We start from the raw sequence: 50510 nt of genomic DNA, 5'->3' as shown, positions 1-50510 counted from the left end.
GCAGACCCTAGGTAAGATCTTGGCTTGGCTGTGGTAACCTTTGTTAAACATACAAAATCCTTACTGGGGAGTCTAGAACCAGGGGTCACAGTCTCGGGATAAGGGGTTGTCCATTTAGGACTGCGAGGAGGAGAAATTTCTTCACTCGCTCGAAAGTTGTGAATCTTTGGCATTCTCTACCCCAGAGGGGTGTGGCTGCTCAGTCGTTGAGTATATTCAAGATAGAGATCAATAGATTCTGGAATATGAAGGGAATTGAGGGATATGGGGATAGTGTAGGCAAGTGGAGTAGAGGTAGAAGATCAACCATGATCTTATTGAATGGTGGCAGCAGGCCCGAGGAGCCGAATGGCCTACTCCTATTTATGTTAAATGACTCATTGGCCAATGTCACAGTTGCATATCTGCTTGGGTGAGATACTGCAGACCTAGGCCTATGATACTGTACCCTCCATGACTCGCTGCCCATACAAAAATGGAGTAAGGGAAATTTTTAAAAATTGCCAGCCTGGAATCTAATTTGCACTTTTAATATCTTGCTTTTAAGGACCAGGGAGTAAAGGCATATAAGGGCCAAGTCCTCTAATAGCTTGGAGGCAGATATGGGTGCTGTATACAGTGTGCTGGAGCTTCGGTTATATTCAGCAGTTCCCGTAGGGAATTAAAACCAGTGCCATTTTGTGGGCCAGAGGATCATGTTTTAGATCCTAGCTCAGGTAGGAAAATGTTTTGCTGTCTCGTTTTGTCTCCCCCACCCCCCAATCAAGGGACCTGCTTGGCACATACGTTTGATGGGCAGGCTGAAGTCCGAAACTTAATTGATCCATGGCTATAACCCACACTCATCAATTCATTGCACAGTGTGATGCACCATAAAACCATCTGGCTTTCACAAGTTGGAAGATACATCAGAAATAACAATGGCCTGAGGGAAGAACACAAAGGGTATTTCATCTAGCTTTATCCTCTAGGTTTGATCTTGTCAAGTCTGTAGCTCTTGTATTGAACAACTATAATCAACATCTCTAAAATATTAGATGTTTCTGAACTGGTTGAAAGAATGCTTGGAGGAATCTGAAAATAGACACAAGATACTGCCTCAGGCCAAGGGAAATCTTAGAAGCCTGAGAAGTAGCCCAGCCGTTTAATTCACCCCTCCCATATTGCCTGCATCCACCCATGCCTCATCCCCACTGTTACTGAAACCCTTTATTTTATTGAAACTTGATACTCCCAGTCCTCCTTGCAGCGCAGCCTCCCCCATCCTTATTAACTCCAATTTGCTTGAAATGTCCTTTATCCTACATTCACTAGAGCTACATTGGCTTCCTGTCTCCCAACATCGTGAATTTAAAATCCTCTTGAAATTCTTCCAAGGTTGTGTTTCCCTTTCTCACCCCACTCTCAAAGTCACACATGACATCCTTTGTGACTGTGACAAAAGTAAACTATCCCTCCTCAGCCTTCTTGACTTGTCTGTAGCCTTTGACATGGTTGACCACTCCATCCTCCAACACCTCTCCACCATTGTTGAGCTGGGTGGGACTGCACTCACCTGGTTCCAGTCTTATCTATCTAATCGTAATCAGAGAATCACCTGCAGTGGCTTCTCTTCCCGCTCCCGCATCGTTACCTCTGGTGTCCCCCAAGTATCTATCCTTGGCCCCCTCTTATTTCTCATCATGTTGCCCCTTGGCGACATCTGAAAACAGTCAGTTTCCACATGTACAGTGATGACACCCAGCTCTCCCTCACTACCTCTTCTCTTGACCCCTCTACGGTGTCTAAATTGTCAGACTGCTTGTCCAACATACAGTTCTGGCTGAGCAAAATCTTTCTCCAATTAAATATTGGGAAGACTGAAGCCATTGTTTTCGGTCCCCGCCACAAACTTCATTCCCTAGCCACTGACTTTGTCCCTCTCCCTCACATCTGTTTGAGGCTGAACCATACTGTTCGCAACCTTGGTCTTATATGTGACCCTGAAATGAGCTTCTGACCACATATCCACAGCATTACAAAGACCAACTACTTCCACCTCCATAACATCGCTCATCTCTGTCCTTGCCTCACCTCATCCGCTGCTGAAACCCTCATCCATGCCTTTGTTACTTCTAGACTTGACTATTCCAATGCACTCCTGGCTGGCCTCCCACATTCCACCCTATGCAAACTTGAGGTCATCCAAAACTCAGCTGCCCGTGTCCTAACTCGCACCAAGTCTGGTTCACCCATCACCATTGTGCTCGCTGACCTACATTGGCTCCTGGTTAAGCAGCGCCTCGATTTCAAAATTCTCATCCTTGTATTCAAATCCCTCCATGGCCTCACCCCTTCCTATATCTGTAATCTCCTTCAGCCCCACAACTGCACCACCCCGCCCCCCCGTGAGATATCTGCACTCCTCTAATTCTGCCCGAGTATCCGATTATAAATCGCTCAACCATTGGTGGCCGTGCCTTCTGTTGCCTAGGCCCTAAGCTCTGGAATTCTCTGCCTAAACCTGTCCGCCTCACTACCTTTCTTTTCTCCTTTAAGACGTTCCTTAAACCTTACTGCTTTGACCAAGCTTTTGGTCACCTGCCCTAATTTATCCTTATGTGGCTTGGTATCAAATTTATTTTTTTGTCTTAAAATATTCCTGTACAGCGCCTTGGGATGTTTTACTATGGTAAAGGCGCTATATCAATACAAGTTGTTGATTCTGCCCTTGTGGGCATACCCTCATCCCTTCACCTGGGCCTTACTCTCTGGAATTTCTCATCTAAACCACCACCCCACTTCCATCACTTTTTTTTAAAAAACCTTCGCAAAATGCATCTTTTCAAACAAGCTTTTCAGTCACCTCTCCTAACTCTTGCACGCCAGTAATCCAGATTTTTTTCTCCCCCTGGTTGTAAGTGCAATATATAAAATGAACAGCAGGTGGTGCAATAGTTATAAGCACAGACACAGATGAGAAAATGCTACGGCCGTGTATAAAAATTATGAAAGAATGAGACCGATTAGAAAGAAGCAGACTGTTTCCAGTAGTTGTCAAGATTTAATGGAAGAGATTTAGAAGCAGGCAGAAGAAACATCTTCACACACCCTGGCAATTTGAGAATTTGTTTTATGCTTATGGCGATATTTGAAGTGTGATATACACTGCATGTACTATCCGTAAGATTTTTTTTTAGTTATCTAGATCTTGTGTACATTAGGTGAGATTCCCCTTTCATCACCTCCTCACTGGAACATGGAGCTTGAACTTCTCATCCCTTTACACTTTGTAACACTGTCATGGTAAATTTGACAATCTAAAAGTGACCACAAGCTTTGAGGGCAAAAGACTGCGTGGCTAAAAACATTTTGCAAAATAAGTGAGGTGTTGGTACTTTTCCTTCAAAAGATAAATGGTCCAGAACTTCGGGTCTCCACGGGTAAGTATGCGCGGGAAACCGGCACTTCCATTCCCTGACAGGGGTTCAGAGGTGGACGCGTGCGCGGGAGAGGCAGCGCGTGCGCATTGAACTTTGGTTTTATTTGCAGGTTTCTCCGGGAGGGTAAGTCTCCAGCAGTTACACTTTTAAAAAGCAAGCGCAAGGCCTGTGTAAAGTCTGTGGGTTGTGCAGTTAATAAATACACAGACTTCAGAAATAACAACAAACAGGTCTTTACTATTCGAAGGTCCGGGCGAATCTGCCCCAGTTATCCTGTCACAACACTTATATACTGGTGTGGTCACTGTCGGTATTACAGTATACAGAAGCCAAACAAGTAGTGCCACACTTAAAGTAGTTCTCTTAAAGGTGAACGGTTACATACAATAATTTCCTTAAGGGTAGACGGGTACATACACTACAATCCTCCCTTTTTAGCTTTCAACATACTGAGTCCATAGTGGACATAAATAAATCTGTATATATATATATATGTGATAATGTAAGACAGTTCATAGATTCAGTCTTTCGGGAGGTTTCCGGATTCTGTCCGGGTAACGCCGCAGTGGTGTCGTCATTCCAAGCGGGTTAGTAGGTGTTTCTGGTAAAGTTGAATCGGCTCGAAGCACAGTGTCAGGTTCCTCTGACTCCAGAACTACCAGATCGGACGTAGGTGTTCTGGGTAACTCAGTCTCAACCTTATCCGGGTAAGGTGGTGAAGTCGGGGGCCCATTTGTGGCGGACCCTATGATCTGGTCAACATGGCGCCTTATTATATTGTCTCCAATGTCCACAGTGTACACCAACGGGCCTAGCCTTTTTCCAATCGTTCCAGGCTGCCATTTCTCAGTACGATAGTCCCGGGCCAAAACTCGTTGACCGGTCTGGAAGGATCTAGTGGCCCTTTCGTTCATGCCCTGGAATTGCCGGTTCTCTACGTCCCTTCTGACGTTTGGTTTGAGTAAATCCAGCCGACATCGTAGGCGTCTATTACAAAACATCATCGTGGGAGTTTGATTTGTGACCGCATGGGTTGCATTTCGGTATGCCAACAAAAAACTATCCACCTTATGCTGTAAACTTATGTCTTCATTACTCATGGCCTTTACGGCCTTCTTGAAGGTCTGGACAAACCTTTCAGCCAATCCATTGGAGGCGGGATGGTATGGGGCTGACGTGTAATGTTTAACTCCATTGCTCTTTAAGAATTTCTTAAATTCCTCAGATACAAATTGCGGTCCATTGTCAGAACAGATCTGTTCTGGCAGGCCATTCCGAGCAAACATAGTCCTTAACACCGTGATGGTTTTTTCCGTCGTGGTGGTGGGCATCTTAATTACTTCTGGCCACTTGGAGTGGGCATCTACCGCTATTAGGAACATCGAGTCCATAAATGGACCAGCAAAGTCGATGTGTACTCTTTGCCAGGGAGATGAGGGCCACTCCCATGGGTGCAGAGGAGCCTGTGGTGGCGCATTCTGAACCCTCTGACATCCTAGGCAATTCTTCGTGATCTCTATGTCCCCATCGATGCCTGGCCACCACACAAACGCCCTTGCTAGATTCTTCATCTTTACGCCACCCAGGTGTCCTTCGTGCAGCTCCTTGAGTACCCTCTTTTGGAGTTTGGGTGGAATCACCACTCTAGACCCACACATCAGGGTTCCTCGACACACTGACAGTTGTTCTTTCCTCTGTGAGAATGCTTGCAGTGTTGGTTCGCACTGTGCTGGCCATCCCTCCACCGTTAAATCATAGACTCGTGAAAGAGTCGGGTCATTCCTTGTCTCATTCTCAATCATTGTTATCGGCAGACACTCCACTATTGATGAGTGGAACAACTCTACTGGGTCCACTGTCCTCGCTTCTTCTACCATCGGCAATGGCAAGCGTGATAGCCCATCAGCGTTTCCATGCTGTTTGGACCGTTTGTATTCAATATCATACTGGTGTGCCCCAAGTAAAACTGACCATCTTTGTAACCTTTGTGCCGTCATGGTAGAAACGGCCTTGTTTGGGTTGAATATGGACACCAACGGCTGGTGGTCCGTCAGCAATGTGAACCTCTTACACTGCAGGTAATGGTTGAATTTCTTCACGCCCCACACAAGACTGAGGGCCTCCCTATCTATCTGGGCGTAATTTCGTTCCGCTGGTGTCAATGATCGGGACGCGAATGCCACCGGCCTTTCCGAGCCATTTGGTAGTCTGTGCGAAAGTACTGCCCCAATTCCGTACGGGGAAGCATCACAAGCTAGCCGAAGGGGTAATGCTGGGTTGAAATGAGCCAACACTTCTTCAGAGGTAATCAACTCCTTGCTCCTGCGAAAAGCCTTTTTGCATTCTTCACTCCACCTCCATGGTGTTTCTTTCCGCAACAGCTCATTTAGCGGATGCAGCACCATAGATAAATTTGGCAGAAACTTGTGATAATAATTAATCAACCCCAAGAATGACCTTAGCTGTGACACGTTTCCTGGAGCGGGGGCCTTCACGACCGCTTCTATCTTTTCCGGTGACTTATGTAGTCCCTCTCGGTCAATGACATGACCGCAGTATGAGATCCGTTTTTGGAAAAACTCACACTTCTTGTGATTAACCCGAAGGCCATACTCCTTCAACCTGGTGAGTACCAGTTTCAAATTCGTGAGGTGTTCTTCCTCATCTTTTCCCGTGATTAGAATATCATCTAAGTAGCACTGCGTGCTTGGAATTCCTTGTAACACCTGTTCCATGGCCCTCTGCCAAATTGCTGGCGCCGAAGCTACTCCAAAGACCAGTCTATTATAGCGATACAAGCCTCTGAGTGTTGATGGTGAGGTATTGGCGTGACTCTTCCTCAACCTCCATCTGTAAATATGCCTGAGCCAAGTCTATCTTCGTGAAGTGCTTCCCTCCAGCCAATGAAGCAAAAATATCTTCAATCCGCGGAAGCGGGTATTGTACCGTGTGAAGTACCGGATTCACTGTGATCTTGAAATCTCCGCAGATACGGACCTTCCCCGGTCCCCCTGGCTTATTACTTGGTGAAGATTTCATGACGGGAACAATGGGCGTGGCCCACTCACTCCAGTCTACTTTTGACAGAACCCCTGATCGTTCAAGTTCTTCTAGTTCTGCCTCTACTGCTGGTCGTATTGCGTACGGTACCGATCTGGCCTTAAAAAACTTTGGGCTTGCATGTTCTGCAATCTTGACCTTTGCTTTAATACCTCACAGCGTTCCCAGTCCTTGCTGGAATACCTCTTTAGCTTCGTCTAATATTCTGGACAACCGTTCAGGTTTGACATCCTCTTTTTCGGACTCCACCGTCATGGTGTTTAGTGTATGCCAGTCCATCTTTATTTTTCGGATCCACTCTCGTCCCAGAAGTGGTGGACCTCCCTCAGGCAACACATACAGATCTAACCGGTGGTGAAATTTATCCTGGTATCTCACCTTAACCTCTAGTTTTCCGATGGGGAATACTTTGTGCCCCGTGTATGTCTGCAGCACTAGATCCGTATTCCGTAGTGGAATATGCTTGAAAAACTTTTTGTAGTCATGCTTATTCATGACAGTCAACGCCGATCCGGTGTCTACTTCCATTTTTACTTGGACCTTCTCAATCTGTAACGTTATCCAAATAGTTTGTCGGTCGGCTTCATTGCTCACGTTGTGGATTCTCAGACTGTCCAGTCCTTTGTTTTTGGAGTGTGAGTCCGACTTCTGTTCCTTCAGACTCTTCCTAGTCGCCTCTTGTACCTTTCTGTACCATTTTTGTGAGGACTCGTCATTGTTGTACGTCGTTCCTGACCGGCACACTTTAGCTATGTGCCCGATCTTGCCACATTTCCGGCATTCTTGGTTTTTACCCCAGCAACGCTTCTGGTCGTGTGTTGTCTTCCCACAACGATAGCATTTCGTAGTCCTCGAGGTGATGTGGTCCACCCCTAGTGCCACCGTCTTCCGCTGCATTACCGCCGTTCCTTTTGCTGCGGCTTCGTATGATGCGGCTATAAGGACAGCCCTGTCAAGTGTGAGGCTGTTCTCTTCCAGTAGTCGCTTTTGCGTCCCTTCTTTGGACAATCCACATACGAACTTGTCTCGCAGTGCCTCTGTCAGATTCCCTCCGAACTGGCAGTGTTTCGCTAGCCTCCGCAGTTCGACCAAGTATTCCGCGTTGCTTTCGTCTTTCTTCTGCGTTCTCGCATAGAATCTGAATCGTTCAGCCAGCTTCAACGGTGTGGGGTTCAAGTGATCCTTCAGCACCGCTACTATATCCTCGAAAGTCTGATCCGCCGGTTTAGCTGGAGAGAGATGTTTCAACAACCCGAATGTTTTCGCACCCATCATGTTAAGTAAGGTTACAGCTTTTTCCTCCTTAGCTATTTTGTTAGCCTTACAATGTATCTCAATACGTTCCACGTACGTGGGCCAGTCTTCTATTTCGGAGTTAAAATCGTTGCTGTCCCCACGCTTAGGCATCTTCCTTTCTTTGGGTACAACACAAATATTTCTTTAAATTCTTATGTATTTTTTTTTCTAAGATGGCGGCTTTTCCCGCGAATTTGGCGGTTTCCCGCTCTTCCTTTCTCTCCCCGCCCACTTCAATGGCGGTTTCCCGCTTCTGTCGGCTCCTCCGCCTAATGGCGGCTTCCCGCGTTTCTTCCTGGTGGAAGGGGTACGCTTTCCCCGCAGCGGACAGGTTCAGCCGCTGGGCTGGCTCTCGCACAGCTCCCCCTACTCAGCTCTGTCTTCTCCTCCCGCCCGCACGGCTCTACCGGCGCTGGGTACACCCCGTTAACGGAGGACAGTTCAGCCGCTGGACTGGCTCTCGCGCAGTCTCTCACCCCGTTTTCGGCTGTGTCTCTCTCCCACTCCCACACGTTCGGTTTTGCTGGCTCTGAGTACCCCGTTGGTGGAGAACAGCTCAGCCGCTGGACTGGCTCCTCGCAGTCTCTCTCTCCGCCCCCGGCTCTCACCCACACGGTTCCCGTTCGCCTCCCCAGCCCTCTCGCAGACCGGTGTTTCCCTCCCCGGCTGCGGCTGGGTTTCTCTTCCCGCGCCTTCTCGCAGGCTCAGCGCTTCGTGGCTGCGGTCGCTGCCCGGATTTTTCCCGCCGATCGCGGTCCGGCTGTCACCCGACGCCGTTGGACCCGACTTTTGACCGGCTCAGCTCCCCCTCGACCGAGGTCGAGTGCTCTGCCCTTATCCTCCGGATATTCTCTACACCTTCCCCTACTCACAGTCTCTTCGGCCGCCTTGTTCCCTGCTGATCAGCTCACTCCGCACCGTGGTAGAAGGGTAGTCAGTGCCTGTTGCAGACGGAAGCTTTTGTTGCTAAAGTCTTCCACCTTTCTCCTGCTGCAGCCTCGTGTTTTCTTCCAGCAGCACGACGAGGGCGGTTGCCTCTCTTCGACGCTCTTCTTGCTTTGGTAATCTTGCCGCAGGGTACGATCGGACTTGTCGCCACTGTAAAGTCTGTGGGTTGTGCAGTTAATAAATACACAGACTTCAGAAATAACAACAAACAGGTCTTTACTATTCGAAGGTCCGGGCGAATCTGCCCCAGTTATCCTGTCACAACACTTATATACTGGTGTGGTCACTGTCGGTATTACAGTATACAGAAGCCAAACAAGTAGTGCCACACTTAAAGTAGTTCCCTTAAAGGTGAACGGTTACATACAATAATTTCCTTAAGGGTAGACGGGTACATACACTACAGCCTGCTTTTTACAAGGTAAGTGGTGAATTAATTAAAATTAAAACATTTTTTCCACAGGTTTATTATTTTTAAATACTTTAAAGAAAGGTAAGTTTATTTTTAGCCCTGTTAGAAAATAATTTTTTTTCCAAAAATCTAAATTATTGTTTAAAATAGTTATTTCATGTAATTTATAGTTTATTTAAAAATGTGATTTAAAAAAAAAAAAATTATTTGAAGATTTAGTGATGTTTTTGGGCCCGTAGTATTTATAAGTTTTGACAGCCCTTCCTGTCAAACTTATGAATGAAGCCTTCCCTGCTACCATTGGCTCCCCATGGCCCAGGGGACGCATCGAACTAACTGCGCCCCTGGGATACGCAAGCACTGCGTGCCGGCAGTTGGAGGAGGCCCCGGATCGGAATTCCACGCGGGCCCACAGCACAACGGTCATCGCGCTAGGTAAGTGCAGGTCGGAGGCTTACACCCGCGCGCGGGAAGCCCCCGACTCGAATTTCTGGGCCATTTAATCTTGAAAATTCTGTGAGGACCACGAGTCAACAGCCCTGCAGATGTGAAAAACAATGACTCACTCCAATCCTTGGATGTCTGGCCTTGGTTAAATAAGCATCAAAACAGATAGGAGAAAGAGAAAAAACATTATCCACACAATTTGAAACATGAATGCTGTGGGCGAGTTGCCAAGTTTTGGGGTATAAGTATTATTGGACACAGACATTCGGGGCTGCAGTCGATGGTGAGCTGGTCAGTTGCCAGTTAAAGTCAGTCATACGTCTGTCATCGTTGCATTGGCCTCTCATCTGGTGAATAGTAACGTATGTGGTTTTGCTTATAATCACTGAAGCTTAAAGTAAATTATTTTAGATGCTTGTAATAAGTACATGAATTGAGTACAGTTTGTATTCTGGTAATTACTTGTAACCTCTTGATTTTTAAGTAAAAGAAGTTTCACAGATTCATTGGGTTTTGTGTTGTCTGTTCCACGGGTGTGAACTCTATAAACAGTCAGACAATCAGAACGTCTTACAACTTGGGGATGTGGTCATTCTTGTTGGTCTTGCAGTTCCTGTGCGGTAAGATGACAAGAAGTAGAATACTCCAGGTGCAGTGCAGCTATGTACAGCCACTCTGTGCGTGAGCCTAGACATTGAGCGGTAGCAGGCTAGTCACTCACCAGAAGATAATGCAGCCAAGCCTGATTACCCACACGTCCCAACAGGAGATAGTCGCAAGCAATCGGCAGTGAGAACCCTCTCCATAGGCCAGGGCGACCGAGGCCTATGTTTGCCTCTCTTCTGCCACCCCAGCTGGGGCCAAAAACCTCCGCAAAGAACAGCCATCAAATCTGGGGACTTACCTGGGGTCAGGTTTCAGTTCTGTGCTGGGTAGTACTCACTCACTGAGCCATTGGAGAACATAAAGGGGGGAGAAATTCAGTTGGCTGCGCCACCCGTTAGCGCCTTAAGAGGGCGCTAAGTGGGTCGCAAGCCAACTGGCGCTCGGGCGCGGCACTGCCCACGCCTCCCGCTAAATTCCGCAGGACGTTAGTGGTGGCGCTAACCGTTAGCGGTGCCGATGACGTCATCGGCGTGCACAGCGCCCCGGCTGCGATATTTGGCAGCGTCCCCTGATTTACCGCTGGACGCTATGTCCGACCGGTTCAGGGGGGCCTACCTGCGGCCGGGGAGGCGCAAATTAAAGGAGGTGCAGGGCGGCCATTTTTGTTGTTGGCCGCCTGCCAGCACTCCCGTCCCCGGCCTCCTGAACCCCCCCCCCCGGCGGAGTGCAGTAAAATGTCCAAGGTGCTTCACAGGGGAATATTAAAACGTGACACCAAGCCACACAAGGAGATATTAGGACAGGTGACCAAAAGCTTGGTCAAAAACATAACAGCAGCGGTAGGCCATACGGCCCCTCGAGCCTGCTCCGCCATTCAATAAGATCACCGCTGATCTTCAACCTCAACTCCACTTTCCCGCCCGATCTCCATATCCCTTGATTCCTCTAGAGTCCAAAAATCTAGCGATCTCAGCCTTAGATCACACACGGACAGCCACAATTTTAATCCATAAACTGTAATGGATGGACGGACTGTAACACACGGGCCGTGTCCAAGCGATTTCTCAATACACAGCACACAAGTGGAAAATCCACTCTTTAGTAGGTTTTAAGGAGCGTCTTAAAAGGCAGAGAGGTTATGGGAGAGAATTCCAGAGCTTGGGTCCCATCACTTGCAGCAACACTTGATCTAATTTCATTACATAAGAAAAAAATCTTTTTTTTAAAAAGCAAACATGATTTAATTGTACCATTCCAGCATTAAAAACATTTACAAAAGAAATGTTAAGGTATTCCATCATATGACAACTGAAAGCTGCAGAGATAAACTTCACCAAAAAAGGCGAACATTTTGTAACACTTTTATTTAAGTCGTTATCAGGGTTATGAACGGCAGTGCTCAGCACCTGCACTGAAAGCACTCTCCGCGCCAGTGTGGCCCCATTAGATTCAGGAGTTGAGTTCCAAGTACTCGGGCCCGCTGTTTTATACCCAGGCCCTGAGGAGAAACCGGCATGCACCACAGTAGCATCAGCACAGCCCAAGGATTGAATCTGGGAATCCTCCTGCTATTACATTTACCGAGGAGCCTGATACAAATCCGGATAAGTTCCGTTTACTGTACATTCTAACTAAGAAAAGGGAGTGATTTAGAGTCTGAGGTTCAGTTAACCTTCAAAAAATTGGTCGAGACTATGGGGGTGGGGCTTCCGCAGGGATTCTCCCACTTATCCCCCCTGAACGTTCGTGGAAGAGCTGCAGAAATCCCCAGAAAACGTGTAAATTCCGTTTTTAAACTGGGTTTCCACAGCTCTTCTGCCACAGTTATGGCAGACGATCGGGAGAATCCCTGCGGAAACTCAACCCCATGTGCTTTTTGAGTCAGGAGGTACAAACTACTTTCCCCCACCCCACCTTTAAGCTCCCGCTGAAATATTTGATTTAAAAATACTTACTTTGTATATCATCTATAAAGTGCGTAGCATTTAAATGAAATGTCTTAAACATTTCGAAATGACATGAATTAGTCATAAAACAGCCTTTGCTTTTGCTGGAGGCTGTTCCACTGACAAAGCCGAGATGTCCTCTATAGACTTCAGATGCCATCGGTGTATAGTTCAGGTTAGTGCATCGATCCAGGTTGTGGCATGTGGTATCAGAAGGTTCCGATGCATTTATGACTGCACATTTGTGGATATTGTCTCTAGTCCAAGTTTTTCACTGATGAAAATTAACTGCTCTTTAATATTTACATAGAACTAAATATGGAATTGAACAGATGGAGTGGGGTGGGAGAGATGAAAACGGTCAAAAGAATATTTGTCCCCTCATTAACACCATAACATTATCAAATATATTCTCATGGTCGGTCTTTCTAAGTATATATTTTCACTCTATACCATCTAAAAGCTATTTTCACCAATATATTTGTTATCGTTCAGTCAAAATGTATCAACTGGAATTACTTTTTTTTTATTTTTTAAAGTCCTCTTATTTTGTACTTTAGTATTCAACATCTCAAAGACCCTCTCTGCCACAATACTGCAGGGAGCAAGAGGGTGGGCAGGGGACCTATTCCTAAAACTTGACCGATGCTGCTTAAACTGGCCAATGTCACCCAAGTTGGTCAACAGCAATAAACTGGCGCCCAAGGAGAGGTCACCAGAATGGGACCTAAGCTGGGAACCAGGAGATGTTACAAGAATGCAATGAGGTGTATTTGCCCTCTGACTGGTAACAGTATACACATCACTGGGTGAAAACCCAATACTTACAGATCCATGGCACCGCACAACACTGTCCCACTTCTGGTGGCAAAAAACATTCAGTGGATGAACTGAACTGGACATTGTTCATGGTGTAAATTCCTTGTGAAATTGGTAAGGGAAAAAGAAGTGATCAGCAACCGAGTGAACAACCCAGGCAGTTTTGCTGGATGAAAAGGCGGCAGGACTTTTTGTCTCTTTGATCTCCAGCGACCCTCAAAGCCACCTCAAACACAAGTTTATACTTGGGATTGTCAACGGTCAGTCTGAAACACTGAAATCAGCGGGCAGCCGTGGAAGTTTTATGGCTCTCTTCAGACCCAAGGTCACACTGTGCCTCCTATATTATGTAGCGGTATCACGAATACGGATATGTCATCGAATGAGGCAAAGCTACCATCTTCCAGTTTCCAGTCATTGCCGTGTAGTGTGCCTCTTGCCTTAAGTACAAGACATTGGGCCAGCATTGTGTACCTACAGAAATAAAAAGATAAGTTGTATATTTCTGGGGGGCAATTTGCTTTCTTTCTCTCAGTGGAATTATCATTCTTCACACGTGATATTTGACCAGCTTGGGATACATTAGGCAAGCCTGAACTGGTTATTGTTCAACAGGTTTCACTGAACGGTGATCAGAAATAGGAACCACTGACTGATTTTCCTCTCTTTAGCCTAGATAGGTATCAGTTAACACTCCACAAAATTAAAATTCGTTTTTCAGGGTCGTAACCTTTGTTTAGCTGTCAATACGCTGCTAAAACCCCAGTTACACCTAATCCAAAAGCGTCTAACTTTTAGTGGGGTATTTAACAGCGTAGTTACCGCAGAAGAGCCAAAGTTTTTGTCAGTTTCCATGATTTGACACATCTCACTGATTGCTGTCTCTGTGGGGGAAGGTGGGGTGGGGTGGTGCCGGAGGGCACAGTGCAGCCTGCGGAGGAGCAGTGAATGACAGACCGCAACTTCAGGATTTCCGTGTTAGGCTGCGCATGCACTAAATCCTGAAGTTGCGGTCAGCTTCAAACGGCGGAAGCTGCCAGCTCACCTTCATCGGGACCGCAAATTCCGGGCCATTGCTTTTACCAACTGAGGGGAGCAATGAAGTGATTTCATGTCAATTCTTGAAGTTCGACGGCATGCATCATCATTCACATCGCATTTATTAAACTAAACACATCTCGCGTTGGTGACCATAAAAATACACGTCAGGAAAACAGAAAGCTCAAATGATGAGCACCCTTTACCTGCGTGGATCATGCTTCTGATCTTCCAAAAACTCCTCAATAGTGTCTGCCACGTCCCTATTAGACATGACATCCCATAATCCATCGGTGGCCATTACGAGAACATCGCTCTGTCCAAATTCATGTTGTCCCAGATCGAAGACTGTCACCTTAAAAAAAAAAAAAACAGGAAAAAGCCATGAGTATAAGATATATTTATGGTCATAGTTACTGATGAACATATAAAGAATAATTTAAAATGCATAAAGTTATTTTCTAGTAATTAGCTGCAAATTATGCTTCAATAAATTTGCACACAATAATTAAAACTGAATGCCATGTAACATGTTGGCTGCCAACATTTGGCTTTGTGAACTTGCGGTCGGCAAAATAACAGACCCAAAACTGATTTCATGGCTGCAATCTCACCTCTGGTTTAATTACAGCCATTAGCTGGTCAAGCTTCACTCGCTAGGTCTATTGTGCCGTGTAAACCCCTTGTTGAGATTATGGCCCGGAATTTGCGGTCAGCGGCGAAGCGACAGCGATCGCCGCTGACCTCGAAGAAAGCTGCCCACAAAGTTCCTGCGATCGCTGTGGTGAAAACTTTAGCTTTCTCGACCTTAATTTGATTGTAGCGCTGTCAAAAGGATATCCCCAGCGTAGAGCAGCAATGTCGTCATCAAGCTGTCTAAGCAGCCGATCACATTGAAGAATTCCCACAGACAGCAAAACCCGGGCCAATAGGGCTGATTTCCCAACTAGCGCTCTCTGCAAGCAGAGCCAGGAATCAGACCGCACATCTTTGAAATTACACCCATTATACCTTATTTATTTAATCTCTGGAATCCCTAATTGATGCAGGGCTGTGGTTTGATGGTTGCTGGCTACTCTTCAGCATCTCACACAGGTTACTCACCGAGCATCCTCAACCTCCCTGGTGATAATGAGTCCATAGTGTTCATTCACTTAAGTGCTCGCTGTACTTGCAGCACTCGCTGTACTTGCAGCACTCGCTGTACTTGCAGAGAACAACGGAAGTGCAAATTCAATGAGTGGAGAACCTTCTAGTTACACCCAACACCATGAGCAATACGCAGATTGAGATACAAGTGGTAAAAGCCCTTGCTGTTTCTCCGCATTCTGTGCTGTAAAGTCTAATACACTTACCTCAGGAATACAAGATAAAAATGGTTTTATGTGGAGATCAGTGTCGTAGACCTTTAATCGATGGTCTCCAAGTCCCCGTGTGACTGCGATAGTCCCCATCACTCGAGTCTGAAACAGAAGCCAAATTTTGTGTCACGAAAACAGCAGAATGAACGGCAGATTTTGTGGAAGATGAAATCACATTAAGGTCCATCTGTATAAGAAATATTGAAAGTATAAAAATACTTAACGAGCATTTGCCTGCCAAAGATATTTGACAGGGTGGATGAGGAAGAGAAATCATAGTCAAGCCCAATACTGTGCTCAACTGAAGTTTAGATATCCACACTTTTCAGCAGGCACCACTGAATAGCAATTAGGAACAGGAATTTTCACTCTCACCTCCCCAGCTGAGGACAACTATTGTGCTTCCACCCCCCTAGCAGAGATCAGCTGACTGGGCATAGATCAGGGATCAAGCCATTGCTCATCTCGAGTCTGCTGCCAGTGCGCAGAAACACCGCAGGATTTCTCGTGCCTATGATTTTCCCTCTGGGATAAGGACTGGCTCCTGCTCAGTGCCAACTCACTCTGGTCCAGCTGAGAATGGGAACCTGCTATGGGAGGGGAGGGGGGGAAAATCACATGCGAGGGGAACCACTTTGGTGCACCAAAGTTCTGTGCTACTGGCCTGCTTAAAGCAGCTTATGCCTCAGACAGTACACTGAAACCTTTGCTCGGTAAGGGTATGGAAGGATATGGAGCAAAGGTGGGTAAATGGAGTTTGGGGTGCAGATCAGCCATCATCTGATTGAACGGTGGAGCAGGCTCGAAGGGCTGAATGGCCTGCACCTGTTCCTAAATGTCAGCTCAAATGCTGCCCAGGTGGTACGTTTCTGTTGCAGCAGATGCTCAAGTTTGAATGTTTCTGATCATGAGAGTAAACCCACAATGATTTGTGTACAGCTTTAGCAGCCCACTCAAGTGACAATGTAATGAAACAGAAACATTGAAGATAGCAGCAGGAGTAGGCCATTCGGCCCCTCGAGCCTGCTCCGCCATTCAATGAGATCATGGCAGATCATCCAAACTCAGTACCCTGTCCCTATATCCCTTTAGCCTTAAGAAATATATCTAACTCTTCTTGAATATATTTTTGGTGATTGATTTATGTTGCTAGGAACGATGATGGCATCAGTGATGTCAGGGCCGGGAATTAAACATTGCCGGGTATAACATGTTTAGAAAAGATAGAGAGGGAAAAGGGGGAGGTGGAGTAGCTGTACTTATTAGGGATAACATAATGGCAGTAGAAAAAAGTGACGCAGCTATCAGCAAGACAAAAATAGAATCCATATGGATAGAGATAAAAGATAATAAAGGATCAATCACACTAATAGGTGTAGTCTACAGACCACCTAATAGTGGAAGGGAGGTGGAAGAAGAAATATGCAGATTTTTTTTTTAAAAGAGTAAAAAACATAGAATAATAATCATGGGGGATTTCAACTACCCTGGTATTAATTGGACAGAAGAGGTAGGTAAAGGGGATAAGGGAATGGAGTTCCTACAATGTGCACAGGAGTCCTTTCTAACCCAATATGTAAAAAGCCCAACAAGGGAGGATTTGCTATTGGATCTAGTAATGGGGAATGAACCAGAGCAGGTAAGAGAAGTAAAAGTAGGGGAACATCTAGGCAATAGTGACCATAATATAATATGCTTTAAGATAATAATTGAGAAGGACATAAGTATGATGAAAACCAGGGTAATAAATTGGAGAAAAGCTGATTTTGCAGGGCTGAGAATAGAAATTGGGGAAATAAAATGGACAACAATATTGGCAAACAACAATGTAGAACAAACTAAACACTAATGAGACTCCATGGATGAATAAAGCCATAAGGGAACAATTGAGGGTAAGGAAAGAGGCAAACATTAAGTACACAAACAGTAGGGGAGTGCATGATAAGGGAGAATACAAAGGGATTAGGAGGAGAGAACTCAAAAAAACAATTAGGAAGGCAAATTAAATTATCAAGGAACATAAAATAAAATAGTAAAATATTTTACAGGCATATCAATAAAAAAGGTTGGGATGGGAATAGGGCCATTAAGGGGAGAGAGAGAGATGGCAGAAATATTAAATAATTATTTTGCTTCAGTATTTACCAGGGAGATAGAACAGGTGGACATGACATTGGATGATGAGATTATTAATGAGATAACTGCATTTAAAATAAAATGAGGAGATAAAATAAAAAATGGGAGGAGGCTCGAGTGGAGCATAAACGCCGGCATGGACTGGTTGGGCCGAATGGCCTGTTTCTGTGCCGTATATCCGATGTAATCCGATGTCACTGCTTGCCTCTATGGCGTTATCACGGCAACACCATCTCTTTCAAATTACACAATGCCCATGGCAATTTGTACAGTGATTTTTTTCAAAGTTGTACCTGTCTGCCGTCCCCATGCACAACAGGGTATTTGAGGTCACCTTCTTCTGCAGTTTTGTATCCCCTGAAACAGACAAAGCAAGACCGAGGGCAATGATCTCAAGCCAGTGCAGGTTTATAAAGAGAGGCCATATCCATTGGAATTCTTGGTGGATGTGACAAAACTGTTGGATGATGGAAATATTATGTGCGTTATTAAGTAAGGAGCTTCACAAGAAACTTGTGTCAGCCATGGCTCAGTGGGTAGCACTCTCGCCCCGGAGTCAGAAGGTTGTGGGTTCATGTCCCACTCCAGAGACTAGGCTGACACTCCAGTGCAGTGCTGAGGGGGTGCTGCACTGTCAGAGGTGCCGTCTTACAGATGAGACATTAAACCGAAGCCCCGTCTGCCCTCGAGTGAACGTAATAGTGCCATGGGATCTTTTACAAAGAGCAGGGGAGTTACCCCCGGTGTCCTGGGCCAATATTTATCCCTCAAAGCAACATCACTAAAATAGATCACATGGCCATTAACACATTTTGTATGTGGGAGCTTGCTGCGTGCAAATTGGCTGCCACGTTTCCTTCATTACAACAGTGACTACACTTCAAATAGTACTTCATTGGCGGTAAAGTGCTTTAGGATGTTCTGACGTCATGAAAGACGCGATATACATCCAAGTTATTTCTTTCAAGTCAAAGCTCTTGGGGTAAATTATTGTAAATTGGGTAAATAACAGGAAGCCAAGAGCAGCGATCAATGGCACAGCTGTGATCAGCATGGTTGGCAATATTTATAAATGATCTTCGGGAAGGTATTGAAGCAGAATGTTTAAAATTGTCTTAAGATACCTGGGAAAGGACTAGAATTCAGAAATCTACAGAGTACTCAGCAATTTAAAAAAAACCACATGTATTTGTTCTTGGGATGGGGATGGCCTTGGTGTCCTGAGAAGGTGGTGGTGAACCTTCTCTTGGAAACCCTGTAGTCCTTCTGGTGATGGTGCTCCCACGATGGTGTTGGGTAAGGAAATCCAGGACATTTAACCCAGCGGCAATTAAGCAGTGGGGATATATTCCCAAGTCAAGATGGTGTGTGACTTGGAGGCGATGGAGTGACCATGAAGCTGTTATGTTGTTGTTTAAAAAAAAAAACAACTGGTTCACTAATTTCCTTTAGGGAAGGAAACCTGCCGTACTTACCTGGTCTGGCCTGTATGGGACTCCGGTACCACGCCAATGTGGTTGACACTTAACATCCCTCTGAAGTGGCCTAGCAAGCCACTCAGTTGTATCAAACAGCTACGAAAGAATGCAGCGGTTCAAGGAGAAGGCTCAAAACCACCTTCACAGGGCAACCAGGAATCCAGATATACTTCTACAATCCCACGAAGCAGAACGAGATATGCGATAAACGCGACAAGCCAAACTTAAATTAAGGAATTATATTTTTCACATGTGCAGTCGTTGACATGTGGAACAGACTGACGCCCTCTGCAGTGAACGTGAACGGGGGCAAAGCATTCAATAATGAAAAGCTCCACATCGAGCAGAGGACAGGCACTTCCTCACAGTGACGGAGGGGAACTCACAAGGACGCGTGCCCACGGTCTACTTTCATTTCGCTCAACTGAATCAACGGCAGCATTAGCAGAAGAGGCCTGGAAGCAGATTGCTCGCCGGCATTCAGCAGCAGAATGCTTCATAGTATGTGCAGATTAAGGGGAGAGGGAGAGAAAAAGAAAAAAAAATCAAATTAATGGACAAGCAAATACATTTTTTTTTAATGTAAACGCTCTTGGTGTGTGATTTTCTCAGAATGGCAGATGGTGTAATAAATGCTCACCAGCCAGACATGAAGTAATCTCGGTACAATATCTTCTTTCCAATATCATTCTTTTTCACTCTGCGAGGAAACTCATATCTTGAAAACTCTTCACCCAGTAACTCGGGCTTCAGAAACGCCTGCAAGGAAATGTTGAGTTATAAAATATATACAGGAAACTTTGTGATATCCGGCACCGACGGGACCGAGCTGTTGCCGACCTATCAAAACTGCCGGACATACCAGCGTTAATGTTGAAGCATACGGAGGTTTTCATCTCCGTATCTGACAACAAACACTGTTGCTTAGCAACAGCTTCTAAACAGTCGGCCCGTACCTTGGAAGCATCTCTGTAGCTTAGCAACAGCTTCAGAGAGACTTTCCGTAGCCTGACTGTTGAAAAAAAAAGCCACGAGAAGAAAAAAAACCTAACAAAACAGCTCCTGATTTCTGCCGGTAGATCGAGGTTTCCGGACATACAACCTCCGGATAAACCAAAGTTTCCTGTAATAATATTATATATATATTATATATATATATTTTGATTTTATTTCTGTAAATGTATCACTAGTATATATTTCTTAAGGCTAAAGGGATCAAGGGATATGGGGAGAAAGCAGGGACAGGGTACCGAATTTGGATGATCAGCCATGATCGCATTGAATAGCGGAGCAGGCTCGAGGGCCCGAATGGCCTACTCCTGTTCCTATCTTCTATGTTTCTATGTTAGTAGCCCCAACTTTTCTCTCTAAGTTCTGGAATTCCCTCCCTAAACCTCTCCGCCTCTCTCTCCTCTTAAGACGCTCCTTAAAACCTATCTCTTTGATCAAGCTCCTATCCTAATATCTCCTTGTGTGGCTCGGTGTCAAATTTTGTTGGATAATGCTCCCGTGAAGCGCCTTGGGACATTTTACTACATTAAAGGCGCTATATAAATGCAAGTCGTTGTTGTCCAACGTTTCCGCCAGAAACAATAGTGTACACTGGTTAGTGAGAGATCAGACCTGGGGAGAAATAGGTGGCACGTGTTGATTCTGACTGGGCACATTAGCTTCTTAGTGCTGTCTTGCTCGCTGACCTACACTGCCTCCCGGTCCCCCAATGGCTCAAATCCTAGGGCAGCATCCCAAACCTTTATTAGATTGTTATTTAGAAAAATATAAAAAACGCACTATTTAATAAATTGCTTTAAAAATGAAACTAAATTAAAGTATGTATCGAGTCTTCCAGAGTTCAGTAGAACCAAGATGAAAATGTTGCATTTTACCAGATACTGAATCCTTTGTCTCTCAGTCACAGCTGTGAATTCGTTGGACAGAGGTAGAACATCAGCCTTGTGCACGATAATTGCTCTTTAGAAAAAAAAAGATAATTAACATTTATTGCATTGTGCCCCATAGAGAACAACATTCAGGCAAGTATTTGGACAACACAACAGCCGTACTAAGGGGTGCCGCAGAGTTTCAGTGATCACAGTGTGAGGTTGACATTGTGACAAAATACGAATAAGATTGGAGAACAGATGGGGAGTGCTGGCGTGCTAAACACGTTGCATCATGCAACCTGTGGACGCTTGTTCAATCCTCCTGTACAACACTAAGTGCTTGATGCCCCGCAGCAACAAGGTGAAGATCAGCAAGTCATCCCAAAGCTGGCGTTGCATGCTCCTAGAACCTAGATTGCCCTGAAGGAGTTGTAGGGCAGGTTGTCCACCTGCTCTCTCTGTGGCTGGTGTTGTAGAGTAGGGCTGGGGCTACTATGGGAACTGGGGAGAAAAATAGAGGGATTTAATACTCCCACAATTTAAAAACAAAACAAGAAATAGCTCTGCAATAGCCATATCATGTCTGTCGGTGCCAAGTTCAGCAAGGGTGGCATTTGAGGAGCTACAATCGGATTGGGTGCCCCTTGGGCAAGGCAGAAGAAAAAAAAAAATCAGATAGGATTCCTGCCCCAGTTCAAAATCCAGTGCCGACTGCTGGAAAATGTACGCTTGAGAAAAGGGAAAATGGGCAAAAAAAAAATCTTTCTTATATTTGTACCAAACCCCATCCAAGAGGGTGGGCAGGCAGATGGCCTGTTCTGGGACCTCTCCCAGTGCTATCTGTATACGAGCACAAGAGGCACGAGACTTGAGATCAGGCTGTGGAAGTAAAGGCAAATAAAGCAGCATCACTCAGACCAAAGCACAGGCTGCTAAGAAGTAACAATGGCGAAAAGACCAGTCCGTTCACACACTAACCTGCTGTCTCCAGCACTGGCCACATAGAACTTTCCCTGCAAATGGAGAACAACCAGGGCAGTACAGCCTCCCGCTTGGTTACGAGATGCCAGGTGGTGACCAATCAGCTCATCCTGTGGAGAAACAAGATACAAAACCAGGTAAATTGACCTCAAAACGCACAGCTCCTTACCTCCCTCAGTGCTCCCTTCCTCTTCCAATCTACAAACCTTTAAAAACTCAGGCATGTCATCACCTATTCCTCGATTCATTTGGTCCTCTCTCCTGCTATTGGATGAGATGTTAAACCGAGGCCCCGTCTGCCTGTTCAGGTGGATGTACGAGATTCCGTGGCACTATTGGAAGAACAGCAGTGGATGTTCCACTGGTTTTCTTGTCAACGTTTGTCCCTCAACCAACACCACCAAAACAGAACAACTGGTCAGTTATCTGCCCTCACCCCTGCCCCTCCCTCCCGGAACCACGATAGGGTTCCCCTTGTCCTCACCTTTCACCCCACCAGCCTCCACATTCAACGGATCATCCTCCACTATTTCCGCCACCTCTAGCATGATCCCACCACCAAACACATCTTCCCCTCACCTCCCCTTTCAGCATTCCAAAGGGTCCTGTCCCTCCGCGACACCCTGGTCCACTCCTCTATCACCCCCAACACCCCTTCCCCTTCGCCCGGCACCTTCCCGTGCAAGCGCAGGAGATGCAACACCTGCCCTTATACCTCCCCCCTTCCCACTGTCCAGGGCCCCAAACACCCCTTCCAAGTGAAACAGTGATTTACTTGTACTTCTCGCAATTTAGTATACTGTATTCGCTGCTCACGATGCGGTCTCCTCTACATTGGGGAGACCAAATGCAGATTGGGCGATCGCTTTGCAGAACACCTCCGTTCAGTCCATAAGGGGGACCCCGAGCTTCCGGTCGCCTGTCACTTTAATTCACCGCCCCACTCCCACTCGGACCTCACCGTCCTCGGCCTCTTGCATTGTTCCACTGAAACTCAGCGTAAGCTCGAGGAACAGCACCTCATCTTCCGATTAGGCACTCTACAGCCTTCCGGACTCAACATAGAGTTCAACAATTTCAGATCATAACCGCGGCCCCTATCAGATATATATTTATTATCCACACTTTTTGTTTGTGTCTTTTCTTCTCCCCCACATGGCAGCTGTCTTTCATTCTGCCAGCGCAATTCACACTTCATCTAGAGCCATCCTTTGTTTCTTAACCTGCCCCATTACCATCTCCTCTCGCTTTGAATATCTCTTAATGTCTCTTAACCTCTCCTGCCTTCTATCCTATCACAGACCTTCCCTTTTGTTCTTTCATCCCCTCCCCCCTTTCCCAGCCACTACACTTGCTTAAAAATCTGTTCCATTTCCTGCTTTTTTCCCAGTTCTGACGAAAGGTCATCGACCTGAAATGTTAACTCTGTTTCTCTCTTCACAGATGCTGCCTGACCTGCTGAGTATCTCCAGCATTTTCTGTTTTTGGTCAGTTATCTCATTGCTGTTTGTGTGACCTTGCTCTGCATAAACTGGTTGCCATATTTACCTACAAAGCAACAGAGGCTACACTTCGAAATTAATTAACTGACTGCGGAGTGGTTTTGGACGTCCCGAGGGCATGAAAGGTGCTATAAATGCAAGTACCCTTTCTTTGTTTTGTACTCTTTTAAACCTTGGTTGTGTTGTGCATTATGACCTTGCGTTTTAACTTATTCACAAAAAAAACTGCACATATTGAAGCTCATTTTGAGGTTCTACCACAAAACCAATTTGTAATTTGAATGATTGTGCCTCGACTGTTTCCTTTCTCGGTTGAAGGCCCTTTTGTTCACTTTATAATTTGTATTAGCAAATTTGCAAGTGTTCACAAAAGGGTTCTCACCCAGGCTGCCGTAAAGGTTCTTCAATTTGCCACTGAGGTATCTATTCCATTAGTTGCACTGCTGAACCCATCTGGCCCAGTGTTGAGAATATTTGGGACTGGCTTGGTCAATGCAAAGTGTCGGAGGTGCTGGATGTTGCACACTGCTGGCTTAAATATTGAGTTCTGTAAACCTCCAGTTAGAGGATTTTTTCTTCTTGCATTTATATAGCACCTTTCAGGACCTCCCAGAGCACCTTGCAGCCAATTAAGTATTTTAGAAGTGTAGTCACTGTTGTAATGTAGGAAACGCGGCGGCCAATTTGCCCCCACAAACAGCAATGTGGTAATGACCAGATAATCTGTTTTAGTGATCTTGGTTGAGGGATAAATATTGGCCAGGACACCAGGGATAACTCCCCTGCTCGTCTTCAAAATAGTGCCATGGGATCTTTCACATCCACCCCGAAGGGGAGACGGTGCCTCGGTTTAACGTCTCAGCTGGAAGACGACACCTCAGACACGAACAGCACTCCCTCCAGCACTGCACTGAGGTGTCAGCCTACATTGTGTGCTCAAGTCTCTGGAGCGGGCCTTGAACCCACAACTTTCTGATTCAGAGACGCGAGTGCTATCCACCGAGTCACGGCTGACACCCACGTTGCTCAAGGAGAAGCTTCCTCTTTATCTGGGGAGATATCTGCAGGGAAGACTGGGTAAAAATAGCAAGGATACACTGTTGGAAAACAAAAATAAAATACAGTCGGAACAACTGTCATATATTTTATGGGGACGGTAGCACAGTGGTTATGTCACTGGACTAGTAACCCAGAGACATGGAGTAATGATCTATGAGACGTGAGTTCAAATCCCACCACGGCAGCTGGGGAATTTAAATTCAATTAATTAAATAAATCTGGAATAAAAAGCTAGTATCAGTAACGGTGACCATGAAACGATTGGATTGTCGTAAAAAAAACTTCTGGTTCACTAATGTCCTTTAGGGGGCAGAAATCTGCCGTCCTTACCCGGTCTGGCTTCTATTGACTCCAGACACACAGCAATATGGTTGATGCTTAACTGCCCTCTGAAATGGCCTAGCAAGCCACTCAGTTATACCAAAGCACTACAAAGAAGTATACCAAGAATAAAACCAGACGGACCACCCGGCATCGACCTCGGCACCAGCTTCGGACACGACCAAGGCACAGCCAGCCCAGTCGACCCTGCAAAGTCCTCCTCACCAACATCTGGGGACTTGTGCCAAAATTGGGAGAGCTGTCCCACAGACTAGTCAAGCAACAGCCTGACATAGTCATACTCACAGAATCATACCTTTCAGCCAATGTCCCAGACTCCTCCATCACCAGCCCTGTCACCGGCAGGACAAACCCACCAGGGGTGGCGGCACAGTGGCTCGGGGAGTCCTCAACATTGACTCCGGACCCCATGAAGTCTCATGGCTTCAGGTCAAGCATGGGCAAGGAAACCTCCTGCTGATTACCACCTACTGCCCTCCCTCAGCTGATGAATCAGTACTCCTCCATGTTGAACACCACTTGGAAGAAGCACTGAGAGTAGCAAGGGCACAGAATGTGCTCTGGGTGGGGGACTTCAATGTCCATCACCAAGAGTGGCTCGGTAGCACCACTACTGACCCAGCACCTTTCCAATCCCGTGACCTACCACCTAGAAGAACGAGGGCAGCAGGCGCATGGGAACACCACCACCTGCAGCTTCCCCTCCAAGTCACACACCATCCTGACTTGGACATATATCGTCAATCCTTCATCGTCGCTGGGTCAAAAGCCTGGAACTCCCTCCCTAACAGCACTATGGGAGCACCTTCACCACACGGACTGCAGCGGTTCAAGAAGACGGCTCACCACCACCTTCTCAAGGGGCAATTAGGGATGGGCAATAAATGCTGGCCTTGCCAGCGACGCCCACGTCCCAGGAATGAATTTTTTAAAATGCTTACGCAGTTTTTGAAGGCGATCTCCACTGCACCTTTCACCAGGTTCTCAATACAGATTTGTTTCTCCATTGCATAGTCTGCTTCAGTTTGCTTTCCCTGGTGTCCCTCGAGGTGCAATGGGGGTAGGACATTGTTGGGGCTGCTGATAACATCCAAGATTTCCTCCAGCTGTGCTCTGATGCAGTGGTGCAAATACTCGGACGCTTGAATTGCAGCAACGGGGCCACCATGACCATCAAACAATCCCCAGTAGGTCGCCATGATGCCTTGGTCTTGCTGTGGAAGGAATAGAAAAGATTTCCATAAACACAGTGTTTCGCCCCTCGCACAAGCACAGCTTGATGTTAGCAAACAAACCAACACTAACTGAGAAAGAATTGTGAAAAGGGACAGAGTCTTTGACAAGTCTTACTTTTGTTTATTTCCAAACACACAAGTGAGGACAAAAAGCCCACTGAAAACCCTTCATACAACATCACGTATAAAATTATGAGGGGCCTCGATAGAGTGGATCGAAAGGACCTATTTCCCTTAGTAGAGAGGTCAATAACCAGGGGCCATAGATTTAAAGTAATTGGTAGAAGGAGTAGAGGGAAGTTGAGGAGAACCTTTTTCACCCAGAGGGTGGCGGGGGTCTGGAACTCACTGCCTGAAAGGGTGGTAGAGGCGGAAAACCTCATCAGATTTACAAAGTTCTTGGATATGCACTTGAAGTGCCATAACCTACAGGGCTACGGACCAAGTGCTGGAAAGTGGGATTAGGCTGGATAGCTCTTTTTCGTCCGACACAAGACACTATGGGCCGAATGGCCTCCATCTGTGCCGTAAATTTCGTTGATTCTATGGTCATCGGGATGAAAGATGACAAAAGGCTCCTCGTGTGTGATACGCTTATCAATTACTCCATAAAAGGCGATGAATTAGGATAGTAATGAAAAGGTTTTTATTAACTAAAGAACAGAGCATGCCTCTCGTGGACGGCCGGTTCCAAGAAGGAAGTGGGTTGCCAAGCAGCCACCTTTATACCAGGTCATGTAGGCGGAGCCAGCTGAGGCATGCATTGGTACACAGTGAGTAGCAAGAGGTAACAATGTGCAATAACGATAACAGTAGTGAACAACAGTGAAAACAATAACAGTGGTTTACCACAGTGTGTCCCAAACATAGACGGCTAGAAATTAATTTACCCCCGAAAACAGCCGCTAGCTCCGTGCTGTCTGCTGATTAACATGATTGTGGTGTTCAGCCCAGCACTGAAGGCGCTGCTGAGTGGCTGAACACTCAGCATGGGGCCCATGTTCATGCGAGGCTAGCACTAATTAAAGCTAGCCTGCACTTCTTAAAGGCAGTCTGCATCTCTTAAAGGGGAAGTGCATTCTGGCTGCAGCAGGTGATTCAACTGGCTGGAGAACAGAGTCAGAGCAGCACAAAGTACTACTGATGTCACAACAGGGGAGAGAGCGTGTGCCAAGGTTCTTGAACGCAGCACTGGAGACCTTGGTGCAGGAGGTGAACAGGAGGAGAGAGGTCCCGTTTCAACAGGGGGCCAGGAGGCACTCCAGGCAAATGCGAAAAAGGCAATGGGAGCAGAATGCCAGCAGTGAGGAGCTGGGCGCAGTGTCGGAAGAAGTTTAATGACCTCACACAAGTGGTCAAGGTCAGTAATTCATCTTCAAATGCCATATCCCGCCATCTGCACCAACAGCCTCACATACTGCTCGATGCACCACATCCCTACCACTCACTTACTAACAATCTCTACCAGTTCTGACGAAGGGTGATGCATTTTGGACGGACAAATAAGGCAAGGGAATACACAATGAGTGGTAGGACCCTAGGAAGTACAGAGGGTCAGAGGGACCTTGGTGTACATGTACATAGATCCCTGAAGGCAGCGGAGCAGGTAGATAAGCTGGTTAAAAAGGCATATGGGATACTTGCCTTCATTAGCCGAGGCATAGAATATAAGAGCAGGGAGGTTATGATGGAGCTGTACAAAACGCTGGTGAGGCCACAGCTGGAGTACTGTGTGCAGTTCTGGTCGCCTCACTATAGGAAGGATGTGATTGCTTTGGAGAGGGTGCAGAGAAGATTCACCAGGATGTTACCTGGGATGGAGCGCCTCAGCTATGAAGAGAGGCTGGACAGGCTGGAGTTGTTTTCCTTGGAGCAGAGAAGGCTGAGGGGGGACCTGATTGAGGTGTACAAAATAATGAGGGGCATAGATAGGGTAGATAAAGAGGAACTTTTCCCCTTAGTGGGGGGGTCAATAACAAGGGGGCATAGATTCAGGGTAAGGGGCAGGAGATTTAGAGGGGATTTGAGGAGGAACTTTTTCACCCAGAGGGTGGTTGGAATGTGGAACTCAATGCCTGAAAGGGTGGTGGAGGCAGGAACCCTCACAACATTCAAGAAGCATTTGGATGAGCACTTGAAATGCCATTGCATACAAGGCTATGGACCAAATGCTGGAAAATGGGATTAGACTGGACAGGGATGGATGGGCGGCGCAGACACGATGGGCCGAAGGGCCTCTTTCTGTGCTGTAAAACTCTATGACTCTATGACTCTATGACCCGAAACGTTAACTCTGTTTCTCTCTCCACAGATGCTGTTTTTATTTCAGATTTCCAGCATCCGCAGTATTTTGCTTTTGTAGTAAGCCTGAGGATTGGGAGGATTATAGAATTAAGCAAAGGAGGGCCAAGAAATTGATAAAGAAAGGGAAAATAGAATGAGAGAGCAAACTAGCGAGAGACATAAAAACTGTAAAAGCTTCTATAGGTACGTAAAAAGGAAAAGATTAGCGAAAGTAAATGTGGGTCCCTTATAGGCTGAGACAGGAGAAATTATAATGGGGAATAAGGAAATGGCAGAGAAATCAAACAAATACTTTGCGTCTATCTTCACGGAAGACGACACAAAAAACTTCCCGGAAATAGTAGAAAACCAAGGCTCTCGCGAGAATGAGGAACTGAGAGAAATTAGTATTAGTAAAAAAGTGGTACTGGAGAAATTAATGGGACTGAAAGCCGATAAATCTCCTGGACCTGATGGCCTATATCCTGGGGTTTTGAAAGAGGTGGCTATAGAGATAGTGGATGCATTGGTTGTCATTTTCAAAAATTCCATAGATTCTAGAACGGTTCCCGCGGACTGGAAGGTGGCAAATGTAACCCCACTATTTAAAAAAGGAGGGAGAGAGAAAACGGGGAACTACAGACCAGTTAGCCTGACATCAGTAGTAGGGAAAATGCTAGAATCTATTATTAAGGACGTGGTAACAGGGCACTTAGAAAATAATAATAGGATTGGGCAGAGTCAACATGGATTTATGAAAGGGAAATCATGTTTGACAAATCTATTAGAGTTTTTTGAGGTTGTAACTAGCAGAATAGATAAGGGGGTGTATTTGGATTTTCAGAAGGCATTCGATAAGGTGCCACACAAGAGGTTATTAAACAAAATTAGGGCTCATGGGATTGGGGGTAATATGCTAGCATGGATTGAGGATTGGTTAACGGACAGAAAACAGAGAGTAGGAATAAATGGGTCATTTTCGGGTTGGCAGGCTGTAACTAGTGGGGTACCACAAGGATCAGTGCTTGGGCCTCAGCTATTCACAGTCTACATCAATGATTTGGATGAGGGGACCAAATTTAATATATCCAAATTTGCTGATGATGACAAAGCTAGGTGGGAATGTAAGTTGTGAGGAGGATGCAAGGAGGCTTTAAGGGGATATAGACAGGCGAAGTGAGTGGGCAAGAATATGGCAAATGGAATATAATATGGAGAAATGTGAAGTTATCCACTTTGTAAGGAAAAATGGAAAAGCAGAGTATTTTTTAAATGGAGAGAGATTGGGAAATGTTGGTGTTCAGAGGGTCCTGGGTGTCCTTGTACACGAATCACTGAAAGTTAACATGCAGGTACAGCAAGCAATTAGGAAAGCAAATGGTATGTTGGCCTTTATTAGAAGAGGATTTGAGTATAAGAGTAAAGACGTCTTACTGCAATTATATAGGGCCCTGGTGAGACCACACCTGGAGTATTGTGTACAGTTTTGGTCTCCTTACCTAAGGAAGGATATACTTGCCATAGAGGGAGTGCAGCAAAGGTTCACCAGACTGATTCCTGGGATGGGGGGATTGTCCTATGAGGAGAGATTGAGTAGACTAGGCCTATATTCTCTAGAGTTTAGAAGAATGAGAGGTGATCTCACTGAAACATACAAAATCCTTACAGGACTTGACAGGGTAGATGCTGGGAGGATGTTTCCCCTGGCTGTGAAGTCTAGAACCAGGGGTGACAGTCTCAGAATAAGGGGTCGGCCATTTAGGACTAAGATGAGGAGAAATTTCTTCACTCAGAGGGTGGTGAATCTTTGGAATTCTCTACCCCAGAGGGCTGTGGAGGCTCAGTCGTGGAGTATATTCAAGACAGAGATCGATAGATTTTTGAATATTAAGGGAATCAAGGGATATGGGGATAGCGCAGGAAAGTGGAGATGAGGTAGAAGATCAGCCATGATCTAACTGAATGGCAGAGCAGGCTCAACGGGCCAAAAGGCCTATTCCTGCTCCTATTTCTTATATTCTTATTCAACCATGACAGGCAGATCACCCAAACACATTGCACCACACTCACTGACACACTGCACCACACTCACTGACACACTTCCCTTTCTCTTGCAGGACAAGGTGGCTCACAACCAGCAGGACCGAACTGGCGGGGGGCAAGCGTGCCTCCGTAACCTTACCCCGATGGGGGAGATGGTGCTGGCCATTATTGGGAGGGCCATCGTTGAGCCTGAAACAATGCAAGATGACGGTATCCTCATACGTAATCCTCCTTCCAATATCCCACTTTCCCCCCTCATCCCGCAATCTCTTCTGATTTAGAAGCTGCACATGATGTAAGCATGCACCTCTTGCTTCCCCCACCTCCCCCCATCGCTACCTTACCCTTGTGCCTTTCTCCTTTCAGATAGCCAGGAACTGCCACCTGGCCAGGCACTGGTGGAGGAGCACGATATTGAGGAGCACCAATACACTGATGATGAAGACACAGCACCGCCACTCGATATCACACTCGCAGCCACCAGCTCAGATACTGACAGTCTGTGTACTTTAGAGGATAGGTTAGGGGCGGGATCTGCAGGTGGTGAGACACCGGGCACGAGTGGCGTACAGCCAGGGCAGGGGGAAAGGGTAGTGCAGGTGCCAGCTCCCCGGAGGGCGAAGTCGCACACAAGTTCTGCTGCAGAGGGCTCAGATGAGGACTTCGATGGGGCGGCGTCCAGAAGAAGGTTGATGGGTATACACAATGAAATGCTTGGTGCATTGGCAGGCCTGCCAGAAAGCCTGCATGCATTGTCAAGGAGCATGGAGGAGTCCGGCACCAACCTTTGTGCAGAGCTTGGAGCCCATGATTTCCAGCATGAAAGTGATGGGCAACTCCATTAGCGCACTTGTGAACCCAACGATGATGCAGTGTCTGATGGCCAATGTCTCAGCTTCCATTGCAACACAAGCAGAAGCCACTCAATGTCTGAGTGCTGCAATGGAAGCTCAGACTTCGGTCATGCGAGCTCAGACTGTCTCATGAAGGCTGGGTTTACCAGTGTTGAAAGGGGTTTGCAGGGTGTCACAGCAGTCCTGCAATCTGTCCTCCAGCAGAGTACTACTAGGCTTGCTGAGGCGCCACCCCAGGGGAGTGGCAGTGGCTCCATGGAGCATGAACCTGCTGTCTCACGATGACAGCATTCGTCTTCCCACCACTGCCACTCCGCCCGTGCCCTTGCTGTTGCCTGTCAGCCAGCCCAGACTGTTGCCGCCCATGCTAAGGTGGTGCAGTATAAAGCATGACATCCTCCTGCAAGGCCATCTGCAGTCTCCCCCACTGAAACCATGCTGGGATAGACACTGTTCTGTGCAGCCAGGAGCGTGAGTCCTGAAAGCTATGTTGCCTACCTGGTGCCAGGGTAAAGGACATCTCCTCCGGGCTGGAGAAGAACTTGAGTGGGAGGGGGAGGATCCAGTTGTCATGGTCCACGTAGGTAACAACGACATAGGTAGCGTCAGGAATCTTATCATTCATGGAGAAATGACTCATGAAATAACACTGGGCGTCCAGCTGGTGGCGCCGTCCAAGGAGTATAAATACTCGGGCGTGGACCCAGCTTGTTCAGGACATTTTTGTTATCAGGAACTAGTGATGTAACTAGAATCTCCTGGTTGTGAAACAGTTGATTAAAGTCTTGTTTTATACTCAAACCAAGTGCTCAGTAGTCTTTTTACATCAGGTATGACTAAGAAAGAAGTTTTGCTGAGAGTTTGAGCAGCTAGGGACTAAATTAAAAAGCAGAACCACAAAAAGGTCATAATCTCTGGATTATTACCGGAGCCACGAGCAAATTGGCATAGGGTCAATAGGATCAGGGAGGTGAATGCGTGACTCAAAGATTGGTGTGGGAGAAGTGGGGTTCGATTCGTGGAGCACTGGCACCAGTACTGGGGAAAGAGAGAGCTGTTCCGTTGGGACGGACTACACCTGAACCATGCTGGGACCAGAGTTCTAGCGAATCGAATAACTATGGAGGTAGATAGGGCTTTAAACTAAATAAGGGGGTTGGGGGGGGGGGGGGGTGGGTGGGTGGTCCCAGTGGAGAGAAATCTAGAATGCTAAAAAGAGAAAAGACAAGGAAGCAGTGCAGGAAAGTGACTGGGGTAAGGATAACCAGAGTGTGTCAGGAAGGGACAGAGCGTACAAACAAAAGAGTGCACTAACAAATAGGGTCCGGGTAAGAAAAAATGGTAAGATAAATAGGGCCACCGTACAAAAAAATGTTAAGATGTCTAAAAATGTTAAAAAGACAAAATCTAAAGGCACTGTATCTGAATGTACGAAGCATTCGTAATAAGGTAGACGAATTAACAGCGCAAATAGATGAAAGCGGATACGATATAATTGCAATTACGGAGACATGGCTGCAGGGTGACCAAGGCTGGGAGCTGAATATCCAAGGATATTCGATATTGAGGAAGGACAGGCAAAAAGGAAAAGGAGGTGGGGTGGCATTGTTAGTAAAGGATGAAATCAGAGCAATAGTGAGAAAGGATATTGGCTCAGAAAATCCAGATATAGAATCAGTCTGGGTGGAGTTAAGAAGCACCAAGGGGCAGAAAGCATTGGTGGGAGTTGTCTATAGGTCTCCAAACAGTAGTGGTAATGTAGGGAACAGCATCAAACAGGAAATTAGAGATGCATGTAACAAGGGTACTACAGTAATCATGGGTGACTTTAACCTACATATAGACTGGCCAAACCAAATTCGCAATAATACTGTGGAGGATGAATTCCTGGAGTGTGTACGAGATGGTTTTTTAGACCAGTACTAGGGAACAGGCTATCCTAGATTGGGTATTGTGCAATGAGAAGGGGTTAGTTAATAATCTTGTTGTGCGGGGTCCTTTAGGGAAGAGTGACCATAACGTGATAGAATTCCTCATTAAGATGGAAAGTGAAGTAGTCCAATCCAAAACTAGAGTCCTAAATCTAAACAAAGGAAGCTACGAAGGTATGAGGAGGGAGTTGGCTATGATAGATTGGGGAGCTTCAGTAAAAGGCATGACGGTGGATAGGTAATAGCTAACATTTAAGGAACGAATGCATGAATTGCAATAATTATACATTCCTTTCTGGCGCAAAAACACAAAAGGAAAAGCGGCCCAACCATGGCTAACAAAAGAAATTAAGGATAGTATTAGATCCAAAGAGGAGTCATATAAAGTTGCCAGAAAAAGTAGCAAGCCTGAGGATTGGGAGCAGTTTAGGGTTCAGCAAAAAAGCACCAAGAGATTGATTAAGAGGGGAAAAATAGAGTATGAGAGTAAACTTGCAAGGAACATAAAAGCAGACTATAAAAGCTTCTACAAGTATGTAAAAAGAAAAAGATTAGTGAAGACAAATGTAGGTCCCTTACAGTCAGAAACGGGAGAATTTATAATGGGGAACAAGGAAATGGCAGAGCAATTAAACAAATGCTTTGGTTTGGTCTTCACGGAAGAGGACACAAATAACTTCCCAGAAATGCTAAGGAACCAAGAGAAGGAGGAATTAAAGGAAATTAGTATAAGCAAAAAAATAGTGCTGGAGAAATTAATGGGACTGAAAGACGATAAATCCCCAGGGCCTGATAATCGGCATCTCAGAGTACTAAAAGAGGTAGCCATGGAAATAGTGAATGCATTGGTTGTCATCTTCCAAAATTCTATAGATTATGGAACAGTTCCTGCAGATTGGAGGATGCCAAATGTAACCCCACTATTTAAAAAAGGAGAGAGAAAACAGGGAACTACAGACCGGTTAGCCTAACATCAATATTAGGGAAAATGCTAGAGTCTATTATAAAGGATGTGATAACAGGACACTTAGAAAATATCAACGGGATTAGACAAAGTCAACATGGATTTATGAAAGGGAAATCGTGTTTGACAAACCTACTGGAGTTTTTTGAGGATGTAACTGGTAGAATAGATAAGGGAGAACTAATGGATGTGGTGTATTTGGATTTTCAGAAGGCCTTTGATAAAGTCCCACATAAGAGGCTAGTGTGCAAAATTAAAGCACATGGGATTAGCATGGATTGAAAATTGATTAACAGACAGGAAACAGAGTAGGAATAAATGGGTCTTTTTCAGGGTGGCAGGCGGTGACTAGTTGGGTACCGCAGGGATCAGTGCTTGGGCCCCAGCTATTCACAATATATATCAATGATTTGGATGAGGGAACCAAATGTAATATTTCCAAGTTTGCTGACGACACGAAACTAAGTGGGACTGTGAGTTGTGAGGAGGATGCAAAGTGGCTTCAAGGTGATTTAGACATGTTGAGTGAGTGGGCAAATACATGGCAGATGCAGTATAACGTGGATAAATGTGAGGTTATCCACTTCAGTAGGCAAAACAGAAAGGCAGAGTATTATTTAAATAGTGATAAATTGGGAAATGTTGATGTACAATGGGACCTGGGTGTCCTTGTACATCAGTCACTGAAAGCAAACATGCAGGTGCAGCAAGCAGTTAGGAAGGCAAATGGTATGTTGGCCTTCATTGCAAGAGGAATTGAGTACAGGAGCAAGGATGTCTTACTACAGTTATACAGGGCCTTGGTGAGACCACACCTGGAGTACTGTGTGCAGTTTTGGTCTTCTTACCTAAGAAAGGATATACTTGCATAGAGGGAGTGCAGCGAAGGTTCACCAGACTGATTCCTGGGATGGCAGGACTGTCGTATGAGGAGAGATTGGGTCGGCTAGGCCTGTATTCACTAGAGTTTAGAAGAATGAGAGGATATCTCATTGAAATGTATAAAATTCTGACAGGGATAGACAGAATGGATGCAGGGAGGATGTTTCCCCTAGATGGGGGCTCTAGAACTAGGCAGGGGTCACAGTCTCAGGATACGGGGTAGGGCATTTAGGACTGAGATGAGGAGAAATTTCTTCACTCAGAGGGTGGTGAACCTATGGAATTTTTTAACCACAGAAGTCTGTGGAGGCCAAGTCACTGAATATATTTAAGAAGGAGATAGATAGCTTTGTAGATGCAAAAGGCATCAAGGGGTATGGGGAGAGACCAGGAACATGGTATTGAGATAGAGAATCAGCCATGATCATATTGAATGGCGGAGCAGGCTCGAAGGGCCGAATGGCCTACTCCTGCTCCTATTTTTTTTTCTATGTTTCTATGAAAGTCATCAGTCTTCAACCAGCCATGCTGCAATCACTGGGATAGCACTTCGTAAAAGCACTAGGACAAACACTAAGGGACTGCACAAAGGTGATTAGTTGACTTTGTTATGTAATATTGGATCGATTGATGGATAAAGTTGGTTTGGAATGTTTCTTTAGTGGTGGATTTTATTTCAGCATGGTGGCCAAGAAGTCGCTGTGATGGTCAGTAACAGAGGGAAGGCAAGATGTGGGACTATTGTTGAATGTGGAATTGGGGTTGCGTTCACTGGTTCCACACTCAGAGGAGCCGATCACAGACAGGCTGGGCAGAAAGGGGCTGTCTGGGTTGCCTCCTCCCATCCGTTTCCTCCTCCTCCGCTGGTCGCCGTATGCCTGGTGGCAAGGGCTGTGGAGCATACAGCAGACGACGACGAATCTGGAGACGCGCTCTGGCGAGTACTGCAGGGCTCCTCCAGAGTGGTCCAGGCAGTGACGCATTGTTTAAGGAAGCCAATGGTCTGTTCTATCAGATTCCGTGTGGCAGCATGGCTTTTGTTATATGCATGCTGCCTACGTGTACGGTGTGTACATGCGCACGTGTGTGTGCGCGCGTGCGCGTCTGCGTGTTGCGCAGCGGAGTCATGAGCCAGGTGGTCAGCGGATAGCCCTTGTCGCCCAGTAGCCACCCTCAGGTTTGTGGTGGTGGCTCAAAGACTCAGGGAACAGCGGACTAAAAGCATCATGACTGCTGCCAGGATACCGGGCATTCACCCTCATGATGTGCAGAGTGAGCGGTATCCTTCGCGCTCGCCGTACATCTCAGTATTTAGATGCAGTGTCCCCAAAGCCATTTGCATGCAGTCGATGACGCCCTGCACCGTGGGGAAGCCTGCTATCCTGGCAAAGCCATGTGCACGCTCCATCTGCTTCTCTCTGGTCAGAGAGCAGACAATGAAGTCCCCTCTCCTGACATAAAGAGCATCTGTCACCTCTCTTATGCAGCAGTGGACGGCGAACTGAGAGATGTTACAGGTGTCGCCTGCTCCAGCCTAGAAGGATCCCGACGTGAAGAAATTCAGGGCTATGGCCACCTTCACAGCCACTGAAAGCACTGGCCTTGCCCTGGTGTGAGGCTGCAGGTCTGGTTGCAAGAGGTGGCAGAGTTCTGTGAGCACTTCCTTTGTAAAGCGCAGACGCCTCACACACTGCTCCTGGCTCAGGCTGAGGTAAGAGAATTGCTCTCTGAAGACCATAGGTGGGTAAGGCCCCCTGCTGAGAGCCCTTCTCTCCCTCCTCCCTCTGCGAGCAGCTTGTCCGCTTCTTTGCCGCCTCTGCTGCATCTCCCTATCATGCTGCAGGCCAAGGGGGAATGGCAACTGCAGCACCCATGACTGCGAGCAAGTGGTCTGGCCAGAACTCTTGAATTCAGAAGCAAGGCCTTCTCCACTTGCAGCAGCACCACTCCCTGTCACCTAAAATCATAGAAAGTTACAGCACGGAAGGAGGCCATTTCGGCCCATCGTGTCCGCACCGGCCAACAAAGAGCTATCCAGCCTAATCCCACTTCCCAGCTCTTGGTCCGTAGCCCTGCAGAGCATCCCAAGTGCACATCCAAGTCCTTTTTAAATGTGGTTAGGGTTCCTGCCTCTACCACCCTTTCAGGCAGTGAGTTCCAGAGCCCCACAACCCTCTGGGTGAAGACATTTCCCCTCAAATCCCCTCTAAACCTCACCAACTTAAAAACAAATCTCTGGAAAGCACCAAACACTTCTACAAACTTACACAGAGCCAGTAGAAATTAATCAGCAACTAACCGGAGAGCAGTTGCTGAAACATTTAAATATTGCTTGTGGGGGGTTCCTTGCTGCTGCTGAATTCACGTACAGCTGTGAGAGGTTAAGACAGGGCGTTAACTCTAGCATTGAGGACGAAAATGGCAGCGCTGGCATCAAATCAGCGTTGCACGCTGACTGACGTCACGATCTGCCTACTCTACATACTTCCGGCGCACGCACCTAATGGCTGCCCTCACCAAAATGCCGTCCGGTGTGGTCCGTGCTAGAAATGTGCATGGGTGGTGCGGACGCCATTTCCAACACCTGTAGCGCCGAAAAATCGGGCACTACAGAACTGAATTTCTAGCCCAGAGTCTTTGCTAAATTCCTTTCTATGAAGGCTTTGCCTTCTGAAGGACACAGAATGAGACCATTGTGCTTCTCAAACCAACTCCTTTTGACGGACCGTGCGCAAATGGTGCTGCCAATAAACCCTCCCCAAATTATTCAGCCTAAAAAGAGTTGAATAACGTGAGGTAATGTTGTTAAAGAGCAAATCAGCTAAGTAAACGTGTGTGAAAAGGATTTTGTAATTTCTCTTTAGCCTGAAAAATTAACATAAACAGCAACAGTTCTCTAGCAGGCCCCTCCCCCAAAAATGGATGAAGCAGGGAAGCACTGAAGCAGTTGAAGTGGAGGTGATGGATTAAATATGATGGAACAGGGCTGTTGAAAGGTATGAGATATAAAGTGGGAAACTACCCCATGGATCAGACTAATGGACAAAAACAGTCCTTTATGGCCCTGTACAGGCCACATTTGTTCTGAGGGATCTATCTGGCCAAGGAGTTAAAAATGTCTAGCAACTAGTCACGGGTAACGTGGAACTTGCTCGATTGCCTTACGTAGTCGGGGAAGAATTTCCCAGAGTTTTTTCTTGGAAATGAACCTCAAGCTTTTTCCTCTTTTTTAACTTCCCCAACAACAGTTTATGTAATGTCAGCAATACCTTGAATTGGGGAGGAATTGCCCTAGTTTTTTTCCTAGAATTGGTGACAGCCTTTCTTCCCCTTTTTTTTGCCTCCTGCAGTTTATGTAGTGTCGCTAACACCTCCTTGACCTTGACTGTGCTCAGATAACCTAACAAATTTGTCCGACTCGTCTGTCCCTGCTGTTCAGTACACAAAACAGATCAACTAATCTCATGTTAAGGCGTGGTACATACAGTGTCTTCATTTGGGCACAAGTGGACCCACTCTTCTTCAATGTCAGCTGTTCTTCTGAAGATGATTGGTCTACAGGTTGCCTGGTCTTCGTTGAAAGCACTTTTACCAGCATTTATAACCCTGAAAAGAGAATCAAGGTGTTAGAGGAGAAATGAACAGTTAAGAGCATACCCTCCTTTCACTATTTGTCAGCCGTGGCTCTCTGGGTAGCACCCTCGCCTCCGAGCCAGAAGGTCGTGGGTTCAAGTCCCACTCCAGAGACTGGAGCACAAAAATCTAGGCTGACACTCCCAGTGCAGTGCTGAGGGAGTGCTGCACTGTCGGAGGTGCCGTCTTTCGGATGAGACGTTAAACCGAGGCCCCGTCTACTCTCTCAGGTGGCCAATATTAATCCCTCAACCAACATCTAAAATCAGATTATCTGGTCATTATCACATTGCGGTTTGTGGGAGCTTGCTGTGCGCAAATTGGCTGCCGCATTTCCTACATTACAACAGTGACTACACTTCAAAAAGTACCTCATTGGCTGTAAAGCGCTTTGAGACGTCCGGTGGTCATGAAAGGCGCTATAGAAATGCAAGTCTTTCTCCTTTTGTACACTGTAGTTAGAATGCTTTAAACCTCTAAATACACTTATCTGTACTTTTATTAAACTCAGAAAAGTGCTCGTCACTGGTAGTCTCTTGGCTTTTTGGCCAAGAAGTATGTTTATTAGGATCTTTAGAATCCTCCAACCTCCTCATCCAAAACTCCGCTGCCACATCCTATCCCGCGCAAAGTCCGGCTCACTAATGATGCCCTTTCTCACCTGACTTAGGCTGGCTCCTGGTCGCCCAACATCTCAAACTTAAAATTCTTAGCCTTGTATTTAAATCCATCCATGGCCTCTCCCTTCCCCATCTCTGTGACCTCACCCAGTGGTACAACAAATACCCCCGCAACCCATGTTCTCAGTCGCCCCTTTTATATTCCACCCCCTCCGTTTGCCTCATCATTGGCAGCCATGCCTTCAGCCGCCTAGGGATTCTCTTCCCAACTGAGCCTACACTCCTGACAAACTGCCCGTTAGTCATGAAGCCCTTTCAAAGTTTTTTATTTGAAGCTCTCTAAATAAAGTCAGCCTAAAAGAGTGGAATGAAAACCCTTCAACCAAACTCCAACTTCTGAACTGCCAAACTGAAAAGAAAAGCAGAACAAAAATACTTTGCTCAATTCAAAGGAAGCATGAGTGGTGAGGACCTGGAACTCGCTGCCGACGGAAGTGGTGGAAGCGGAAACACTCAATGTTTTCAAGGGGAGACTGGATAGGCACTTGAGGGAAATAAACTTGCAGGGCTACGGGGATAGAGCGGGGGAATGGGACTGACTGGATTGCTCTACAGAGAGCCGGCACGGACTCGATGGGCCGAATGGCCTCCTTCTGTGCCGTTATGACTCTATCACTTATATGCAGTGAACGCCAGCAAGTTTAATGCTGGAGTTGGGGATCTTGAGTTAAAGTATCCGGCACTTGCTTTCGGTTTGTGAGCTCTTTGCCTTCTAGATTATTGCGCTAGTAGATGGCTGCCACAGGAATGGAAGCAAATAATTCAGTCCAACAACTCTGATGGTGTCACAAACTACAACAAAAACTTGCATTTACGCAGCTCCTTTAACGAAGTAAAACGTCCCAAGGTGTTTCATAGCAGTGTAAACACACAAAAATTGACAGAGTCGAAGGAGATATTAGGACAAGTAACTAAAATCTTTCTCAAAGAGGTAGGTTTTAAGGAGTTTCTTAAAAGAGAGCGAGAGAGATAGAGAGGCGGAGAGGTTTAAGGAGGGAATCCCGGAGCTTGGGGCCTTGCCGGCTGAAGGCAGGGCCACCAATGGCGGGGCAAAGGGAGTGGGGGGAGGACGCACAAGAGGCCAGAGTTGGAGGCACACAGAGTTCTCGGGGGGGGGGGGGGGGGGTTGTGGGGCTGGAGGAGGTTACAGAGATAGGATGGGGCGAGGCCATGGAGGGATTTGAACACAAGGATGAGAATTTTTTAAATTAAGGCATTGGTGGACTGGAAGCCAATGCCAATGTAGTTCAGGAACACAGGGGTGATGGTGAACAGGACTTGGTGCAGCAAAGCCAAACCAGTTTATAATTACCAACCGAATCCTGGCTTTAAACTCAATACCACTTATCTTGTAATGTTAGTGCAGCTTGGCTCAGTGGTAGCACTCTTGAACCGGCTACCTTGTGACTGGACGGCAAGTCCCACTCCTAGACTCAAGCACGTAATCTGGGCCAACAGTTCAGTGTAGTGATGAGGGAGAGCTGCATTGTCAAAGTCAACATCTTTCAAATTAGCCATGAAATTAATGCCCCATCTGCCTGTTCAAGGGGAAGTAACAGATCCCGCGGCACTTTTGCAAAGACCACGCAGTTCTTCCAGTGTCCCAGCCAACCAACATCTAGCCCTCAATCAACACCGCCAAAATAGATCAACTGCCCATCCAACCTTGTGTCGATTGTAGGTCTTTGCTACAAAAACTGGCTGCTAGGCTTACCAACCAAACAACAATAATTAATTGGCTGAGAATTGCTTTGGGGACCCTGAGGATATGAAAGGCACTATATAAATGCAAATCTTTCATTATATAAAATCCAGTGTCATCTTGGCATCTCTTTTCGGCAAGTTACGAGGCAGAAATTAATGCTTGAAAAATTGAGAATATTCATCGGTGATTCTTCCTTCTGCTCTGCAGGACAGCTCCAGAACACAATGAGATCCCACATCATTGAGCCAGCCATTCTTCTTTTTCATTCAAGCAAAGATATGCACAAAATCCCGAAAGCATGCCCCTGAATGAGTGTCCGCTGTGGCTCAGTGGGTAGCACTCTCTCCTCTGAGTCAGAAGGTTGTGGGTTCAAGTCCCACTCCAGGGACTTGAACACAAAAATCTAGGCTGACACTCCAGTGCAGTGCTGAGGGAGCGCTGCACTGTCGGAGGTGCCGTCTTTCGGATGAGATGTTAAACCGAGGCCCCATCTGCTCTCTCAGGTGGACGTAAACGATCCCATGGCCCTATTTTGAAGAAGAGCAGGGGAGTTATCCCCGGTGTCCTGGCCAATATTTATCCCTCAACCAACATCACTAAAAATGGATTATCTGGTCATTATCACATTGCTGTTTGTGGGAGCTTGCTGTGCGCAAATTGGCTGCTGCGTTTCCTACATTACAACAGTGACTCCACTTCAAAAATACTTCATTGACTGTAAAGCGCTTTGGGACATCCGGTGGCCGTGAAAGGCGCTATATAAATGCAAGTCTTTCTTTCTTTTGAATATCCGACACTCCAAGTGCTGTTTGAAACTAAGAATACAGACAGGATCGTAGGCTCCAGAATTTGAACAAACTCTCCCACTAACTCATTCATGGCACCTTGGCATAAAATACACAGAAATGCATAGAGGTTACCAACTGGAAACAGGCCCTTCGGCCCAACCAGCCCGTGTTGGCCTTTACCCCCCACCCCCCCGCGTGAGCAAATGGCTCCAGTGACATTTCCCCACCATGTTCCCAAGTCCCTTCAGCCCCTCATCCACCCAGTCAGTCTAATGTTGACATTGTTTCTGCCTCAACCGCTAACCCTGGAAGTGAATTCCACAGCCTCACAACTCCCGCCAGCTGCTGCATGCAGCGCTCAGGCTCGGCTTTGCACAGCCACAGTCAGGCTCTCAGCATAAAGACGCCTTTCACTTGTGCACACGCCGTTGTATATTTTGGGAATATAAAACTGACACATTGCACAATTTTTTAACCAAAGCGTTGAGTCACAAGTGCATCCTCGGCTGTTTCAGCAGACTTTGCACCACATACTAAAAGGTGCCTCTCAACCACAAAACGGGAAGAGGGCGATAAGCTGGTTGGTATGAATTCTGCACTGGCCTGATGAGAACCATTTAACTTCACAGAACACTGATCGCCAATCACCCAAGTAAAACTCTGGCATTATTACCAAGTGTCACAGCTTTAATAGTCACATGGAATATCAGCACCTGACCACACATTTCAACAGTACAATGCGATCCTTAACCATCAAATTTAGGAAATGTGATTCTGTAAGTTCCTCACTGACTAGAATCTGCAATAACAACAGAAAATGCTGGAAATACTCAGCAGGTCAGGCAACGTCATGGAGACAGAAACAGAGTTAACATTTCGGGTCGATGACCCTTCGTCGGAACTCTAGAATCTGCATTTGTTTCGTTTTTAAAAACAGGAGTTTCCACAATTTTTTTTCGTGTCAAAAGATTTATTAGAATGTGGCCCAGCGAACAGCATTTGTTACATCAGTAGGGCCTACATGACATCTAGCAGTACACAGTACTGTGCATCAATGTACGCCCAATTTGGGTCTAATCAGGTACCAAAGCCAAGACAATGGCGTCCGTCTGACTCAGGGCTGTTTGGGGTCCAGCAACGGACCATTGAATAGGTTTGAGCGTTTGCTCTGTCCTTTCAAGGATGATTGTAAAGCAGGCACATTTTCCATGAAATCCTTGTATTCAGGTCGTCATTCTGAACTCCCCAATGCTCTGCCACACATTCTCTATCGCACCATTAGCTCAGCAATAGGTCCATGGCAGCCAGCCAGCTTGCCGTAAATCCTATTGCTATTCATACTCAATCATCCATGAAACTTGTATCCCCCCCAGTAAGCTCCTTCAGGGCTGGCAGATGTTTTAACTGACTGTAAACTAAATGTGTCTTTCAGAACATTTCTTGAATTTCTTTATCATCCAAATTTCTCTACCCATTGATTCATGCTTTTTTAAAAAAATATTCGTTCCTGGGATGTGGGCGTCACTGGCAAAGCCAGCATTTATTGCCCGTCCATAATTGGACCTTGAACCGCTGCAGTCCGTGTGGTGAAGGTACTCCCACAGTGCTGTTAGGGAGGGAGTTCCAGGATTTTGACTCAGCGACATTGAGGGAACAGCAATATATTTCCAAGTCAGGATGGTGTGTGACTCGGAGGGGAACTTGGAGGTGGTGGTGTTCCCATGTGTCTGCTGCCCTTGTCCTTCTAGGTGGTAGAGGTTGCGGGTTTGGAAGGTGCTGCCGAAGAAGCCTTGGCGAGTTGCTGCATCTTGTAGATGGTGCACACTGCAGCCACGGTGCGCCGGTGGTGGAGGGAGTGAATGTTTAATGTGGTGGATGGGATTGCAATCAAGCGGGCTGCTTTGTCCTGGGTGGTGTCGAGCTTCTTGAGTGTTGTTGGAGCTGCACTCATCCAGGCAAGTGGAGAGTATTCCATCACACTCCTTACTTGTGCCTTGTAGATGGTGGAAAGGCTTTGGGGAGTCAGGAGGTGAGACACTCGCCACAGAATACCCAGCCTCTGACCTGCTCTTGTAGCCACAGTATTTATGTGGCTGTTCCAGTTAAGTTTCTGGGTATAATTTCACAGCTACTGTGGATGCATTTATGACCAGGAGCTTTGGAGTACCTTCTTCAAAAGTGGCATCATCCGTGCACATGCTCAGACAGGGCAAGTCTGCCGGCAACGTAACTGGAGGGCATTATCGCCAAGTATGGTCCTGTCCTCGCTAGATGTTCTTAAAATGCTAGATGTTCTTAAAAGACGTTTTAATCCTTTTTAAAAAATAAATAAATGAACTAAAACACATTTTTTTCCTTTAATTGGAGCTCGCTACCACAAGGAGTGGTTGAAAGAAAAGAAAGACTTGCATTTACAGCCAATGAAGTACTTTTGAAGTGGAGTCATTGTTGTAATGTGGGAAACGCAGCAGCCAATTTGCGCACAGCAAGCTCCCACAAACAGCAATGTGATAATGACCAGATCCTCTGTTTTTGTTATGTTGGTTGAGGGATAAATATTGGCCAGCATAACTCCCCTGCTCTTCTTCGAAATAGTGCCATGGGATCTTTTACGTACACCTGAGAGGGCAGACGGGGCCTCGGTTTAACATCACATCCGAAAGACGGCACCTCTGACAGTGCAGCACTCCCTCAGCACTGGCACTGGGAATGTCAGCCTAGATTTTTTTATGTGTTCAAGTCCCTGGAGTGGGACTTGAACCCACAACCTTCTGACTCAGAGGAGAGTGTGCTACCAACTGAGCCACTGGCTGACACTGTTGAGGTGAATAGCATAGGTGCATTTAAGGGGAAGCTAGAAAAGCACATGAGGGAGAAATTAATAGGATATGTTGATGGGGTTAGATGAAGAAGGATGGGAGGAGGGTCGTGAGGAGCATAAACAGCACCATGGACCTGTTGGGCTGAATGGCCTGTTTCTGTGCTGTAAATACTTTGTCATACTTTGTAATTGTTGTCATTCTATGCGCCATTCCTGGGACTTGAGGGAGGAAGACGACAGGCAGGCAACTTTCCCATCCCCACACCCCCAAGCCTTTGCCTGAGCTGTTTAGTTACCTCCGGCTGTGAGAGTTCTCTCCTACATAGACAGCTCACCCTATGGGGAAATCACAGCACAAATCCTGGTTCCAAAATATAATAGCGTAGCAAATTATTTTCTAAAATGATAAACCTAAAATCTAAGATATGGTCCGAAATATTATAAACTGGCAGCTTGGCTCAGTCGGTAACACTCCCGTCTGAGCCAGAAGATCATGGGTTTGAGCAACACTCCAGGACTTGATCACATAATATAGACCCACAGTTCAGTACTGAGGGATGATACATTCAATCAATGTCCCATTTGCTTGCTCAGGTCAACAGAAAAGATCCCATGAACTTTTCAATGTTCATCCCTCAACCAACACCACCAAAAACAGATCAACTGTCATTCATCTCATTTAGTGTTTGTGGGACCTTGCTACGCACAAATTAGCTGCCTCATTTGCCTATGTAGCAACAGTGACTGCACTTCCAAAGTGAATCTCCGCACAGCGAGTTTTCTGATCCAAAACCTGTGGGGGTGTCGAACAAAGGACGGGTACTTTGCCTACAAGGAGTGAAGGGGGATGTGGAGGGAGAGAAGATCAGAGAGCGAACAAAGAAATTCTAATGCTTCAATGTGAATTAATAAAAGTTTGAATGAACAACAGACTTCTCCATTCAAGAGATTGCCTCCAATTTATCTTTTATTCTGCAGGTGGTGCTAATTCTCCCGCAGGCCTGGGGAATATTGCTCTTAACTCAAGTTTCACATTTGAAATTTATTGGTTTCTTACCTCATGCCCATCGATTTATTAATTCTTCACTCCTTTGAACAAGCACAATTTGCATTTATATTGCACCTTTAATGTTAAAAAAGTCTCAAGGTCATTCACAAGGAAGCGAATGATGTAAACATGAGATAATAATGAAAATAAAGGAACAGATATTTTAAGTCACCTTTGCACCTTACTGAGAGTACCTTTTAATCAGTAAAGATAAACTCCAAACTTGGCGTCACCTAATCACTGCTTCTTGATTTACCTTCTCTTTTACCCTTTTCAACCACAGAACAACAACTTGTATTTATATAGCGCCTTTAACGTAATAAAACGTCCCAAGGCGCTTCACAGGAGTGTTGTGAAACAAAATTTGACACCGAGCCACATAAGGAGAAATTAGGGCAGTTGGTCAGAGGTAGGTTTTAAGGAGCTTCTTAAAAGGAGGAGAGCGAGGGAGAGAGGTGGAGAGGTTCAGGGAGGGAATTCCAGAGCTTAGGGCCTAGGCAGCTGAAGGCACAGCCACCAATGGTGGAGCGATTAAAATCAGGGAGGCTCAAGAGGGCAGAATTAGAGGAGCGCAGATATTTCAGGGGGTTATGGGACTAGAGGAGATTCTTCTTCTTCTTAGGCAGTCCCTCGGAACCGAGGATGACTTGCTTCCACATTAAAAATGATTTCGCAGGTGGCTGAGGAGTTCAATGCGGGACCTACAGTCTCTGTCACAGGTGGGGCAGACGGTGTTTGAAGGGGCGGGTGGGTGGGGTGCTTGGGTTGACGTGCGCTCCTTGCGCTGCCTGCATTTGGCTTCCGCTTGCTCCCGGCGAATAGACTCGAGGTGCTCGGCGCCCTCCCGGATGTTTCTCCTGCACTTTGTGCAGTCTTGGGCCAGGGATTCCCAGGTGTCGATGGGGATGTTACACTTTTTCAAGGAGGATTTGAGGGTGTCTTTATAGCGTTTCCTCTGCCCACCTGGGGCTCTCTTGCCGTGCCGGAGCTCCGAGTAGAGCGCTTGTTTTGGGAGTCTCGTATCGGGCATGCAGACAATGTGACCCGTCCATCGGAGCTGATCGAGGGTGGTCAAAGCTTTGATGCTGGGGATGTTGGCCTGAGCAAGAACACTGACGTTGGTGCGCCTATCCTGCCAATGGATTTGCAGGATCTTGCGGAGGCAGCGTTGGTGGTACCTCTCCAGTGCTTTGAGGTGCCTGCTGTACATGGTCCATGTCTCCGAGGCATACAGCAGGGCGGGTTATCACTGCTGCTCTGTAGACCATGAACTTAGTGCCGGGTTTGAGGTCCTGGTCTTCAAACACGCTGTTCCTCAGGCGACCGAAGGCTGCACTGGCACACTGAAGGCGGTGTTGGACTTTGTCGTCGACATCTGCCCTTGTTGACAGTAGACTCCCGAGGTATGGAAAGTGGTCCACGTTGTCCAAGGCCTTGTCGTGGATTTTGATAATTGGGGGGCAGTACTGTGTGGTGGGGGCAGGTTGGTAGAGGACCTTTGTCTTACAGATGTTTAGTGTAAGGCCTATGCTCTCGTACGCTTCGATGAAGGTGTTGACGATGGTTTTGAGTTTGACCTCCGAGTGAGCGCAGACGCAAGCATCGTCTGCATACTGTAATTCGACGACAGAGGATGGGACGACCTTGGATCTGGACTGGAGGCGACGGAGGTTGAACAGTTTCCTGTTTGTTCTGTAAATTAGCTCCACTCCAGTGGGGAGCTTACTGAAGGTGAGATGGAGATTACAGAGAGAGATAGGGAGGGGCAAGTCCACAGAGGGATTTGAAAACAAGGATAAGAATTTTAAAATCAAGGCCTCCTTCTGTGTTGTATTTAAAGAACATTCTTTAAAGGTCAGGATAATTCACATCAGGTTTTTTTTTATATCTGTGATCAATCTAAGCCCTTCACCTAATAATAAATAAAATGAAAAATAACAACAGAAAATGCTGGAAAAACTCAGCAAGTCAGGCAACATCCGTGGAGAGAAATTTGAGTTGACGTTTCGGGTTTGACCCTTCTTCAATAAATAAAATGACTTTATTGTGTTCTTTGAACTACAGATCCACAAACATTGGCACAAGCACCAAAATTATTTTTCTGCAAATTGCCAGCAGGGCTGAAAATAAAGTTTAAATAAACATAAATGAATAAATACCGAGCAGGTGCACTAGCACCCAAGGGCACCTTTAAATCCTGCTGAGTGTTAGGATTCCTCAATGGACAGAATTGTCATGAGAGTAAGAAGGGGAGAAATTGTTTTACACAGTGAGTTGTTATGATCTGGAATGCACTGCCTGAAAGGGTGGAGTGGGACTAATTGGATCGCATTCAAAGAGCCAGCGCAGGCTCGATGGGCTGAATGGCCTCCTGTGTTGTACAATTCTAAGAACATTCTTTAAAGGTCAGGCTAATTCACATCAGTTTTTTTTTCAAAGTACCTGTGTATAAAAGATTAATTCTGATATTTTAGTAAAAAAGACTTGCACTTATATAGCGCCTTTCACAACCTCAGGACATCAAAAAGCACTTTACAGATAATGAAGTACTTTTGAAGTGTAGTCGCTGTTGTAATGTAGGAAACGCGGCAGCCAATTTGCGCACAGCAAGCTCCCACAAACAGCAATGTAATAATGAGCAGATAATCTGTTTTTTTTTGTGTGAAATAACAACAGAACGTGCTGGAAACACTCAGCAGGTCAGGCAGCATCGAGGAGGAGCGAGAAACAGAGTCAATGTTTCGGGTCGAGCCTTTCGTCAGATGTTGTGATGTTGACCGAGAGATAAACATTGGGCAGGACACCGGGGCGAACTCCCCTGCTCTTCTTCGAAATAGTGTCATGATAATCTTTTACGTCCACCTGAGGGAGCAGAGGGGGCCTCGGTTTAACGTCTCATTCGAAAGACGACACCTCCGACAGCGCAGCGCTCCCTCAGCACTGCACTGGGAGTGTCAGCCTAGATTTTTGTGTTCAAGTCCCTGGAGTGGGACTTGAACCCACAACCTTCTGACTCAGAGGCGAAGGTGCTACCCACTGGGCATCTGTGCATAAATGATTAATTCTGATACTTCAGAACAGCCTGCTTTTGGGAAGGTAAGCAAAAGAGCACTTTTGTTGGAATCAAGGAAAGACCCGAGTGACAGCAAGAAAGAACTTTTGTCAGACACACACACACAAGGACAAGTCATTTCCTGCTGAAACTCACTCTGCGTAGCCTGTGTTCCAGGGCAGCTTCTTCTTCCTCGGAGGGACCAGGACTGGCCTGGCCCTGTGATCCACGGACAGGCCGGCTTCCCCCGGGGTTTGGTGCAGAAAGTGTGGTCGGCAGCAAAGGTTCTCGCTCGGTTCTCGGTTGGCAGAGGCGGCGGTCTGGCGGCTCTCGGTCCGTCTCTTCAACCTCTTGAACATGCCTGCAACTCTGCTTTGTTAACTAACAGCCGGGACTGAACCAATGATGTCTCCCAGTCCAGGCTGACGCGGCGGAGAAGAGAAACGTTGTCTTTTTTCTGGGGAATGTTTAATTCGTACCATTTGGGGGGGGGGGGGGGGGGGAGACAGAAACGGTCTCAATCCGATCTCAGCTTGTCTGGAAAACAAGTGAGGAAGTTCCTGTCCGCTGAGAGTGAGCGCTTGGTGTTTCGAGTTTCTGGGTAACTTTGAACCTGTGCAACGTGCACTGACCGCCCAATGACTGAGCTCAGTGCAGAACTAATCTAACACAGTGGGCTGAACGTTGTCAGTGCTCAGAGGGCGGGTTTGGCGGTTGGTCAGCTCTCAAAATAGCAAAGACTGACAGCGGGTAGACAACCCGCCTCCACTCCAGTCTCCCAGGTGTCGGGTCACATAAAAGGTTACTGCATAAGATAAGAGCTCACCGGTTTGGGGGTAATATATTAGCATGGATAGAGAATTGGCTAACTAACAGAAAGCAGAGAGTCGGGATAAATGGGTCATTTTCCGGTTGGCAAACGGTAACTAGTGGGGTGCCACAGGGATCGGTGCTAGGGCCTCAACAATTTACAATCTACATTAATGACTTGGATGAAGGGACCGAGTGTAATGTAGCCAAGTTTGCGGATGATACAAAGATGGGTGGGAAAGCAAGTTGTGCAGAGGATTCAAAGGGCTGGATTTGCTCAGCCTCCGAGGAGGCGGGTATGGAGGTGGGACTGCCGGGAAAGTTGCAGAATTTGGGGATGGGTGGCAAACGTTGCCAGGAGGCAGGAAGCCATCTGGCCCCGGGTCCCGTCTCCTTGGAGGCGGGAAGGGATTAAAGTCTATTAACTGCCTGTTAACAGGTAGTTAACAGGCAGAAAATAGGATTATCCCCATTTTTCGTGCTGAAGTGCGGGCTTTCCGACCTTGGGGAACCCTGCCTAGGTGTAGGAGGTGAGTAGGAGGTCTGCGGGGGTCGGAGGGGTCTGAAAGTGCGATGTAGAGGTGAGTGATGGGTGCAAGTGTGGAGTGTAAGTACAGGTACAACACCGGTAATCCGGCACCTGACGGTCTGGCACCTTCAGTGGTCCGGCACGAGGAAGGTCCTGCTGTCACATTCCCTCCCTGGGATGGGTCCGGCTCAGGTCCCGGGACAGCCGCCGGGTCAGGATCAGCGCCTGGACCGCGCAGCATCACCGACTCGGCGGAGTGATGGAGCCCGAGCCCGAGCAGCCCGTGGGCGGCGGGGTCGGCGGCAGCACAGGGAGGGCAGCAGCAGGAAGAGGAGGAGCAGGTGGTGGCGGTGTTTGTGGTGACTTTCGACACCTTCAGTGGTTCGGAATTTTCAGTGGTCCGGCACCGGCCTGGTCCCGAGGGTGCCGGATTACCGGGGTTGTATCTGTATGTGAGGTGAGTGTAAAGTGTTAGAAAATGGTAACTTACCTTTGTTTCTACCTATAGCCTTCAGC

At 46.6% G+C, this 50510-nt stretch overlaps 1 protein-coding gene across 1 annotated transcript; it reads right to left on the bottom strand.

Moving 5' to 3' along the window:
- Nucleotides 1-11407: 11407 nt before the first annotated feature.
- Nucleotides 11408-49292, bottom strand: LOC147111267 (protein phosphatase 1M-like). The gene is made up of 10 exons (XM_086002010.1): nt 48812-49292; nt 38414-38534; nt 25678-25950; nt 21831-21943; nt 20856-20940; nt 19610-19728; nt 17785-17848; nt 15350-15457; nt 14201-14349; nt 11408-13430 (listed from the first exon to the last, which is right to left on the bottom strand). Exons 1-10 carry the CDS (start codon nt 49012-49014, stop codon nt 13283-13285), a joined length of 1383 nt encoding a protein of 460 aa, XP_085858136.1. The 5' UTR covers nt 49015-49292; the 3' UTR covers nt 11408-13282.
- Nucleotides 49293-50510: the final 1218 nt, after the last annotated feature.

This window comes from Somniosus microcephalus, chromosome 11, assembly GCF_052327205.1.
Source record: "Somniosus microcephalus isolate GS21.2 chromosome 11, FLI_Smic_1.0, whole genome shotgun sequence".
Taxonomy (NCBI): Eukaryota; Metazoa; Chordata; class Chondrichthyes; order Squaliformes; family Somniosidae; genus Somniosus; species Somniosus microcephalus.
Note: the sequence above shows the minus strand (reverse complement) of the source record. Positions and strands in the feature narration are given on the sequence as shown.

What these genes read in the sequence shown, in the direction of transcription:
- LOC147111267 (XM_086002010.1), bottom strand. Translation starts at nt 49,014, where the DNA reads ATGTTCAAGAGGTTGAAGAGACGGACCGAGAGCCGCCAGACCGCCGCC. An exon ending in GCCAGTGCTGGAGACAGCAG is followed by an intron (nt 20,941 to 21,830) that starts GTTAGTGTGTGA and finishes TTTTTTCTAAAG; the next exon opens with AGCAATTATCGTGCACAAGG. An exon ending in GACAAAGGATTCAGTATCTG is followed by an intron (nt 19,729 to 20,855) that starts GTAAAATGCAAC and finishes ATTTCCTTGCAG; the next exon opens with GCGTTTCTGAAGCCCGAGTT.